Source organism: Sphaerodactylus townsendi, linkage group LG04 (genome assembly GCF_021028975.2).
Source record: "Sphaerodactylus townsendi isolate TG3544 linkage group LG04, MPM_Stown_v2.3, whole genome shotgun sequence".
Classification (NCBI taxonomy): domain Eukaryota; kingdom Metazoa; phylum Chordata; class Lepidosauria; order Squamata; family Sphaerodactylidae; genus Sphaerodactylus; species Sphaerodactylus townsendi.
Genome location: NC_059428.1, coordinates 105,362,246 through 105,434,334, shown reverse-complemented (window position 1 = coordinate 105,434,334; position 72,089 = coordinate 105,362,246). Strand labels below are relative to the sequence as shown.

Genomic DNA, 72,089 nt, shown 5'->3' with positions numbered 1-72,089 from the left:
CTTCTGCCAGCAGTGCCAATTGGCCATGCTGGCAGGTGATGATGGGAACTGTAGTCCATTAACATCTGGAGCACCATAGGTTGGCCTCCCCCGGTATAGCCTATCATTTTATAGTACAAGAATCAAATATGGGAGTAAAAAGTAAGTTATTCCACATGTAAATTGTGTATGTTGTATGACATAATTTCAGACATACACACAAACACACAAAAACCATGCGGAGTAACAACTTCCACCTGCTCCCTTTCTGATGTTTGAGCAGATGCCAACAGTGTGAAGGACACAATGCCATCTTCACCACTCACTGAGGATTCCAGCTCAGAACTGGAAGATATCGTTTCCTCTGGGTGGTTGTATAACTGATGGATTTTTAAGGGAGAAAATATAGTTCTCTGCCATGGCAACTGTGCTTTAGGTTACAAGAAGGCTCTATTTTGTCTCATCTAGAAAAGAGGATTTCTGTGTCACATTTTCAGTTGAGTTAGATAGAGAGTGCTGGGTAGTACTGAATAGCTGGAGACAGTACTGAGTTGGGAGATACTGGGTTGGGTAATACTCAGTTGGATGACTGAAGTTCCAGTTAAAGAAAACACAATCACTATTAGTTGAATATAGGTGTATTGACTGCTTTAGATGGAACAGCACTCCTCTGAAAGCATATTTTGTTGGGTTACAGACTCCTTTGAGAATCTGGTGAAAGCTATGAACCACCGAAAGATGCACACAAAATCCCAATGCAAAACAATGCAATGCAAAACAAAGACAGATGTCCATAATCGTAACAGCTGGGTACTTTTCCTTTAATTCCTGTCAACTAGAAACTATTGTAGACATCATAACATGGTTACGATAATGATTGTATGCTATTTGATCATATTCAGTAGCATGCTGCATATACTTGTTTGGAGTGGAAACAATACCTTTATCTTATTTGACATTTACAAAATCAATATTTTTTCACAAAGGCAATTTTCAATGTTACGGGACGGAAATTGAAAGGAAAAAAACTTTTTTTGCGCCCAGTTCACAGACTCTCTGAAGCCCACAGGTTAAGAACTCCTGCCCTAAAGGATCAGATTTGCAACTTGAAATGCTTTTAGACAGAACCTTGTCTTTGAATTCAAAGTGGTGAGAACTTTGAAGCAGCCATGATCAGTGTGTGACCTCACCTTGCTTACTTGCAGGTTGAACATCTTCCTGTCTCCTTGCTGGTTTTGTCTGAACTTCATCTAAAAGGATGAGTTGTGCCTTTTGCCTGAAAGAAATGACTTAGCTACAGTTATCCATGCTCTGATTAGATCAGGGTTACACTAGTGTGACATATTCTACATAGGGCTACCTTTGAAGACCTCTTGGAAACTTCCAACAGGAGTATACCACAGTGATCTGGGATGAGTATATCTGAAAGATCATCTGCTCCATTGATATCCATTAATTCCACTTCAGCTTCTGAAACACCTTTGCACTTAGCAACCTGAAATTTTGCATTCATTCTTAACTCACTGAAACGATAGCATTGTCCTTTTTACAGTAATTATCATTAATCACTATATTTGGTCACTGACCGTAAATAAAGTCGTCATCGTCGGCGTCGGCGTCGGCGTCGTCGGCGTCGGCGTCGTCGTCGTCTTCTTCTTCTTCTTCTTCTTCTTCTTCATTAATCACAATTCCAATTAAAACAATCAGAAGCGAGTCTTAATTTTTAGTACATTGACCTTCTTCTGTATTAATTCATGTTTACCATTTTACTTCTATTTTTAATAGCCCTAATTTCCTACTGCTCCTACCAAACAAATCTGCATAAATTGCCAGTAAGTTTGTATTCTTTTTAATTTCACACTTTGACCTACGGGTTTGTAGCTAGTTAGTGTCACAGACTGCTTTTTTGATTTTTAAAAAATGTTCCTTTTCTTTTGCTCTCCTCTCTTCCAATTCAGGATTGGACAGTTGTTTGATCTCATCTCTCCGAGAATACCTCAGTTGTCTTTTTAAAAATGAAGTTAGACAAAATCTAAAGAATTGATAACAAGGTAGTCCTAGTCAAATGCTTCCAGTCTTAGTCCAGATTCCATTTTGAAAACACCTGTTATAAAAATCGATCAGTTAAAAATCAAGAAACTTACAAACCATACTGCTCTTCTGTTTTAGTACTTCTTATTTCAGCAGCAGACAATTTTTTTAAAAAAATGCTTTATGTCATGCTCAACAAACCATTGTCCCTGCATTTTGCTCTTGGACATGGGCTCTTTATATACTAGAATCCTTCTTGAATCCCAGTGGGTCCCTGTATAAGTTGTCTTGGCCCCACATCTTGTCATGGGAGGAATATGACACCTTGGCCTTGCAGTATGGCCATTTTAAGTGACATGAACAACTAGAGTGGATCTAAAACCAGTGATCATTAAACATGTTCTCTGCTCAGATTGGTAAGAACTGTTTGTGTTTCAAATTTTTTGAGAGCCACTCTTGTGTTAAGGAATGACCTTCCCAAATATGTGGGAATGACCCAAACTTATAGAGGTTTTGGAGGAACTGGTAAGAACATAAGAACATAAGAAAGAACCTGCTGGATCACACCAGAGTCCATCTAGTCCAGCACTCTGCTACTTGCAGTGGCCTACCAGGTGCCTTTGGGAGCTCACATGCAGGAGGTGAAAGCAATGACCTTCTGCTGCTGCTGTTCCCGAGCACCTGGTCTGCTAAGGCATTTGCAACCTCAGATCAAGAAGGATGTTATTATGAACTTGGTATGTTATTATGAACTTGAACTCATCTTGTTATTTGCCCTGCATTTTTGCAAAATGAGATTTTTGCTCCATTGATCAGGAGAAAAGCAGGACATAAATATTTTAAATAAAATTAAATCATGCAGTATTGTTAGGGCTCCAACACAATTTATCAAGGCTTGGTAAACATTTATAAAATATGCCCCTCCCCATGATTCTATCTCATACATTCAGTGTCATCAATGACGAAAGTTATGAAATAACTGGAAGTTCTGAGATAAGTTCTGAAATGACTAAACTATTTTAGTTCTGAAATAACATAGACAATATCAGGGTAATGGGCGGGGTCCACTTAGATGCCAGTAAAGTATCTGTTTACATAAAACATTTATTAGCTGCCTTTCTACTTTGAGGCATTTAGGACAACCTACAATATAAAACACATAGGTGATGAGTATATTTTTTGCTTCCCACACTGGACTCTGGATTATTGTGGACCCCACAAAAAGCCTGGGGATTGATAGTGCTCATCCATCTGTGTAAACATCTCCACTGTGCATGGACGTACTGCCATAATGGTATTCCAGCATGTAGGGAGAAGGGGATGAACAACTGCAAATTTGTGAGTTATCCTCTTACTTAAAAGATGAATCATACAATAAAAACATCACATCCCCTCTACTTGATGACAACAATTAGTGAAGCATTTTGAAAAGCCTAATTGCTCATATTCTGGAACTGTGGATGATACCAAGCACTTAATGATGACTTTTTATATATGGTTTCTTGATATGCCAAAAATTCTAAAAGAAAAATGATTAGGATGATTCTTGCATTTCTCATATCTCTTTAGGCTACACAATTAGGTTATTTTTAAACTCATTTGTTTAAAAATGTTGAGCTGTGACAAGATTATCAGTAGTTGAAAATAAGAAATAATGTTCATGCTGACAACAGATGTTGGCTAGGGAAATTCTGAAAAAACAGTAGTAAGGCTATGATATGGCTATTCAGATTAATTTGAAGCACATTAAATAAACCATGGATGTATTTGGTCTAAGAAGTGAGACACTGAGCATTCAACTACAAGTAACGCTAGAAGTATGAAGAATGGCAATCCCAGAATTTCTAAAAGTTAATTTTCAGGTTCCATGTGTCAAATTCAGATTGAGATGCCAATGTATGAGGGAAAGAAGTTGAAAACTTTCATGCACACACACTTTTTCCACTCTGAAATGCACCTTTGCAGCTGGTATTTGCTCCAATGTGACAAAAATACAGGAACCCATTTTAGCATATTCCTGTTGTTCCATGCTCCACAGGACCATTTCAAATTGGGCCCGAACTCTAGTTGAGTCTATGAGCACTACTAGAATTTTGAGAGCAGATAGCGGGCACCACCACAAAATGATTGCCATGGGTCGGGTTTCAATAACATTTTAGGAGGCAAGTCAAGCATCCTCCTACATTGGAAGCAGCTGTTTCTGGATAGGTACTCCCTGCAGACTCCCTGATGCTCTTCTTAAGCCTGATAGAGGAAAACCAGGACTGTTTTTTATTTCAGGGAAGAGAGGTTTTGAGGAAGGAAAATGTGGGCAATAAGATACACACTGGCTGTCACCACATTGGCTTAAACTTTCCTCCCCTTGTGTTGTGATCCTGATTGTAATCGACCCCTGCATTTCTGGAAATTAAGCTGGGTACTCTGTACATCAATTAAAATCTATATATGTAAAAAGCTAACAGTGTTTTTGTTGATGACAGTATACCTCAGTAACTGCTGGGCCAATTCCTCTGAAAATTCCCAGCCACTTTAGTCAGCCAGGCGAGAGTGTTTTCAGATGTTCACATACCTGAAATGTCACACCTGGCCCAGGTAAAACACCTTTTTCCTGGCACTCCATGGTGAAGGATATGCAGCTGCCTGTGTGTAACTGTCACCCTTAGAATGTTCGTGCTGCTTAGAACGTTCACTTAGATGGCCAGATATGAGCAGTGAAAACAGTACATAGGCAGTAACTCGTGTGGAAATGAAACACATACACACACATACACATGAGGAAGAGGGAAGGGAGGGAGAGGGAGGGAGGGAGGGAGGGAGGGGTGGCATGCAAAAGAAGAGAGGGAGGGAGAGGAAAGGGATGGAGGGAGAGGCATGCAAGGGAAGAGAAGTGAGAGAGGGGAGAGAGTGAGGGGTGGCATGCAAGGGAGGGGAGGCAGGGGGCCCAGCATCTTGATATGACCCACTCACCCTAGCGGAGGGAAAGGGAAGGGAAGGAGGGGGAGAGGTGGCATGCAAGGGAAGATAAGTGAGGGAGGGAAGAGAGTGAGGGGCGACATGCAAGGGAAGGGAAGGAGGGGCCAGGCACCCTAGATTCCCTGACTACTGTGGTTACAGTTAAGAAAACCAGGCACCCATTACTCAGGAGTAAGCTTGGTACAGCAACCGTGACATACTTTGAATGGCTGCGTCGCGCCCCTCAGAGGGTTTCCTCAGAAGTGACACCCATTGCCACCAATCAAACTTACTCCCAGGTAAAGGATCATGACCAGCCAGCCTAGATGTGTGGGAGGGGTGCCTTTCCATTCCCCCACAAGGAATGCGGGCACACACATCAATGACATCGCACAGTATCAGGCTGCATGTTTGCATGAGCACATACTACTGGCCTCTGCAATTGATTTGCTGCTTCTGTTCCTTTCCCATTTCACCACAATAAGCCACAGCAACGTGTGGCCGGGCCCTGCTAGTGGATTTATAATTGATAAAGAGCAGCTGAAAGCAGTTGAAAGAGCAGAAAAATCCCCTAATGAAAATTATTGGAATGAATTTTTGCACACTCATACACTAGCCAAATGAGATTTTTTTTAAGTTCCCCTGTGGATGGGATAACATTTAAATGACCCAGACATGTGAGCTAGGGCCTATCATGTGAATCTTTGGTTTATGTGTCAATGGCCCATGTGATCAACATATGCCTACATGGCTGGTATATTTAAACACTACCTAATTCGCTCAGGAGTTGATTGCACAAAATATAAAATGTTCAACAGTTGAGGTAAAAATTGTAATGGCCCGATTGATACCAAAAAACGTTCACCCCACAGTTTTCTGGAAAAAGGTGATGTAACATCAGGTATTCTGAATACTTTTGGATATTCATGGGACCCACTGATGGTGAACTTTACAGTGTCTGACATTTGATGAGATACATTTTACTGTTAAGAATTACAACAATCAAGTTATGTTAATGGAGCTATCCCTTTGTCAACTTATTTTGACCATTCCTATCTAAACTACAACATTTGAATATCAATCCTGACAGAAGAATACAAACATAATTGAATAATTACAACTAATACAACCCTGGAAATAGCTGTTTGCTGACATCCTACAATGAAAAAAAGGAAAGGCACAAATTACATGAATAAATTATTTATTATGAATTATTCACTCAGTGCTAATAACAGGCCTGTCTTGTCAGATTTCGGAATACAGCCTGGGAAAATTACCTGGACTAACTGGATTTGAGATACCTCACTGAACATTTCTTCAATCAGCTCCACACAACCCCTAATTCTCATTATTTCTGCCAAGCAATCTGGAGCTTTGAAAATTTTTGACATTTATTTTACATCAATGATTCAGTACTTACTACTGTTTTTATTAAGAATTAAGAATCTTAATTAATGATAAGGGCAATCTGTTGACTTTGGCCATAAAAATAAAGAAGTATATGGTTTTCATTTAAAAAAACCAGACACATGTGCAGTGTGCACAATGTCTGATTTAAACTGGATTTATGCAAAATAGCAGCACACACAGATGCTGCAAATTTCAAACCAAACACTAATGACGACAAACTTACCATGAAGAAACTGTTCATTTGCTCCTCACTGGACTGTCTCACTGTTTGTTTTTTTTGCTGCAGATGGTGAGACCTCCTTCGCTCAATAATCACACCACAACGACAGGCTGGAAAGGAATGGGCCGCAGCCCATTTATTAAACATCAAACATATCAACAAGAACTATTTACATCAGAGCTGGGCGGCAAACGGGTCGCACATCACATCCCAATAACATGGGAAACTGGCGGGAAGGGAAGCCCCAGAGATAACACTCCTGCTTGCTTCCACACTTCCTGCCCATGCTGAGGAGATGGGCACCGGCTGAGCCCCAAGGCCGCCCCACAGCCCGTCTTCCTCCCGTGCTTGCTGGGGTGTCGGGCACCGGCTAAGCCCATGGCCGCCTGTCGGCCCAACCCAACCCCACTCCCTAGGGTGTCAGGCAGCGGCCCGGCCTGCCGGCCTGCCAGCCTGCCCGCCCCACCCCCCGGCCCTACCACAGGGCGCAAGCCTGGGAGCCCCAGCCGGAAGGCTCGTTCTCTCCCCAGATGTGCGACACCGTTGCAAACCCGCCAGGACTGCGACAGTAAGGACCCAAAAACCCCGCCAACCCTAGTTTAAAGGGAGGGTGGGTGGGCCACGCCCTGCTGGTTCTCGCCGCCGGGAAGGGCGCGGACCGGGGAAGGCGTCTTAATATACCCAGGCTCCTCCCGCCTTTTCTGCTGGGAGCCAATCATTGCACCCGGTTCTGCAGCATGCCGCCAGGCCATGCATACCCCTTATTTTGCTGCGTTGCTCACCCCGGCAGCAATGGCTGCCCCTGGTGATTCAGGTGCATCTAATTTGCTGCAGATGGTGAGACCCCCTTCGCTCAATAATCACACCACAACGACAGGCTGGAAAGGAATGGGCCGCAGCCCGTTTATTAAACATCAAACATATCAACAAGAACTATTTACATCAGAGCTGGGCGGCAAACGGGTCGCACATCACATCCCAATAACATGGGAAACTGGCGGGAAGGGAAGCCCCAGAGATAACACTCCTGCTTGCTTCCACACTTCCCGCCCATGCTGAGGAGATGGGCACCGGCTGAGCCCCAAGGCCGCCCCACAGCCCGTCTTCCTCCCGTGCTCGCTGGGGTGTCAGGCACCGGCTAAGCCCATGGCCGCCTGTCGGCCCAACCCAACCCCACTCCCTAGGGTGTCGGGCAGCGGCCCGGCCTGCCGGCCTGCCAGCCTGCCCGTCGGTCCCCTCGGCCCTACCACAGGGCGCAAGCCTGGGAGCCCCAGCCGGAAGGCTCGTTCTCTCCCCAGATGTGCGACACCGTTGCAAACCCGCCACGAGCTGCCCACCCTCGCAGCTCACCGCCCAAGCTCCTCAAGCCTGAGCCTGTCTCTACCTTAACCATCGACAAAGAGTAAACTGAACTGACTGAAGCCACAAGTCCATGCCCCATTGGGACAGGCGGATGCCATCCGGCTGGAAAAGGTCCATAACGTCCCGGGTGATTTCGGAGTGTTCTGCCACCGCTCCCCCGAGGGAAAGCACCACCTTGGCAGCCGCCTTGTTTACTTTCCTGCAGGCCCTGTCCACTGCATAGGGATCCACCGCTCTGCTCCAATGGGCCCGCTGCAACATCTCGGACCAGACCAAGGTCATGCCAGGCCGATGCCTGGCAAAGCTCCTGAGCGTAGCGGCCACCGCAAAACGCAGGTCAAGGCCCGACCTGGCAGGGAGATCCTCCTCCCCCAGGTGTATGACCAGGAGGTCTGGCGTGGCCAGTTGAAAAATGTACTCTATGATCTTGGGCTCCAGCTCATGCCAAAGCATGTGCCCCTGCCCCATCCAGGCAATTCTTACGTGCGCCCCAAGTCCGAGATGCTGTCCCCATTCGGAATTGCAGGCGTAGTCCCCGACTCTGTTGACGAGGCTGTGCCCCACGACCCACACCTGCCGATAGACAGTCTGCGGCATCCCTGGAGGCACTGAGGAGGGAAATCAACAGGTCAGATGTGGGCGGATGTACGCCCGAAAGGCCCCCGACCGCCACCTGCCCAGGTTGCGGATGTCCTCCTGGGTCCTGCCCTCTTGTGCCGCGGTCGTGGCGGCCCCTATTCTAAATGAGTGCAAGCCGACTCAGCGGCTGGTAGCCCGGCCCGGGCCAAGCATGCCCTGAACACCACCAGCATCTGGAACCTGGTGAGGGGGGACCCATCCTTGTGCACCAGGAGCATGCCACCCACCCGAGGCCTGTGCCATAGCCACTCAATAAGGGGGGAGGGGGCAGGTGGCATCGCCCGGTAGAACCGACATGGTGACCCAGGCCCCGCGGCCCTCTTGGTCGGTTTTTGAATGGGCCAGCCATGCGTAGACCATGTCCCCCGACAGGACAAGGTGCTCCATTTGCAGCACGGTGCTGGAAGGTCGATCCCCAGTAGGGGCAACCAGTTCACCAGGCCTGAAGGCCCCGTGGTGTGCCAGGTGAAAAGCGGCTGAGAAGAGCAAGCGCTCATAGCGCAAAGCGCACACCTGCCTAAGCACTCCAGTAACCGCCCTCAACACTTCCTTGGTGACTGGGCGCCTGAGGTCCCTCTGCCTGGGCCCCACCCACCGCCACCCAGCCACTAAACGGCAAACTATGAAAGCCTTGGTCACGTCAGGGAAACCCGAAACCCTGCAATAAAAGGCGATGCCCGCCAGGTGCACCCCCATCGTGCGTGGGTGCATCCCCCTACCATGGAGCCGGACCAGATACTCGAGGAGGAGGCCAGTGTCCACCCCGCCGCAGACCGGACTCCCGGAGGTCGCAGCGAAGTTCAGGAAGTCGCGCACGGCTCCGTCGTACTGCCTACACATGGCCGGTGCCAATGAGTTCAAAACACCTGTGATGATGTCTCGTTGCCAAGGCTCCAGAGGGACGCCGGCACTGTCGCCGGGAACAGCTCCGCCCCGGGGGCCAGGCGCCGGAAACGATCCACCTGCTGGCGAGATAAGGCGTCAGCAATCTCATTCTGTAAACCTGGAACGAAAGCAGCTTTGAAAGAGATATTATAAGTGAGGCAGGTAAGAACCAAATTGCGAACCAAGCGCATGACCCCCGCCGATTTGCTCGACTGTCTGTTCACCACGCGTACCACTGCCTGGTTGTCGCACCAGAAAAGCACCCTTTTGTTAAGCCAGAGGTTGTGCCAGATGTGCACCGCCACCAGGATGGGAAACAGCTCCAGAAAGGTGAGATCCCTGGTGATACCCTGAGCATGCCAGTCCGGCGGCCAGAGGCCCTGCGCCCACTGACCCTGAAAGTACACACCAAAACCAAAGGCCCCAGAGGCATCAGAGTGCACCTGCAACTCCAGGCCAGGTTCCAAAGATGACTGCCACAGGGAGATGCCGTTGAAGCTTCGGATGAAGGACAGCCAGACCCGCAGGTCTTCTTTCATGCCCCGGGAGACCCTGATGTGATGGTCAGGGGACTTGCAGCCCGCCAAGGACCTCGCCAGCCAGGAGCAGAAGGCCCTACCTGGGGCCACCACCCTGCAGGCGAAATTGATGTGGCCGAGTAAGGACTGCACCAGGCGCACCCTGCATTTTCGGAGGAGGAGAACGGACTGGAGCAGGGCGGAAAGGGCTGTAAGCTTGTCCGCCGGGAGCGATGACGTGCCTAGAACCATGTCCAGGTGGATGCCCAGGTAGCTGAGGGCAGTGGAAGGCCCCTCCGTCTTGTTGGGAGCCAAGGGAACCCCTAGCTCGGCGGCCAGGGCCTGAAAGGCCTGCAGAGCAAGATCACACTCCCTGGTGCCCCGCCTGCCGATGAACAAGAAATCGTCAAGATAATGAGTCACCAGCCCGGAGGGCACCCTCTGCCTGAAAGCCCATTCGAGGAAAGTGCTGAAAGTCTCAAAAGCAGCATAGGCGAAAGAGCAGCCCATGGGCATGGCCTTATCCACGTACCAATTTTCTTGGAAGTGGATGCCCAGCAGCTCAAAATCGAGGGGGGAAATGGGCAGGAGCCGGAAGGCGGACTGAATGTCGCACTTTGCCAGGGAGGCACCTGGACCCGCCTGCCTGATAAAAAGGATGGCCTCGTCCAGGGTGGCATACCGGACCGAGCAAACCTCAGGATCAATGAAATGGTTCACGGAATCGCCCCGGGGGTGGGAGAGGTGTTGAATTAGGCGAAACTCCCCTGGGGCTTTCTTTGGCACAACGCCAATGGGAGAAACCCTGAGGTTAGGGAGGGGCGGGTGGCTAAAAGGGCCAGCGATGCGGCCGGCCCTGACTTCCTTGTTAAGCTTGTCAGCCACCACGCCAGGGAGATCACGGACTGATTTTAAATTGCTCGCATGGTAAGCCCTCCTCGGGCCTTGGTAGGGGATACGGAAACCGGAGGAGAAGCCATCCCCCAGCATACACGCAGCCCTCCTATCGGGATACCGCTGCAGCCACTCCAACAGCACCCCGAGCTGAACGGGTGTAGGAGCCAAAGACTGCAGCTGAGCGGGCAACTCAGTGTTTTGTGGGAGCGGGAGCGCTGCCCTGGCCACCGGCTTCTTTTTGGGAGGGCCCGGCGCCGGGCGACCGGGCCTGCCGAAAGGGAGAGCAACCGGCCGGCTTGGGGCAGCCGACCCTGCTGTGGCTGCCGGAACAGTTGGAGCAAACGTGCTCAAATCTGCATTTTGGCCGCTGGCAAGCGCCTCTGTTGAATTCCCAGCACAGCCCCTTCGCCCCCGCCCGCCCCGGGTAGGCTCTGCCGGGTTTCCCTGGGACGGATGGTTCCGCCGCCCCTCCCATGGCGGGCTGGACCACGACCATCCAAGTTTGGTCGTGAATGAGATCCCAACGGAAATGGCACTTGTGCGAAGCATTCCTGCGGATGGCCTCGTCGTAAGCGATGGCCGCAGTATCCCCGGCCAACGCCCGAGCCCGCAGCACATGCGCCATGTGGGCCGCCAGGTGCCAAGCCTGCAGGGGGTACGCGGCCCCGATGAGGGCCAGGAATTCAGTGAAACCCTGCAGCCAGTTGTTGAAATTTCGCTCGGCTGCCGCCGGGTCCTTTCGCTTTTTGTCGGCCTTCCCACCCGACAGACCCAACTCCCCCTCCCGCCGCAGGAACTTAAAGATGTCCACGTAATACCCATCCAGCGCCCGCTTCCAGAGCTTCCTGGGGAGGTGGGACCCGGGCGGGTTGCTGCGGTCGTCTTGGGCCGGGCCAGGGGATGACGCTTCTCCACCCCCCAAATGCCTGCGCTTTGCAAGCCACAGTGGGAGAGCAGGCACCCCCTCCCCCCGCACCCAAAATTCCCCGGTAGCCTGCGCGTCATCGTCCTCGGTGGACTCACCCGACGATGAAGAGCTGGGAGATCGCCTGGAGGAACGGGAACGCCTCGACGAACGCTTCCTCCTCCTGCCCTCGCGCTCCGAGGGGCCGACGGATGCATCCACCGATGTGGACGCGCTGACCGGTGGCGAAAGTTGCAGCTCCTCCGCTGCTCCGCTCGCAACGCCCTCCCGCGCCGCACCGGCCGCCGCCGACGTGGTGGGCTCAGGGCCCCCGACCCCCGATGTGGGACCAGGCTCGCCAGCCGCACCACCGAGGGCCTGGGAGAGGTGCAACAGCATGTCCGCCAGGTTACGGACCAAGGCGGGATCAGGGCCTGTCTCGCCGGCAAGTTTGGGCCGGGAAGATGCCGGGCCGGCACCCCCCCGGGACCGCAGGGAGGACCCCCCTACAGGAGACTGTCCCGCCAGGCCCACCGGCCTGCCCCTGCCCATTGGTGACAAGCCCAAGCCCGCGGGCGCCCCCGCCGCTGCTCCGATCCGCCCAACAACGGGGCCGTCGTCCGACGTTCCAGGGCCAGTCTGGGCCCTGACCCTGTTCAGCAAAGCACGAGCTCTGCCTGATGGTGCCGCCGCCCCTGTAGAAGGCTCCCTGCTCTTGGTCCGTTTTGGCCCCATGGCAGCTGTGAAACTGGTCATGATCTGAAAGGTGGTGAAAAGAAGAAAAAGATGTAGCGAAAGAAGCGAAGAGAGCCAGAGAAAAGGAAGGAAAAACAGCTAAGAGGCCGTGACTAGTCTCCTTCCAGGCCTTACGCGAGACACCAAAGACACTACCACGCCTTGCTGGTTCTCGCCGCCGGGAAGGGCGCGGACCGGGGAAGGCGTCTTAATATACCCAGGCTCCTCCCGCCTTTACTGCTGGGAGCCAATCATTGCACCCAGTTCTGCAGCATGCCGCCAGGCCATGCATACCCCTTATTTTGCTGCGTTGCTCACCCCGGCAGCAATGGCTGCCCCTGGTGATTCAGGTGCATCTAATTTTGTAAAAAGTTCAGATAAAACATTCCATGGAACATCACTGTATCTTTGCAGTAGCCATTTCTATAAGCATTAGTTAGTAAGATGTGTTGAATGTTAAAGGTCAATATGAGACTAAAAAAGTAAATAATCTGCTATTCGTCATAATGTAGAATGAGAGCCAGACAGTTGTATAGTGATAGATCTCCAGAAAAAAAATACAACTCCCATGAAACAGTTGAGCAAACGTGTGTATGAATTGTTCCAAGCTTTTCCTTGGCTCACCTTTCCTATTAACTAATATTGGCAAAGCAATCTTATGCAAGATTTCCTCAGCCTAAATCTATTACAGACAATTGACTTAGACTGGAAGTGAAAGGAAAATTCTCAACCTCTTGAGACTGTGGACAGTTCTTGCCAGTTAGAGTAGACAATATTGACTCTTATAGACCAATGGGGAGGTTCAGTATAAGGCAGCTTCACGAATTGGGTGGCAGTTTATATAAAAAATATGACATAATTTTTTTAGCAAAGAGATAAACTACATTATCCCTAAAAAAAGCAAGGTGTGGAATCTCTCCTGTACCAGTGAGGAACAGAAACATCTCCAATTGACATCATTATCTACTGAAAATCCTGTTGAGTTTCAGTCACTCTGCCCACCATTTCAGAATTAATCACTCCCACCAAGCCCTGTTTAGACCAGCCCCCAAACCAGAATTTTGATTCCTAGAATTATCTTTGTAATACAATCCTGTTCATATCTCAGCAGTAGGTTCCAGGACAGGCAGACAATGTGGGCCCTGTTATAAACACTGAAAGAGGAAAAACAGAAATAGGTTCCATAACATTTCTCTTTTGCCAAATTATTCCACGTTGGTAAGATACTCGAAAACCAACTGTATTCCAGCTTTTGATTTTCTTTTTAAAAGATTCCATTGGCAATGGAAGTTTCTTCACTGGTTCAAAACTTTACTGGAAAATATAGAAAATGAGACCGTATTCACAGCTCCAAACCTGTGAACCTGACACACAAAGGGTAGAGTGTGGTTTTTTCATACAGTCTATTGCACCCGACTTGATTCCATATGCAAATGAAATTAATTTGCAGAAAAATGAGTGGCAGTGAGAATAATAGGCCTACATGAACACTGCAGAAATGAAGTTTTGTTTAATGTCCTGAATAATAGGAAGAAATATACATAAATGTTGCCATCTTTGTGAAAAAGTGAAAAAGAAAGAGGATTCCTCCACATTCTGTTGACTGGGTTTCATGCTTGTCTTCTGCTTTTGAGATGCACGCTTGGAACTTTGCCTTAGGAAAGAATTAAAATATTGCTCGATGACATACATTAATTCACTCAATATTAGTGAAAAAACATTTCTGTAATCCAATTACTTTTGTTGAGACTATTAAAAAGCTTACAAGAAGTAAGCAGAGCTACTGGAGTATTTGATTCATACAGAAACAGTCTTCACTTTTAAAAAGAAAAGACAAGAAAACAAAACAAAATTGTTCAGGAAGGTATGCATGCCTGATTTCATCAAAGCACAGTCATAAGCTAATGAAAAGAATATTTGCTTCTAAATGTCAACTAGAGGAAAGAACCGTACATAATTACATGACAAGCACATAGCCCTCCTTGCAAAGAACTCCTTAGGAGTTTAATGATTCCAGATGAGTCCTTGCTGCTTCAGGGCCCTCCTGGTATGGTGGAAGCAGGAAGTATGAGCCCCAATTACTTTAGCAGCTCTTCTGCATTTGGCTTGCCTTTGAGTTCAAGAATGACTCTTACATTAAACGGGGAACATAGCTGGAAACTGAGGACTAGAAGGTTCATTCATTTTTTTCTCCTTAGGACATCTGTTGTATACAGCTATGGTGAACTTTGCAGTGTCTGGAACTGTCAACAGAAAGAAGGGATAAATGAGAACTGAATAAGGTTTACTGAATGAGCTTCTTGAGATACTTCCACTGAACCTGAATTTAGACATCCCTTTCCTACAATGACTATGGAAATGAAACCAGCAACATGCATTTCAATGATGCTGTCCAGAATCAATTTTCTCATAAATATCCTGAGCATATTGCTGCACATGCAGAGTAATTTCTGGAGACCTTTAAATCCCTAAACAAAATTTTAAAAGGAAGTTTGTATTGAGTTTGGACACATGTTTGAGCACAAAACAATGATGGGGTGGTGATGGCAGCTTGGTATGCATGTGTGCAACAAGACAGAAGCCAGCTACTTTGTACTGTTTTCCCAACTTTTCTGTTTTTTCCCCAGCAGCCTAGCACCTTTCAAGTGAGAAGTGGTAGTGGTCCCCAGGGAGGGACAACAGTGGGACTTTGGTTTGATTCTGTCTTCTGTCCAGCCCCTACAACTTGGATTCTGGGGGAAACAGGTAAGGGCTAAAAACCTCTCCTTACATTGGCAGCAGTATAGATTACTGGTCTGAAAGTACATTTCAGTTTGGAAACATTTTCTTCCTCTGTTCAGTTTTTTAAAGCAATGATTTAAATATATAAAACTGCAAATTAGGCACGGTGTGGCTAGTTTTGTGATTCTCAGATATAAAAGTTAAAATTTTAAAATTCTTATCTTAGGACAATTGACAACTATATTAAATATACTTTTCTCCTCTGCACTTACTGCAGTCTTGCAATTGCTTTACGAGTGTTCTCATTCACTGGTAGTTCTGTTCTTGTTACAACTTTTTACAATGAGTTCAGAGTATCATGTTTCTGAAGCCCAATCCATCATATTCTAATTTTCTGCCAAGTAGTGTAAGAGTAGAAAATGGTACAAACTAAATCTATGTTCATGGAAGGAGAAAAAGGAGAAAGATTCTAAATGAGAAAAAAATGGTCCAAAATGAATCCTTTCTCATGACAATCTTGGGATTATAATAATAACTGAAAATAGCAAAGAAATAAAAATTCAGTCAGTGCTCACAATAATGACGATAATGAGAACTAGTAGCGACATCAAAAGAGATGATTCAACAGCTTCTACTTTGCAAAGCCTTTTTCAAATGCCAAAACGGGTATTGCTATTCATGAGTTACAGTGTAACCAGAGCAAAATATTAAAAAAAAATTTCTAGCACTTTTGCCTCCAAAATAATAACCAGATTTTTAAACTAACCACTGTTCCATACATGCTTTTGTTTATTAATGAAGATATTTATATTGCACTTTTCCGCCAGGCGGTTTACAAATTATAATTGCAAACAGGAACATTTAAAACAGCGGCTCAGGTCCATGTGCACTAGACAGCCTTTGCCACCGAGCCTACATTCCTCCTTGCTCAAGATCAATGGTTTTCAATAAGCCCCTGTATAAATGGAAGCATTAGCCAAAATGACACTGGCTATCTATGAAACTTTTCCATAGGATCCAAGCTATACATAATAGAACTTAAATCACACCCCTCCCCTTACAAAATACGAGTACATGACTAAGATATTCAAAGGAGAGCATGTTTCTAAGCTATCAATTTTACTGAACAGAATTAGATGGTGTGAAATTTCTACATAGGGCTTGACATCTCAGTACATTTGAGAAATAGGTGGACAACAAATGGAGACATTTTAGATAAAGCATTTGAAACCGAAGGAATTTGTACAGCACAATGCTCTGACTCTACAGATCTTCACAGTTCCAGTGCGTGCAGAGGATGAGACAGAACAGAACACACAGCCAGCATTATCACATGATTTATGGGATAGCAACCTGTTCTTTTTCAAATTTCAGGTAGCAGATCCAAGTCTGAATGTTCCCATATATTATTTTCCCTTGCATATTCAAAACCACAATGTAAGAGACCAGATAATATCGTAGTTAGAATATCGAACTAAGGTCAAGGAGATGAGGGTCCTAGGCCTCACTCTTCCATGAAGCCCACTGGGTAATCCAGACCTAGTCATTCCATATCTGGCTAAGCCTAGTTTACCTTATACGGTTGGTACAAGGATAAAATGGAGGAGTGTGCCATCTTACCTTTCTTGGAAGATAAATAGGATGAAAATGTAATAAATAAGAGGTAGGCTACAGAGGTAGGAGCAGCAGTGGCGTAGGAGGTTAAGAGCTCATGTATCTAATCTGGAGGAACCGGGTTTGATTCCCAGCTCTGCCGCCTGAGCTGTGGAGGCTTATCTGGGGAATTCAGATTAGCCTGTACACTCCCACACATGCCAGCTGGGTGACCTTGGGCTAGTCACAGCTTCTCAGAGCTCTCTCCACCTACCTCACAGGGTGTTTGTTGTGAGGGGGGAAGGGCAAGGAGATTGTAAGCCCCTTTGAGTCTCCTGCAGGAGAGAAAGGGGGGATATAAATCCAAACTCTTCTTCTTCTTCCCTTGTCTTGAATAGGCAGGGAAATGTTCAAAAAAGTAGGTCTATCATAGTTTTGTTTTCTGCAGGAATCATTCATATACCTGATTCCCTCACAGCTATTTAAAGCGGCACAGCCAAGCCACAGATCTATCTCATGCAATAATTGAGACAGCAACTCACAGGTTGTATCTTTGCCTTTGACATACACATGATCATCTGGGAGTTCCTGTAAAACCAGAGTATAGAATTACCTAACTGTATCACTGATTAGATGATTAGACTGATTAGACACTGATCAAATGAGACTATAGACATGGTAACATCTTATTTCAAATATCCATTTAGACTATTATTATTTCAGTTATGTAGGCAACTATTTTATTCCTTTTTTTCCTTTGATACAGCAATATTAGTAAGTTCCTATTTGCAAGGATTGTTCTCTCTTTTTGGTGTTTGGTCAAGGTCTGCAGGACAGCACATGTGATAAGATCTCAAGATGATGTAGTACCATGGCAAGATACCAAACCACAATGCTCTGTCATTGCCATAGTCATGATACCTAATCCCACATACTCCACTGTTGGAGTATAAACTCTCTGGAATAAGAAGGGGCTCAATTCAAGGAAGGATGTGTGCTTTGAGTCCTAAGAACCAGTGTCTGTATGCTCAACAGCAATTGATGCATATGGATGTTAAGCATGCTTAAGCTTCTTGGAAGTGTACCCAAGGCAAGCCCTCAATAATGTGGGGATCTCAATACAGTTATTGTGTTTATATGTCCACAAGTGTCCTTTTGTTACATAAGTGGTACTTTAATGTACATTTATAAACACTGAATTTTGCAAGAGCCATTAGATTTTCTCTGCATAATTTGCAACTGAACAAGTTGAATGCAGCCCTTCCCAGCTTCACTATCTGCTTAAGGTCACAACTGGAGACATTGCATGTGACTTTGTGAGTCACTCTGTACAGTCCTGCATTAGATTTTCCCATGCACTGTTACAGATGAATAATGTACTTTACGTGGGACTTAATCTGGTCACTTGCATGGTATTTTAACATCTTCAACCACAACACTATAGATTTAGTTAGCAGCAATAATAATATCCATATTTTAATGTAGTCTATCAAAATGTTACAAATCTTTCTGCATTCTTATTCTCAGAGATATGCTCTGGTAATAGCTTTCAACACAAATTAACCTAACACCATGCTGTTAATTGTTTTACAGATTTAACTACAGATATCAAAGTGCAGAGGCATATCTAAGCAAACTGGAGCCTGGGGACAAAACCTGAGTTTGCCCCCCCATGGGCCAAACACACAAACCATCCCCCACCACGACCAAACAATGATTTTTTGCATCAGCTCACAAAACGCCCACTCCCAGCAAAACATACATGGCTCTCTCCCCACAAACTCTCTTTCCTAATTTTGTCCTCACACCAACCCTATGAGGTAGGTTGTTAGCCTGAGAAACAGCTCCAAGCCAGTGCAAGTGGGTATTAAGCATGTAAATCTTTCACAAATCATCCCCAGAAAAACATTTACCAAACAAATGTTAGCATCATTTCTCACAAAACACCTCCAGTGGAATCCACCCCCAAGCAGCATCACTTTCAATGGTGTTTAAACTAGGGAGCCCAGATTCTCCTTTTAAATCCACCTTAAAGGGAGAATCTGGGGTTCCCAGTTAAAACAACATTGAAATTGATGCTGTTTTGGGGTGGATTATCCCCCACCCTGAAATAGCATCACTTTCAATGTTTAGACTGGGGACCTCACCTTCTCCCTTTAAGTCCATGCCGAAGGGGGTGGATTTAAAAAGAGAATCTGGGGAAATTTGGAGGGGGCCTGCTGTCAGGGGTGCAATTGTTAACCTAGCAGCACCAAAATTTCAGCACATCTTTAGGAGACTCTCCTGATGATACCACCCAGGTTTGGTGAAGTTTGGTGGTCCAAAGTTATGGACCTTCAAAGGTGTAGCTCCCATCTCCTATTAGCTCCCATTGGAAACAATGGGGGATGGGGCACCCCTTTTGGGAGTCCATAGCTTTGGACCTGCTGAACCAAACCATACCAAACCTGGGAGGTATCATCAGGAGGGTCTCCTGAAAGATCTCTGAAATGTTGGTGCTGCTAGCCTAAAGACTGTGCCCCTGCAGGCCAAAAACTGAAAAACACTAAAAAATACAAAAAAAACCCCACAAACGAACTGGGGGGTGCCCCGGGACATAGGGAACCCCTTGTCCCCTAGGCAAATACGCCACTGTCAAAGTGTACCTGAAAATAAAAGATATGCAAATATACCTTTTTGTTTATGTTCATTTTTGATTACTGTGGCTATAGACCTTTTAAAGTTACTCACTTGTTGGTGGTCAAGCTGTTAGATTTATACAATTTTAATGCAAGTAGGTAAGATCAGCAGCTACTCTCACAAGAGCCTTTTCTGTGGTGACTCCTACCTGGTGAAATAACTATTGGATGAAGTCAAGAAGGCTCCTATGTTCAATTTATATCTAAAAAAAGAATGTATAAAATGAAACCTTTTCTATCAGTGTAGTTTTTAATGTTAGTTGAAAGTTTCCAATGGTTTTTCTTGTAGCAGAAGTGGTGTAGGAGGTTAAGAGCTCGTGCATCTAATCTGGAGGAACCGGGTTTGATTCCCAGTTCTGCCACCTGAGCTGTGGAGGCTTATCTGGGGAATCACAGCTTTTCAGAGCTCTCTCAGCCCCACCTACCTCACAGGGTGTTTGTTGTGAGGGGGGAAGGGCAAGGAGATTGTAAGTCCCTTTGAGTCTCCTGCAGGAGAGAAAGGGGGGGTATAAATCCAAACTCTTCTTCTTCTTCTTCTACTACTACTACTACTACTACTAATTGCTGATTTTTTTTCATTTTCAAACTCTGCTTTGTGCAAGGACAGCAGGAAAAAGCGCACCCGGACTTACCCATGCGCCGTTTGCAGCAGGGGAGGACAGAGCGGACAGCTCACCTTCCCCTCGCTGCGGAGCTGCGGTCATGTGACAGGGGGGAACTGTCACATGATGAGGGAGCCGGGCAGGCTATTTAAGCCAATGCCCGGCTCGGCTCAGCCTCTTCACGAGGCTGCAATCAAGTGGACCCATCCTCCCTCCCTAATTTTTGGGCAGTTGTTTTTTATTGAATGTTGTTTATTGTTATACATTTGTCGCAGTCTGGGCGGTTTTCAGGGCATAGGGACACATCCTTTGCGGGTAGGCAGGCTTGCATATCAGACCTTCCCACAGCAGGGGCCTCAATAAGAGGTCTGAGAGCTGTGGAGGGCTTGAGGGCGCAGGCCTGGAAGTCCTGTCTTGAGCTCTCCACCCACAAATGGGTAGGTGCCCAAGTGGCATCTAGAAACCTCCTGTCTTGGTCCCCTATGGGGGATGGTGCCGGGTTCAGCGGTTCGGTGCCCGAAGGGCCAGGGGCCAGTGGGCTGACCGGGACTAGGTTCAGCGGTTCGCTGCCTGGTGGCCAAGATGTGCCCTGTTATGCTTGCCCAGCTTCCAAAAAGTTATGTGTTACTGTTAATAAACCGCTCTGTGGCCATTCTCATTCCAACAAGCAAACTGTTGTGTGTGGTTAATTGGGGTAGCGAAATCTGCACATCTGCATGCAATTAGTATTAGTTACATTATGTCCATGGAAACAATGTAGCATGAGGCTACTCTTCTGGGTAGCAGCCTTGAATATCTTGTAATATATAGCCTTTCCTTATTTCAAAGTGGATATAAAGCAAGCATTTCACAAATGCACAAATGGAGGTCATGCCATGCAGTGTTGGGCCACAAATTTCTATCTGCAATTTTTATGCTTTTATGTTTTTGATATTTAATAACAATTAAAAAATCTTTGACACTGTTATATTCATAAAAACAGGCAGAAAAAGAAACTAGCAATAATATAAACTCACAGTAATAGTCCTAAACAGAGTTACAACCTTCTAAGTTAAATTGTTTAATGAAATAACTGACTCCATTGAAGGTCAGCTTTTTAGAAGGATATAACAGTGCTTGGAACTGCGCTGTAAATTTGGTGGTTCTCACCATGTAGACCACCATTGGATTCCACTCAGCTCAGTTAGCATATGGTGCAAAAATTTCTCATTCATTCATGCCAGTGGCTGACCAAGAAGAAAAAGGCATTCATCTGTCAATAGACCATGAAGCTCAGATGAGAAAAGATTAAATAATACTGAAAGAGATTGCCTGAGAGGTAATAATGACTGGATTTTAAGGTGATCACAATTTCACTGGGTAAGTAACTGACAGACTTCTGATCATTGTCCAGAGAAGAATTTTTAACACACACTCAGGGGGCACACAGGACAGACCAACGTGCTATCTCCCTTTGTGTTCTTCAAGACACTTTTTATTTTTTTTAAAGAAAGATCACTTTATTCCAAAAAGTTTTTGAGAGCTGGGCTGATCACCAAGTATCAGTGGAGTACATAGTTTAAATCAAATTACATTGTTTAAATCAATGCAATTGATAGGCTATTGAAAAGCAACAGAATGAGGATTACAGAAATCTGTAACAAAGTGATCTGTTTTTGGTATTACTAATCACCCAACATCTCATTTAGGTTAATGTGTGATGCCCAGTTTAGAAAACTAAATAAATAAAATGATATGTTGCTTAAGCATTGCCCCACCCTTAACATTGCCCATACCTGGATAGTCATAATGAAATTTCCTTGCAAGCTGGGCTGGGAGAGTTTTATAGGCTTTAATAATGTTGCCATCTTGGGGGTTTTAAGGATAAATGTGTTTAATGGATTTTTAATGAAATCAGGGCTATTGAATTTTAGTAAGAACATAAGAACATAAGAACAAGCCAGCTGGATCAGACCAAAGTCCATCTAGTCCAGCTCTCTGCTACTCGCAGTGGCCCACCAGGTGCCTTTGGGAGCTCACATGTAGGATGTGAACGCAATGGCCTTCTGCGGCTGTTGCTCCCAAGCACCTGGACTGTTAAGGCATTTGCAATCTCAGACCAAAGAGGATCAAGATTGGTAGTCATAAATCGACTTCTCCTCCATCAATCTGTCCAAGCCCCTTTTAAAGCTATCCAGGTTAGTGGCCATCACCACCTCCTGTGGCAGCATATTTCAAACACCAATCACACGTTGTGTGAAGAAGTTTTTTCCTTTTATTAGTCCTAATTCTTCCCCCCAGCATTTTCAATGAATGCCCCCTGGTTCTAGTATTGTGAGAAAGAGAGAAAAATTTCTCTCTGTCAACATTTTCTACCCCATGCATAATTTTGTAGACTTCATCCTCATAGGGAAGGTGCTCCAGTCCCTCAATCATCCTTGTTGCCCTTCTCTGCACTTTTTCTATCTCCTCAATATCCTTTTTGAGATCGTGACAGAACTGGACACAATTACTCCAGAATGTGATCGCTTTCCACTGCTGCTTTATAAGGGCATGACAATGCAGTTTATTATCAATTCCTTTTCAATGATCCCAGCATAGAGTTTGCCTTTTTTCACAGCTGCCATGCATTGAGTTGACATTCCATGGAACTATCAATTAAAGGCGTAAATCCCTTTCCTGGTCTGTGACGTGGCACTGACCCTGTAAGCGTCAATATGTGAAGTTTGGATTTTGCTATATTGCATCACTTTGCATTTTATACGGTGAACTGCATTGCCATTTTCTGAGCCCTCACCTAATTTATCAAGGTCCGGCTTACTGGGAGCTCTTAAATCCTTTGTGGTTCTCCACCCACCCTACATAATTTGGTATCATCTGCAAACTTAGCCTGCGCTGCCACCCTACTTCCAGGTCATTTATGAATAGGTTAAAGAGCACTGGTCCCAAAGCGGATCCTTCGCGGGACACCACTCGACATCTCCATTGTGAGAACTTCCCATTACACCCACTCTTTGTTTCCTGTTTCTCAGCCAGTTTTTTTTTAATCCATAGGAGGGACTTCCCTCTTATTCCTTCATTTGCTGAGTTTCTCAACAGTCTCTGGTGAACTTTGTCAAAAAAAGCCTTTGGAAATCCAAAGTAGACAATGTCCACTGGTTCACCTGTCCTTATGCCTGTTTACACCCTCAAAGAACTCTAGTAAGTTTGTAAGACCGGATTTGCCTCTGCAAAAGCCATGCTGACTCTTTCTCAGCAGGTCTTGCTTTTTCTACATGTTTAATAATTTTATCTTTAATGATAGATTCTACTAATTTACACCAGGAACCAGATGTCAAGCTGGCTGGCCTGTAATTTCAGGTCCCCTAGATCCTTTCTTAAGATTGGTGTGACGTGGCCATCTTCAGTCTTCAGGGATGGAGCCTGATTTCAGGGATAAGTTGCGCCAGTAAAGAGTGAGAGAAGATCAGCAATTTCATGCTTGGCTCTTTAAGAACTCTTGGAGTGAAGATACAATCTGGGCCAGGGGATTTGGTAACATTGGTTTATCAATGGCTGCCAGAACTTCTTCGCCAATCACCACTATCTTAGCTAGTTCCTCAGTTGCCTCTAAGAAGCTTGGTTCAGGTGCAGGAATGTTCCTCTCACCTCCTCTTGGGTGAACAGATGCAAAAGAATTCATTCAACTTCTCTGCAATCTCCCTGCCACCTTTAGCACACCCTTTGTTCCTTTGTCATCTAATGGGCCACCACGCTTCCTTGCTGGCTTCCTGCTTTTGATGTACTTGAAGAGCTGTTTGTTGCTGGTCTTGATGTTCAAGGTATCGTTCCTCATAATCTTTGCCTCCCTTGCAGCTAGCAGCCTCTTTGCCACCATTTGTGATTCCTCATATTCTTCATCAATGAAACTGGACTGCATTTTTTCTAAAAGACATTTTCTTTTTTTCTGATAATTTCTCTCATGATAACCATGAGTGCTTTCTTTGGACTGGGTGCTGCCTTTTTCTAACCTGTATGGAACACATTCCAGCTGAGCTTTATTACTGTGTTTTAAATAACCTCCAAAGCATCCTGGACAGTTTGACTCTCTTGATTTTCCCTTTCAGCTTCCTGCGCACTATCCCCCTCATCTTTGAGAAATTTCCCTTTCTGAAGGCGAATGTAACTACATTAGTGAATTTGCCACTTGTTCGCATGCTGAGACACTGAATCTGACAGCATTGTGGTCGCTGTTCCCTATCGGCTCAACAACACTGACTTCCTGCACCAGGTCCTGGGTCCCACATAGAATTAGATCTAGGATCACCTCTCCCCTGGTTGGTTCCACAACCATCTGCTCTAAGCCACAGTCATTTAGCATATCCAGGAATGCTCTCTCCTTACTATGACCTGAACATGCATTTTTCCAGTTTATATGGGGATAGTTAAAATCACCCATTACCACTACATTTTTGTTTTGGTTGGCCTCTCTAATTTCTTTTTCCATCTCAGAATCAGTGTATGTGTATTAATGAACTACCCCTCATGTAAAAAGTACATTAATAAAGTTTGGTTTTACCTATAGTTAAAATGTACATGTGTCATTTTTCTTTTTTTGTTTGTTTTGAGGGGGACGTCTGCAAAGCTACAATGACACAACAGGAGAATCTGTAATATGTGTATGTTCATGTCATCGTAGCTTTGCAAACATCTCCCTTAAAACAAATGAAAAAGTGAAAAACAACACATTCATGAGATTGCCAGGCAAAACAAATTTTATTCATGTTCATTTTACCAAAAAAATCATGCATGGATGAGCTGGAAGCAGAGGAAACCTATGAGGGAAACCTTCACTAATTGGCAGAAATAGGAGAATCTTTGCAGCAGCACGCAAAATGGTGGGTGCAACTATGAAATTGACAAGAGTTCTGTCGGGTGACAGGTGGGAAAAAAGATCTATTTTGGCTGGCAATGCTTGTGTTGTCTGCACAAGGTGAACAAAAAAAGTCAAAACTGATCATTTAAATTGTCTGCAAGACATTTTATCTCTGCTGTGTGGAAAAGACCTAAGAGACAGACAGAGAACACTGTAATTAATAACTGACATATAACTTTATGTTTGCATAATGCTTTATCATCTGCTTTATTGTATATAGCATAATGGACATCTTTAGTAACTCACTCTTGAAGCTACCTACACTTATTTGTATGTGTCAAATGAAAATATTACTTGAACATCCTTATGTGCTAATATGGGGGATCTCCTTGTCAACTGAAGATCATATTTATCTTTAAAGCACACTTCATTGTTGTGACTGTAAAATCTGTTAGGCTTGGTTTTCAAAGCTGTCTCCCCCTCCTTTTTTAAAAAAAAACAGGGCTTCTTTTTGTTTTAGCTAATTATATAAAAATAGTACAACAAGGGAGCTCATTAAATTCAGAATAAAGACAGAGAAAAAGGTGTTACAAGAAGTTAATTAACAAGATTCAAAGACATCAATTAACACTCATACTGAAAAGAAAAAAACTTTTTTAGGCATTATAGTAAAAAAAAATTCACAGCTGGTTACCCATATTTAACTGGCATAAGACTAAAACTGATTCTAATGCCAATATTAATCCAAAAGATCCCAGTAGGAAAAGAAATCCAAAATACTTCCCTAAGCTACCAACTGAGATCTGTTTTCATTTGACAAGCACCTGTTCAGGTATTAACATTTGTGACAGCTGAAGAATTGAAAACTAAAAGTTCTATGAAATAACTAATAAAATCATTTAATCTATTTTAGAGGTGCCATGCCTTTTGTGATATTAATGGTTTTTAATTTGCAATTTGTAATTAACACCTCATCTAAAAAAATATTTTTAAAAGATAATAAATTAGTTGCTAAAAACCTGGTCTCTTTTTTTATACATACTGCTGTTTTGTTTTGTTCTTTTAAATACTGTTCTGGATGATATGAACAAAAGATCAGCCACTGTGTTAAAAGTCAACACTGGAGTATATTAACTAAGCCATTTTAGAGCTAAAATCGACTATTATACTTCTAAAAGCTTTTAGCATGCACAATCTGGTTATCCTTTGCTCCATTTTACCCTATAAACAATTATTTCTTTGTAACAAATTTGCTACTGCTTCTCCTTCATTAATAAGTTTCGTACTTTATATAAGTCTCAAAGCTGAATGCTTTGTAGAAACAGTAAACAGATCCCACAAATTTAAATCCTGAATCACTGGATACGACCAACTTAGGTCTCCTTGAATTGAGTAGGACTTGGGTATCCTGTTGACATATCTTCTTCAGTACTTGATAGAGGTATATAATCTTAGGCTCTCTAGTAAAACCTACCAAGGCTGCGGAACTAATTTTACCTTCTGTACATATGCAAAAGTAGCTGATTCTTGCAAGACATAAGTCGTACGTGAACCTGTCAAGGCTATGAATAGTCACACAACAGCTTGACTAAGCCTTCAAGCTGAGAAATAAATAGTGAGATCCAGTGCTCTACACATGTGCAGTGTTCAAAATGATTCATTCATCTGGGCCATTTATGCAGGGCCAGAGGCAGCGGCTTCCCACTGGCTTAAATGAAGCCAGTGGAGCATCGGGACCATTCGCATGGTCTCGTGCGGGCAGTCCCAACACTGCCACTGCCTGCAGGGGCGGCTCCGCACAGAGCTGCCCAGGGTGTGAGGAAGACACTTACCTTTGCTTCCTGTGCAGCTCCGGATGGCTGGAAAGACACGCCTATGCTGCCCTCTGACCCCCCGGGGGGTTGGAGGGCAGCGTGGGTGTGTGTTTCCAGCCATCTGGAGCTGCACAGGAAACAAAGGTAAGTGCTTCCTCACACCAGAGGAGCCAAAGGCGGCGCCCTCACGCTGGTGTGGTTCGCACAATGCTGGCTGGAAGACAGCACTTTTGGAAAAACTCGCTCCCTGAGCAACTTTCAAAAGCGCCATTTTCCCGCTGTTTCGGGGGCCGACACAGCTGTGCGAGCAGCACCCCAGGGATGATTTTTTCCCATCCCATGTGGAAATGGCCCTGGTGACCTGACACCAGTGAGGTGGTCATTCACAGGGGTGCTGGGGCACTGCACAGCTCTGGGGTGCCCAAATGCAGAAGTTGCCCCTGTGCCAGTGCTTCTATGCTGCAGGAGCCCATGCCAGCTCTGAGGTGGCAGTCCAGGGGCATTCTCGGGGATGGGGCTGACTTTCATCAGATTCCAAAGAGCTTTCAGCCTGGGAATGCCGTCTAGGCTGGCAGCCAACTTATGGCAATTTAAAAATGTGTTATAGCCCATTTGCCTGTATGGAGTTTTCTGGATGGCTGGGATTTCTTTTGTTTCCTCTGGTTGCCACACTACCTGAAACCCCTTTGAAGGAGGTGTAACTGTGCTAGGACAGTGCTGTTGCCAGCTGCCATGAGACTGTCCACCCCACTCCATGGACTGCACTGTAAAATGTGTATTTCTTTGGCCCACTCAATACCTTTGATTAGTGAGGATGGGGATATGTCACAGGTAAGTGTATCAGAGTTTGAATGATCAGGCTAGTAGATTCTGCTCGCCTTTGTATCTTGGCATTTTTGGGGGGCAAACAAATATATCCAACTATTTATATTTACTTCCTGAACCCAAACTCCGATATACAATCTCCTTGGGGAGATGTAACACCATGCCATCTTCCCTGAGACCTGGTAGGGAGATGAAAATACCATGCCATGAAAGGTTTTGCATTTGAAACATGAATTGTGAAGAGTCAGTTCATCATATCTTACATCATTGTCCTTTATATAATGCAGGTAGGGGGAAGTTTTTGGCACCTCTGTTGATTGACAACAGCATTTTCACAGACCAACAGAAAATTCTCTTCCTTCTGGACAATGGCTCAAGAGAAGACTTAGTGTTGCCTGCCAGGTTCCTTTGTATTGTACCTGCAAGGTGTTCTTAATATAACCTTTGAAACATTTTATTAAGTTTTTAAATTATCATTTTAGAGGATTATTTTAATATAGATCCCTATTTTGTTTTATGCTCTTATATATATAATTGTTGTTATTTGAATGCCATTAAAGGGTTCAATTCAAGCAAGTGTACCTAAATGATACGGGCAGAGAAGGGAAAACTCAATATGGGACTTTCATTTTCAGTAGTAGTCTGGTTCAACTTAACTTTTAGTTCTGCCTTAAATGAAATGAATGCAAGAGAAAATAAACCACGTTGGAGAGTAAACTGGGGAAGGCTCTGAGTGTCAACTCTCCAGGACAGCTGGTTGGCCAGCCTCTGAAACAGGATACTAGACTAGGTAGACCACTGGCAAAATCGAGAGGGGTTCTTATGCTCTTACTCTTGAAAATACAATTCTCAGCAAGTTTAGCTTGCTTTAACTGGCGGCACAATGTTCAGAGCAAAAAGTACCTTTTAGTCAGCAAGGCGTTGCACATAATGTTGGAAATTTCATTATAGATTTTTCATGTTTAGCCTTTGAAGGTAGCTGTTTCTATTTATTTATGTATTTTATGAGCAACTTCCCCTAAGCTTTTCCATTATAGGAAGTTTTTTAAAAATGATAAAAAGTAATTTTTACAGCCCTGGAGCTAAAACATCTGAGGGATGACACATGAGCTTAATATTGCTGAGTGTGGGTTTGCTTGAATTGAGAAAATAGCTAACAGAAAAATTTAGAATAGACAGCTAAAATATTAAAAAATCAATTTAAGCATTTTGCAGTCTACTTAAAAATAACACACAAAAACCTTGGCTTAATAGATATTAAACAATTATACCCACACATACTGAGACAGAAAATAAGGAAAATTGGGTTTACACTGAAGTAAATTGAAAGGTTTGATTAAAGTAATCGTGGGATCTAGGCATTTTCTAAACTCGGCGAAAAAAAACAAGTAAGAGCTTCATGACACAAAATGTGAAAAATGAAATCGCTTGGGGGAGGGGGAATTCTTTCAACCATACTCATGTTTCACATCTTATTGGGGCTAACCTTCAAAACTGGGAAAGGGACAAATCACCCATGGAGCATGAGGTGGTGGCAGGAGAAGTTATCCCCTTCCCTCTCGTGACATTTTCAAAAGCAAAACGGGGCAACCGAGGGATGGTTGGTCTTGCTGCCAGTTCCACATATCTGCCCAGGATATGCAGGTAGATACATGTAATTGGCAGTGGGACCAACAACTGAGCCCTTTTTTGCCTTTGAAAGCAGCTGCCAACTATTTTGAGTCCCAGTCAGGCATGAAATGTGAGCCAGTTTGATAGAATGTCTTATTTAATCAGACCCAGAGGGGTGCTACAACAATCCAGATCATTATAACTCTTTGGTATAGCTTGTTTTGATGAGTAATGCCTATAAAGAGAGACAATATGGTATAGTGATTAAGATGTTGGCCGAGGACCTGGGAAACCCATGTTCGAATCCCCGCTTGTGCCATGAAAGCTTGCCGGGTGACCTTGAGCCAGTCACACACTTCTAGCCCTGATCCTGGCTAGTGGAGGACCTCCAAGGAATGTCAGGGTCATAATGCAGAAGCAAGCAATGACAAACCTATCCCCAAATGTCTCTTGACTGGAAAACCATACAGGGTCACCATAAGACAACTCTGACTTGACCATAAAAAAATGCCAATAAAAAATTTGAAAAACAAATTCACCCACTCTAATTAATTAATATCCCATCTTTCTATACTACATATTCAAAGTGACTTACAAAATACAATAAATCCAATCTAATCCAAAAATCCAACAACAGTAAAACCCAATAAAATACAATACAATAAATTACACAGTATCAACAAATCAAGACTAAATAATACGACATAAGACAATAAAATGCTGCAACGGACACCCACTCAGCCTTCTATATCACCAAGATAGGGAAACTACCCACTCTTATTTTTCCTGCCTTTTCATTTGAGGTGATTCAAAAATATGGCAGTATGAAACAAGTAGTCATTTTCCTCAGCCTTGTTATCACACATTGGAAGGCGACGGAATCCCCATTGACTTTTTTTCCTTCTTTCTCAGACATTCCCCACACTAGGCACACTAAAATAAATATACTGAGGCAGAAGTAAACAAACAAGACACAGATTTATATAATAGGTAGAGGAGATGATAAAGGAGTGGAATATTTAAACTTGGAGATGGATGGATGGGTCAAATAAGGCAGGAGGCAAGAGCAATATATGTACACTAAATACTCAAAAGAGCTTGGCACAGAGACTTATAGTTTTTGATTTCTTAAGTGCAGCATCTAAGATTACTTGGTTTAAGGTAGGTTAGATGTTTGTTTCAGATATGATTCATAAGATGGTACAGTTCTTTATATTTCCAATGTACTCTGGTTAATGGATTTCCTTCACACTCAGGGTCTAACTCAGACTGACACTTAACACTGTGCCATCACAAGCCTCACATAGTCAGATAACCTTAAAAATAATAATAACAATAAGAAGAAGAGTTGGATTTATATCTCCCTTTCTCTCCTGTAAGGAGACTCAAAGGGACTTTCAAACTTCTTTCCCTTTCCCCCTCACAACAAACACCCTGTGAGGTAGGTGGGGCTGAGAGCTCAGAAGAACTGTGACTAGTTCAAGGTCACCCAGCTGGTGTGTGTTGGAGTGTACAGGCTACTCTCAATTCCCCAGATATGCCTCCAGAGCTCAAGTGGCAGAGTGGGGAATCAAACCCGGTTCCTCCAGATTAGAGTATACCTGTTCTTAAACACTACGCCACTGCTGCTCTCTTCAGAGGCACACAAAGCAAAAGTCCATACAGCAGACTATCTAGACCAGGGGTCTGCAACCTGTGGCTCTGGAGCCGCATGCAGCTCTTTCAGCCTGATACTGTGGCTCTGCATGGCCTGGAGGTTGGAGGGTAGCGTAGGTGTGTCTCTCCAGCACTGGAAGTTAAGATGAGTGGAGGGGGCCGAACTGGAGGCACCTCCATGCGTGAGGGCGCTGCTTTTTGCGTCCCCTCCACTCACCTCTCCTTCCAGCGCTGCTCTAGAGGGCTGGAGGGACACGCCTACTCTGACCTCTGACCCCTGGAGGTCAGAGGGTAGTGTGGGTGTGTCCCTCCAGAGCAGCCACCATCCCCACAGCCGCCATCCCCCCTCTGCTCCACGGAGCAGGCAGCTGCCTGCGTCAGACAGAGAGTTTCTAAGCATACACTGCCTACATGGCGTGAGAGGTGTGGCTCCATGTGGAGCCGCCCCTTTGGCTCAGTAGATCTTCGAGGCCATGGAAAATGGGTTCAAATGGCTCTTTGGGTGGTAAAGGTTGCCGACCCCTGATCTAGACTTTAGGAGTCTTCTTCCCTTTCTTAGAAGTTCTCTCCTGACACTGGTTAAATCTGTGGCTCAAAGCCTCAGTTCTTCAATAAACTTACCACCAGATCTTCTAGACAGTTCTTTGACAAAGTTCCTCACCAGAGACTGTTGAGAAAACTCAGCAATGAAGGAATAAGAGGGGAAGTCCTCCTATGGATTAAAAACTGGTTGAGAAACAGGAAACAAAGAGTGGGTGTAAATGGGAAGTTCTCACAATGGAGAGATGTCAGTGGTGTCCTGAGATCCGTTTGGGACCAGTGCTCTTTAACCTATTCATAAATGACCTGGAAGTAGGGGTGGGTAGCGTGGTGGCCAAGTTTGCAGATGATACCAAATTATGTAGGGTGGTGAGAACCACAAAGGATTGCGAAGAGCTCCAAGCGGACCTTGATAAATTAGGTGAGTGGGCCCAGAAATGGCAAATGCAGTTCAATGTAGCAAAATGTAAAGTGATGCACATAGGGGCAAAAAATCCAAACTTCACATACACGCTACAGGGGTCAGTGCTATCAGTCACAGACCAGGAAAGGGATTTAGGCGTCTTAGTTGATAGTTCCATGGGAATGTCAACTCAATGCATGGCAGCTGTAAAAAAGGCAAACTCAATGCTGGGGATCATTAGAAAAGGAATTGATACTAAAACTGCAAAGATTGTCATGCCCTTATATAAAGCAGTGGTGCGACCGCACTTGGAGTACTGTGTCCAGTTCTGGTCGCCGCATCTCAAAAAGGATATTGAGGAGATAGAAAAAGTGCAGAGAAGGGCAACAAGGATGATTGAGGGACTGGAGCACCTTCCCTATGAGGAGAGGCTGCAGCGTTTGGGACTCTTTAGTTTGGAGAAAAGGCGGCTGAGGGGGGATATGATTGAAGTCTACAAAATTATGCATGGGGTAGAAAATGTTGACAGAGAGAAATTTTTCTCTCTTTCTCACAATACTAGAACCAGGGGGCATTCATTGAAAATGCTGGGGGGAAGAATTAGGACTAATAAAGGAAACACTTCTTCACGCAACGTGTGATTGGTGTTTGGAATATGCTGCCACAGGAGGTGGTGATGGCCACTAACCTGGATAGCTTTAAAAGGGGCTTGGACAGATTTATGGAGGAGAAGTCGATTTATGGCTACCAATCTTGATCCTCCTTGATCTGAGGTTGCAAATGCCTTAGCAGACCAGGTGCTCGGGAGCAGCAGCAGCATAATGCCATTGCGTTCACATCCTACATGTGAGCTCCCAAAGGCACCTGGTGGGCCACTGCGAGTAGCAGAGAGCTGGACTAGATGGACTTTGGTCTGATCCAGCTGGCTTGTTCTTATGTTCTTATGTTCTTACAGTCCATATTTGCTTAAACTACAGCATGCAGAACTATCACCACAGTAGGGCAAGACAGAATATAACACTGAGTGCCACTGCTTTCCACAGAGAGGTAATGTTCTTTTTCAGCAAAGGCAGATAGATATTCCAGTCAGGAACTTAAAATTCAAAAACCCTCACAGAGTGTTGTTAACAAGGGAGATACCCTCCCCCCTCCCCGCACCACAATGTTACTTGCCCAATCAGAGTGCAGGAGGTCACAGTCAATCAGGTGGCTCCTCCTGTTCCTAGGCCTCTGTGCCTCACGCTGAGACTAAACTGTATTTTCCTTAAACAGAACTGCACTTTCAGCTTTTCCTTGCAAAGTGTAACAAATTCACCTACAAAAACTAAATCGCTGATAAATTAAGATGTTAAATGCTGCCTGAAATAATCTTCACCTGGCAATGGAAGAATAACAAGGGAGGCACATACTGGGCTTCCACAGGAAGAGCATTTCAAAGAAAAGGTGCCACCACCAAGAAGGCTCTCTTGCAGATTCCTACCAATGGGGTGGAGACATAGCTCTCCTTGAATTATCTTAATAAACAGACAGGTTTATATGAGAGTAGGTGGCCCTTCAGTTAATCTGTTCTAATGCCATGAATTTTGAATTCAGGCCTAGACTTTTATTGGAGCCAGGCACCCATATTCTTCCTTTTCGCTTGCAAGTCACAACAACTACATCCCAGTGACACGAAGTTCCTAGAAAATGAGTTATCTGTGGCTTACAAGATCTGTGAATGGACTCTTAATCTCTGAAATTATTGTTTCCTGTGTGTTTCTGAAGCCACTATTGTTGCTATTAGGACATGGCTCAGATTTATTAGTGGATCATGGATGGTGTCTGTGTTCCAAACCATGGTTTACGTACATACTTTGTGCCCACCTCTTGCCATAATAATGTACAAAATGCTTGGCTTTGCCCCTCTCACATTACCTGAGTTTTCATACAAATGTACTATATAACAAATTCTTTTTAAAAAGAATATTGGAAACATATTTTCTATGGCAAATTATCATTTTCTTTAACTTAAATAGTGCGGCTGAAGAAAAGGCAGTAATGGGTGAAAGGGGAGTTATTTTGGGAAATTGCCAGTGAGAATTACCAGAATAGTTTCATTTTCTGCTCATTGTAGACTCCCTTCTCTGTGGTTAGGAAACCTCCATGGATAATTTCCTCAAATCATCATGGTTTAATGATTGAAGTACAATGCTAAACCACTGTCCTGATGACAGTTCACAAAGCAGCTTCTATGGACTGTTTGAGATTTTATAACTGCTGCATTACCACCAAGATACAATCAGCCACCCAACTGTTCAAGTCATAAATTGCATACAAGCTGTGAGCAGTACAATCAAAAGTTATAAAAACAGTTCGTCTGTTTTCAAAAAGTTAGCGCATGTTCTGGATTGTGGGAAGAAGTCAACTGAGCATATATGGTCTTATATTTCTTTCCTATGCCTTCGCTCCAACTGTGCCACTGCAACCTCTCATCCCACAGGAAGATATTTCACATTGTTTAAGTACATAATACATTTACATTCCACAGTGAGTGACTTACATGAGTCAAGCATCTTCCTGTGGCTGCCTGACCTGGAACTCATCACAGGAATAGCAGGTGAACTACCTGAATAGGGGGATTATTTGGGTATAGAAAATCCTGCAATGCTTTGCCATGACTTCCTGTTCCTCTAAACAATATTCTGCCTGGGGGAAGGGGGGTAGTTTAAAGGTCAGGCATCAGGTGTCTTTAAATATTTGAAGATATGTTATATTGAAGATGGAGAAAGCTTGTTTTCTGCTGCTCCAGAGTCTAGGGCATAGAGTAATGGATTCAAACTATTCGAAAAGAGATTCCACCTAAACATTAGGAAGAACTTCTTGACAGTAAGGGCTATTTGACAATGGAATATATTGCCTTGGCAGGTGGTGGAGACTCCTTCTTTGGTGGTTTGTTAAATAGAGTCTGAAAGGCAATACCTTGGAGGTGCACAATTCTTGACCTAGGAACATGAAGTAAAAATGAAACAGTTTTTCGTAGCTACTGAAAGCCTTGGTCAATTTCATCATCCGTACACAGGATGAGTCTGAAGAAGAACAGCTGAAAGTCCATGAATCAGAAATGAAATTGACCAAAGCATTATTGGCCATAGAGGTGGAAGGAAGGAAGGAAGGAAGGAAGGAAGGAAGGAAGGAAGGAAGGAAGGAAGGAAGGAAGGAAGGAAGGAAGGAAGGAAGGAGAAGGAAGGAAGGAAGGAAGGAAGGAAGGAAGGAAGGAAGGAAGGAAGGAAGGAAGGAAGGAAGGAATTTTGGAAAGCAATTGTGCTTCCTCAGATGCTGAATAATGCATGCTGAACAATCAAGCACTACATCAAACCACTTTAGCTATTGTTTACAACTGAACTTTAAAGAAGAGCTGTTATTTATACCTTGCTTTTCTCTACCCAAAAGCATCCTATAATCAGCTCCCTTCCCCTTCTCTCCACAATAAATACCTTGTGAGAAGGGTGGGGTTGAAAAAGTTCTGAGAGAACTGTGACTGCCCCAAAGTCATTGAGCAGGCTTCGTGGGTAGGAGTGGGGAACCAAACCTGGTTCTCCAGATTAGATTCCACTGCTCAAATACTACACAATGCTGACTTTACCATTCCCCACAGTAAAATTCAGTTGCAAATTGCACTGAAAGGGGAAAATGTATTCTTCACTTCTGAAAACATCCCAAGAAAATAGAAGAGGTCAGTGCTCTCCTAATTTATCTGCTTTTTAAAGAGGCAGCCCATGATGATTCAAGCACTGTGATCCTAGTGATCCAGTAGTTACACTCAGCTGCCATTGAAATTGTTGACATTAAGAGGATGTCAAACTGCTTGAAATACTGCTTGCCAGCAAGTGTAAATTGGATCAAAAGAGTGTCTCAGCATAACAAAAAGGACATTCCTAACATGATCAAATCTTAGTTTGATCACAATGATTTCACATTTGTTGTCTTCCAGCATACTACTGTAGAATCCCTAGGACCACAGCAGATAATTTTACTGAACAGAGAAATATTTCTCACACAATATGATTCCCCTTATCACCACACTTTCCCAACTGGGCAGATTCTAGGAAACTACTGAAATTTTGGGTTTTAGAGAAGAACAAAATAATATCTTTTTCCTAAAGACACAAAGCAGAGGAAGGTGGTAGAGAAGAAACACCCAAGGCATGAACTTCCAGTTGAGATCCCTTTGACTGGGTTTGATGCAACAAGCTGTCCCAAGTATGGGGATTCATATTTAATTGTGAAATATAAGCTAATAGGATTTCCCATTTATCCCTAATATAAATTATACCATGAACTATTAATATTTACATTTAGTACGTTAGTGAATTTTTATGCATATTAAATGCAGCATTTAAGTATTGCCTTGGGCAAGTAATAATTTCTTCCAAGTCACCAGCTTTCAGTACTTGGTTATCAGCATTCAGATGGATCAGATATGCAAACAAAAATACTAACATTGGTATACAGTTATATTTTAGAATATGCAGCACAGTATGTTTTTAGGATGGGGTGGGGGAACTCTTCATATGGCCCAAGTGTTGTGGTTGCAGAAAATGCCATACAAAGAAAAGAGATGTTAAATCCGGCATAGATCAGTATAAGAAAATATCATGCCTTCTTTCTTGCATATGTTTATTTCTACAACAAACTATGCTAAGAGTTCAAGCTGGGAAGAATAACACTATTTCTTGTAGGCTTGCATGATCAAAAAAAGAATAGCATTGTGAACCCGTTAAAAATGCATCTGTCGAACTGACCCTCACAAAGAAGTTCTTAACTTTGAATGCGACATTGATCAAAGACTCCCCTTTTCTTACCATCCTTTCTAATGCCGAGATCATTGAACAGAATTGGGAAGGGATAAAAATACAACATCTGTATTGTTAAGCTATAAAAATGCAGGGAAGGGAATTGGACCATAAAGGAATCAGATTTATAGCAACCTCATTAATTTGATTTAATACTTCAGTAAATTCATTTAATTTTTTTTAGCACTGGACAGAACAATGTAGTTTATTATTTCTTTCTGGCTTTTGGCCAGTTGCTCGGGTGGGGGAGCTGGTCTTTGCAATTCAATGGCTACTGTTATAGTGCTCCCATTTATCAAACATGGCTGCTAAATTGATGAAAGAATGTATTGATTGATTTGGTCAGACTCCTCCCCCCCCCCCCATGAGTATTGCTATATTTGTAGTTTTTGTGTCTATGTGATGCTCTCAAATTATTTTTGGGAGCACCTTTGCACCACAATGTGACTTGTAGCAGCCAGACTCTTTACAGATACACCCACAATTTCCTCAATTGATGCATCACAGTGTTCAACTGCCACAATCATGGAAACTGCTCCAAAAACCTAGTCTATTACCATAGATACCTCAGTTAACACAATATGTATAAACATGGAGGTAACCATACCTGTATAGGCAGTTACAGGTGTATTAGATGGCATACATTTGCAGAACTATCGATGAAAATGCAGATACCTCATCCATTATTTTGCCTGCTTTTTCCCTCAAAAGCTGTTAGCAGCACTAAGGACTTCCAGGAAATTTAATAATGTGATTGGCTCTACAAAGGAAGCCTCGGCCCTCAGTTTGCAAGACCTGAGCTTGTTGACATTAGCAAGGCTGTTAACAATAGGATGTTTCGAAGGACATTGATTTATAGGGTTGCCATGAATCAGAAATGACTTGGCAGCACTTAATACACATAATATGACAAAGTATAAATCTTAACATAAATTTAGCAAATAAATGAATGATTCCATAAACTTTTGATTGTGCACAGCGCCTTACAATGTTTATCTAAATTTGTCTTAACAGCAGCTCTTCAGAGTGGGTTAGGCTGCCCAAGGCCCTCTGCAAAACATCTACCAGAACAACAGTTATAGAGTGTTTCACACATAAGCACAGTAATCCAGGAAATAAACAAAAAATTAACAAAGAATTATCTCAAAAGTTACAGTCAGCCCTGTTCAGTACCTGGGAGATCACCAAGGAATCTAGGGCTGCTATGGAGAGGCAGGCAATGGCAAACCACCTCCCAATACAGCTTGGCTTGAAACCCCTACAGGGTTGCCGTGAGTGTGCTAGGGCTTGACAAAACACACACACCCACACAAACACACAAAAACACACAAAAAGCATAATAGCTGAAATTCCCTGGTGGGAAGGGGACAAGAAGTGAACATGAATCATTTGGAGGTTTAAAAGGCATGGGAGAAAGACCTTCAGAAAGGGCTATGAAGGAAATTAAGTAGACAAGGGGTGAAAGGCCAAGTACCATTATGGATATGGCCATCTGAAGGGGAACAAAAGTATACATTTAAAACATTATCAATTCTCATCTCATAAAAAAGTTTGAAGAAACTCCAGAAAAGAGTACATTATTTTTCTTACAGTATCCATTCTTTTGAATTTATCTTTTGCCTTTTTACAGTTTTTTCCTCTGACAAAAATTCAGAGCTTAGTTACCACCAATTTCTGATTAACACTTCATTAACAAAAAAAAAAAGTAAAGCCAGAGGATGCTAAAGATATTTCCATGCTTACATCATAAAATCCAAATAGGAACCTTACTCCCAACCACAATGGTATGGTGATTTTTTAATGCACTGAATAAAGGACAATTTGCTGTCTTTGATGTCATTCCTTTGCCCCAAGGTGCCATCTGAAAGGAGCTCATATGGTGGCAAGCCACCTTGACCTGTACAGGAGGAGAAATGCTTTCCATAGTCTTTTAAAGGAAAATGAAGAGATCTGTACTGGTTTTAACCCCCAAAGCTCTTCATTAGACTGGATATTATCAAATAAGAAAGATGAAAAATAGCAGATTTTAAGCAAGTTGTGAGGTTAAGACTACCTGCCCCTGCAACCATATAGTGGATTTCTTGACAAAAAAATAAGATTTAGGTTTCTGGTTGCTGCAGGCAAGAAATGTAGGGCTGCCAATCTACAGTTGGAGACTGAAGATAGCCCTGATTTGCAACTGACCTCTACAGAAATAAGTTATACTGGAGAAAATAGCCACATTGGAGGAAGGCAGTAGCATAGCACCCATGGGGCAGTGCGATGCCCCGGGTGGAGCCATGGTGGAGGTGTGGAGGGGGCATGGTGGGGGCATTCCTGGGTGGGGCGGGTGGGGCCACAGCAGGGACGCAGGGTGTGCGTCCCGGCTGCAGTTTTCCCTTGCTCCACCTCTGGAGGGGGGCCTCTATGGCATCTACCTCACTGAGATCTCCCCTCCTTAACTCTCATTCTTTCTAGGCTCTACCTCTAAATCTCCAGGAATTTCCCAACCTGGAGTTGTTAATCCTACTGAGTTTACATTCTTCAGTAATTTGACAATGTGAAAATGTACAGAATTAACTTTGATTGACCCCTCCTGCCAAGACTAATGGGAATCTTTTTGTGCCATAAATGCCCTTCCTCTCCACCCACTGAACCTGGCTAGTGGAGGACCATAAATGTCCTTCCTCCCCACCCACTGAACAGTCACAGTTTCCACCCCAATACATGTTGGACTTATTGGCAAAACTACTAATATTTCTGTTAACATTTTGGGTATGCCAGAAAAAAAAGTTTATGCCAATTTTCCCCACCATTTCTGTGATGGGGTTCACTTACAAGGTCATTTAAACACAATGGTTGTGTATGTGTGTGTGTGTGTGCGTGCGTGTGCGTGCGTGCGTGCGTGCGCAAGATGCAGGTGTAAGGCAAGGCAAGAAGTCGCAAGTCGCGTCGCGCAAGATGTTATCAAGTCACACCTGACTTATGGTGACCCAGTAGGAGTTTCAACACAAGAGTCATTTGGAGGTGGTTTGCCCTTACCTGCCTCCACGTCATAACCCTGGTGATCCTTGGAGGCTGCCCATCCAAATAGTTTCAAGAGCTGACTCTGCTTAGTTTCTGAGATCTGATAAGATCAGGCTAGCCTGGAGTTATTCAAGTGAGGATACAGTGGATTTAGATGTAAGTCATTCTCCATAAAACTTTATTGTTATGTGTTTCTACTATGTTCCTGCTCTCTCTCTCTCTATTGATTTCAAGGGGCTCAGTAGGATCCCACAGATCCAGAAGAAATACCACCTCTACTGGGAATGGGCAAGATCCAATCCAATATTTATTTATTTATTTCAATTTTGAGGCCACTTTTTTCTATATGGGCTCAAGGCAGCTTACAACATTAAAATATAATAATAGAATCAATAAAATATAACCATCATTGAAATTCCATTGAACTGAAGATTTGATTCTGCTTTATCATTTATTGGGTATTTAAAAAAATATATAAATATATGAAATAAATAAATAAAATATAAAATAAAGTAAATATATTAATATATGAAAATATAAGAGGGAAGAGAGAAAGATATTCTATTTTACTAAGGATCAAATACCTCTACTATTTTTATGACCACAAGGTCTAAAAATTATGACACTAAAAATGCTGAAAAGCCTGAATGAAAAACCTTAACATTATTTCTGTAACATTTGTCAACTGAAAAGAAATGTCTTCCATGGAAGGAAACATCTTTCTTGAAATTATTGACTGAAGCTGGCTTGTCCCAGTAGACTTTCTTTTAAAAATATCCAGTGTTTGCTTTCCTGGTTAAGGCAAGACCTCCCAAACAACTTTAAGTAGGCTGCAGTTGATTTTGATTGACTTTGTTTCTATTGTGGTGAAAGATGACTTCCATCTTGCTGTTTTTTTAAAAAAGACAGAAAAAATAGCACAAAGCCCACTTGAATATATAATTATTGAAGAATTCAAATTCTTCCCCAAAGGAAGGCTAAAAGGTTTTCCATTAGCACTGAGTGATATTTCTGTATTATTTCTGGGTTCACATATAAGTGTACCAGAATAAGCAATGGTTTAAAACCAAATTAAAACATTTTGTCAGTAATCTCTAATCTTTGTTCTGGAACAAACTAGGGCTATTTGATTTTATGGAAAAAATCCATCATTTCCTTAACACTGTAAATTACCAGTTCCTTAACATTCAAAAATATCTGAGGTCGCCTCTAAATTGCATGTTCTTTCACTAATTCCTGTTTTCAAGTAAAAGTGGATTATCTGTGTTAGGCATGCATTTACCCTTTTTGACACATTCCCAGTGTAATCTATGGAGGGGGGGGGGCTGAAAGGACCTTAGAAACAGTGTGATCCTGCCACTGGTATCATTGTCACTCCAGTTGACATAAATGGCACCTATGCCATTGAGAGGGGCACTAATGGTAGAGTGCCACATGGCTCCGCAATAACCAGGTACGAATGCTGCTGTGGCAGTGGTATTTTTCCACTTTAGGAGAATGTGCTGGCACTGATGTGGGGATCCCAGGGGCATGCCCGGAGATAGAGCCGTTACCAGCCAAACCCACGGTGGATGGGGGAGGCCTGATTTTAAGACAGCAGTGTTTCTACCAGTCCTGCCAACCTTAGGGGTATGTAGCAATATGGGTATGTGCCAAGATGGATGCCATTCTCTGTATTGGTTCAGTGATACCAATAAGGCATCCACTTGAAAATAACTAGCTTCACCCTTCCTAAAGCACTCAGGAAAGACAAAGCCTTGAGCCTGGGAAAAACCAGTTCCCACCTCAACTGCAACACACCTGTTTCAAATAGACAACGATCTGGCACAATGAGAACTTCCTTTTAGCCATTCTTCAATCACACTAATCCCATCTCCTTCTTCCCAATTAACCTCTTGGAGAGACCACCTTCATCAGCAATGGAATTATCCTGAAGCTGTAATTGTATCAGTTCCACCCTAAAATGTAATAAACTCTGGGTACTCCCCGGGCTTGAGCCAAGCCAAGTGTCCACCTCCAGAGGACAGGAGCCACCTTCATCCAGGAAGATTTAGCTCTCTTAGCATTGCTAGAGTACCAAATTTTCCTATTAGCTGCCCATCTGGGAGTCAGTGTTCAGTATCTCCTGGACTATGTTCTGGTCTGGAAATATTGTTCCCAGCCCCACTTTCTACCCTGTCTCTCTATCACAGCACAAAGCAGGTAATTGAACTCTGCTTTTCAGACAATTCCACTTCAAGTACAGGTAATTATTGCCTTCCCCCACAAACCCTGATGTATTCCAAACCTATACCCTCAACTCTATCTAAATCCTACAACTGTGTGAATTCTCTGTGAGCTCTGGGATTCTCATTGTGTACTTGTATTTTTTTTAGTTCAGCAACCTTTATTAGGCATTTACGAAATGAGAAGGGGAATAATATCAAAACATTTATTTATTTATTTATTTATTTATTATTTGATTTCGTATACCGCCCTATCCCCAAAGGGCTCAGGGCGGTGAACAATATAAAAGCATATATAAACATAAATATATAAAAGTTTAAAATTTTCATTCTAAAACAGTATCCCACGAACCCATATGCAACCCTCCCAAGAAGAGTGATGGGTCCCGATGATGTTAGGGACCCTATACAGCAGGGGGAGGATGAAAGCAGGGCACCCTCAGCGGCTGGTCTCTCCGAAGGCCCGGTGGAACAATTCGGTCTTGCAGGCCCTACGGAACTCTCCAAGGTCCCGCAGGGCCCGGACAGCTGGTGGTAGAGTGTTCCCCCCGGCCGGGGCCAGAGCCGTAACGGCCCTGGCCCGCGTGGAGGCCAGCCGCATCATTGAGGGGCCAGGGATCTCCAGTAAATTGGCCTCTGCTGAGCGCAGAGGTCGACTCGGGACATATGGGGTAATGCGGTCCCGAAGGTACGAGGGTCCCAGGCCGCGTAAGGCCTTAAAGGTCAACACCAACACCTTGAAGATGATTCGGAACTCCACTGGGAGCCAATGCAGTTGGTGCAACACAGGCTGGATATGATCCCAGATGGCACTGCCTGTGAGCAGACGTGCAGCTGCATTTTGGACCAGTTTTAGCTTCCGAATCAGACGCAAGGGAAGGCCCGCGTAGAGCGAGTTACAATAGTCTAGCCTGGAGGTGACCGTTGCATGGATCACAGTGGCTAGGTCAGCGTTGGAGAGGAAGGGAGCCAGCATGATACAAGGTTGAGCTTAGCAAAAACATTAGGTATTATTCCTAACCACACAGGACTTTCAAAAGAAATTTAGCTACAACTTCAGGTATCTTGACTTCAGTGCTATTGAGCAAATGAACCATTTTAACATCAGATAGTGTCTCAAACCCAACCAGGAATAATGCAGCAAAGGGCCGGCCAGGAGGCACTTTATTTGCATCCATTTTCCTTTAAAAAAAATAATAATCATGGCTTGGTTCTGCATAGCTATGCAGGTGCAGATGGTCATATCATGGGACATCAGCATGGCTGTGGAGGTTCATTTGTGCATGTCTGCATAGCTATGCGTGTGTGGGAAGTAATTTTTTAAAAAGAGACACGTCTCCGTGCGGCGCCGTGACAACAACCCAGGTTGTTTTCATGGGCTCCAATACCTACCTGCACAGATGCATGTGAATGCAAAAGCAGGAAAACAGGTTCCTTTATCCCGACTGCAACCCATTATTCATTTGCTATGTGAAAGGGACCTCCAAGGGAACAGACAGAAACTCCTCCCAGTTCTGAAAACAAATAAACATTTAACCAGAGATGATTATAGGTAGGGCCTATTTACCCGTGGGTAAATGAGGAGATTTATATGAACTCGGACAAATGGTCCTTCTCTAGCTCAAACTGACTGTAATGTCCACTACATTCTGAGCATGTGCTCCATCACTGAGCTATGAATAGTCTTATGCTTGTATCAAAGACTGAGATTAACCACAGGAAAAGAAACAAAACATTTCATTCTGCCTTTGGTCCTGTAACTAAGAGACAATGTGGTGTGGGGGGGGGGGGATCACATATGGAGATGAATGAGAATGTTAATCAATTCTCATACACACTGTGAAGAAATGTATAAGCTGAATGAGATGAGGCACAATTTCAATCCTTCATCAAAAACTGCATAAATTTAAGCTGGAGTCTTGCCAGTTCTTGCTGTTACTACTTTTTAACCAAAGAGTATAAATGGACAGATAAAGTGGAGGAGTTCTATAATTCTCCGATAACATTGTGCCTGCAGGATGCTAGAGATAAGTGGCAGTGGCTTCATTAACATAACATGACAATGCCAAATTAATTCTAATTACCCTGATCACTGAGTATTTAAATGAAAATGAAGACATTAAAGGTAACTAATTACTGAGAAGGGCATTTCTTTGGATGAATTATGAGGAGGTTTAAACAAAGACAGTGTAAAACAAAGGGCCTCCACTGCCCAACAGTTTGTCAGTTTATTTGCAGTGACTTCACCAGAGGAAATTTGTTTCTCAGAAAACACGAAACATCAGGACCCTTTTTTTTCACAGCTAATTGCATATTTGTATTGCATTTCTATCAAATATAATAGTTTGACTAATCACAACATAACTTCTGAGCCATTATCATTATATTAACAGGCTCAATGGTCACAGGTCATAAAGTGGCTGGTTTCGCCGTGGGCGAATCTGAGAGAGAGAAAGAGAGAAAATGTGCAATAGAAATTTATGAGATCACAGTCCTATAATTGTTTTACACATGAAGAGATTTGCTAAAGCTTTGGGAAACGAACATGTTGTTTACTCTTTGTGGGCAAACTGTAAACATTGCACACTCAGTGTGTGCCCCTTGTCAGGACTTGCAGGTTCCAAATACTCAAGTAATGGGGTTTTTCCAGAATGATTTAAATGAGAAAACTTTCCAATTGAAATTTAAATAATGTTATCAGAGGAGGAAAATAGACCATATACAAGCCTGTACCATGTACAAGTACTGGGGTTAAGGTAGCCAGATTCCCCCTATCCATCAGCAGGGGATAAGGGGAAGGGTTGCCAGCTCCAGGTTGGGAAACTACTGGAGACTGGAGGATGAAGCCGGGGAAGAACAGGGACTTCAGCGGGGTACAATGCTATAAAGTCCACCCTACAAAGCATCTTTTCTCTTCAGGGAAAATAATCTCTGTAATCTAGAGATGAGCTGTAATTTCGGATCCCATCTGGAGACTGACATCCCTAACTGGGATTTGTCCAGAACTTCATATCCCACATTTAGCCCATCTACCATGATTGATCTGTAGGCAGGACCTGACAACTATAGATAAACAGACGAAGTGGAAAATTTCCCATAAGTAAATATAGCACTGGAAAATATTCTAGCTTGGAACATTTGAAATCCCTGCATACACACATCCTCAACTCATACTAAAGCCTGCCTCACTGAATGGCCCAAAGTGTTCCTTTTTCACATATGCACACACATCCCTCCACCCTGAGCAGCTGGGCAGTTCGCAATGGAAGTTGCTATAGGGAAATCAAAGACTGACCTTAAAGCATTTACAGACAAGGTGTCTTTCTGTACAGCTGTCACCACATAACCAAAAATCTCCATAGACAATGTCAGGTGATCAGGGTGCTCAGAATTCAAACTGGTAATTTCCAGCTAGTGGGAAATGGCAGTTCTTATAACAGCAAGCATAAGGACAGTGCCTACCATTATGTCACAGGTACTGCTTACAAAGAAACACAGTGTAGCAGTTAAATTAGACTAGGAACTGGACAACTTGGGTTCAAATAATCACTCCACGGTGAGGCTCACTAGGTGACCTTGGGCTAGTCACTTTCTCTCTGTTTCAACCCAGCCTACTTCAAATGATAGTAGTGAAAATAAAATGAAGGAAAGGAGAATCATACTTGCAATTATTTGTGATGTTCAGTTGTGGTCTCCTTCACTAACAGAGGATTGCTTTCTTCCATTAATAAAACCTTAGGTGTGACTTAATCCTGGTCAAAAACTTCCATCTTCAATCTTCTTCATGTGTCATATAAGGGAAAAAAGGAGGGGATGCATAAAGTTGGCAATTAATAATGTTTGTGTCTATCACAAATTGAGATTTGTCCATGAAATCTGAATTGAAGTGAGATATGCGAGAACTCTGAAATAAATACTTACGAATCTTACTCCTAACACTCGGCCCTATTAATAGGGAGTCATTTTATACTTCTTATCACAAAATGCTACGCAATAAGGACAGGGGTGTGAGCGCTATCAATTTCCAAGATTTCCTGTCAACTTTTTTTAACCATTCAGAGCTGCATTTGCTACTTCCTAATCTAACTAGTGAACATAGTAAATAATATTGCTCATATTGTTCTATGATCAATAACAAATTTGATGGACTGGTTGGAACATGTATGGTTTTATAATTTTTTACATGTTTGTTTCATTTTATAAGTACCATTGAATCCCTAGTGGGGAGAAAAGCAGGATAAAATTATTTTAAAATCAATAAAATGCATTTTAAAAGATTCCATATGGTTAATTGTTTCAACCCTTGCAGTATTATATCCAACTACCAATAATGTCTCTGTTTACTTGACAATTATTCCCAAAGATATCAATTTTTACTTGGCAATTATCCCCAGTGATAGTCACGCCATTTACATTGAAGTAAGCATGCTTTGGCTCGCTTTCTTTTTCCAAAGGTTACAAGTACCTAACCCACTGGATTTGCAGGATAATAGTATCTCACGCCAGAGGCATTTTCCACTTTCTAATTTGACTTAGTTGTTACTCTCTTTCCATGATATCCCCCTTTCCTTAAGTAGCAGTCATTTTTTTTAAAAAAAAAGTCTTTTTCCCAGTCGCACCCACCGGCATAGTTCAGATTGCTTCAAGGAAATGAGAGAGGGAGAAAGATTCTAACAGATGGGCAGCCTGTATGCTTCCATTCCCTGTTGCAATGGACAGAAAACATGTACATGACCTTCACAAGCAATTGCACCTGGTCTGCAACAGCCAGCCTGCTAATGGTGTGTGTCTGGGGCTCACTTTCAGTGCTGGCTTTTCCCCATAATTACTTGCCAGAGTGATATACTGCTAAAAACTTCAAGCAAGACTTTAAATGACAATGAATCTACAGAAATGTATATAATGGTGGGCTGGCAAGATTTAGATGGTCTACTTGGCAGATTAATCAACTAAAGCTATAGCTGATTAATTGGAGGAAACATTTGTTATAAGTGGGGTTGAGCATTGTATTTGTTTCGAATTGTTTTGAGTCTTGTATATTACTGTGAAAGGGAGCACCGCCAACAACAAAAGAATGGATTGTACCCTATTGTTAATTTTTAGAAATGGAAGGGCACTTAAGTCTGTGGGAAAGAATTCTTTCTTCTCACTGAAGCTTCCACATTTCTGCCTATGCTGTTTATGAGGATCTGCTGCCCCCATTGAGGAACAAAATGGAGGGGGGCTTAGTTGGCTCAGCAGGAGGAGAAAATGCCACTCTAAAAACTCCGTTGTGCTACTGGATCTTGTAGGATACACGGTAGTATTACAGATGACCTTTCCTTTTAATAATTACCAATAGTTTTTATTTATTAAATTACAAGTAATCTCTCTTGGGTTCTGATAACAAGAACATTTATTTAAATGAAATAGATTAATTAATTGGAGATTAATCAGCCAAGCGATTTTAATTGGTTAGGCAACATTAATTTATTGAATAATTTCTTTATGAATCCTGACATGGCATATTGTGTCTCGCCTTGCTTGTCAGTTTTTGTCTGAAGCAGAAGTCTACAAGACAACTTCCATGGGAGTAAGGTTCTAATGAAATCTTCACCATTGTAGTTTTTGCTACCCTTAAAATCTCAACATACAAATGAAGTTCACTTGTTAAAAACCAAGGATAGTATAAACATGGTGCACCGAACAATTCACATGTCTACATACTTCCAGTTCATTGTGACCCTGAAAGGACAATATAAGCCTACATACTATTTTACTAGAAATTGACTATGATTTAGAACAAAATGTTAATATTTGTAAAAAGGAAAGATGTCTGCAAAATGTTGTGTTTCATCAGAGCTATAGAATGTTGGAGGGAATCACTCTCTATGTTTATGCATTTTTTGAGATTATTTGTCAGTGTTCTCCTGAGGCCATAATTGGTTCATTTACGTTGCAGAATCCCTGACCAGGGTGACCCACGCTTGCTTGATATTAACATATCTTAGAAATTAATTAGGGCCATATCACATTAGTAATTTAATGGGAGATCATCAAGGGAGTTTTACATGATAATGATAAATCCATGCATGCAAATAAGGCATCAAATATGTGAAATGGGCTACCAACTCAAAGGTATCTAGATGCTGATGGAATTGAAGGGGGTGCCCAAACACCTCCTCATTTGTGGCTCCATTTGGTTTAGGGGTAGTCCTGCATGAAAATGTATATCTATATATGACATAATGTGTAGGTAATAATGAACATGGGCATGAGAGTATATATTTCAACCCCAGTTGCCTTCAGAATGTCATTATGCATGCCATTTCAAAGTTACCAAGAGTTATATTTCTCAAAACGGGTACAAAAATTTGCCTCAACAAAAACTGAAATAAATGTAGAAGTTTGTTCCTAAGCCAACAATAAACGAATTTTGGAAGAAGTCCACAATCTTGATAGCGAGGCCTCTCAGGTGGTTTCACACAACATCTTGATTGCCAGAAGAAACGCAAAATTTAAAGTGAATTTGAAAGGAAACCATTGAGGAAGTAGAGAAGTATTTTAATAAAAGAGGCAAAATGTCTCAGGGAAATTTCACATAACTGTACGTGCTATATAGATGAGGCCAAGTCAGAGATTATATTACTGATGTACATTTGAAAGCAAGAAAATATACCAGCATGAACACTTACCGTATATACTCATGTATAAGTCAAATTTTTCAGCACGTTTTTAATGCTGAAAAAGCTCCTCTCGACTTATATGCGGGTCATTAAATTTTTTGTGTGTTTTTACTTTGCCGGCCCAAAGCAGGAAGGCGTGCAGTTTTTTTATGCTTCAGAGGCAATTCAAAATTCCTAGTGAGTACCCTCAGAGGACTCTCCTGATGAGACCAGCCAAGTTTGGTAAAGTTTGGTTCAGGGGGTCCAAAGTTATGGACCCCCCCAAAAGGAGGTGTGCCCCCATTCCCCATTGTTTTCAATGGGAGTTTATTAGTAGATGGGGCTGCAGCCTTTTTTGAGGGGTCCATAACTTTTTGGACCCTCTGAATAAACTTCACTGTAAACTGATGGCTGGTCCTCGCTACTCAGGAGAGTCTCCCCTTTTATGATAAACTCAGCCAGGTTTAGGGCAGGAAGTTTGGGTCAAGGGGATCCAAGTTATTGACCCCCCAAAGGGATACCCCATCCCCCATTGTTTACAATGGGAAGCTAAGCTTAGTAGATTTTTTCTATTTCTGATAATATCCCTCTTAAAATCTAAGTTGGGTTACATTTTGGACATGTACAGATGATGATGAGGAATCCAGTTTTGAAGGATTTTAACTCTTGTGTTTTAGCTTGCTGTTGCTTTGGATTGAGCTAATGGGTCTTTGGTACTTTTAAAGTTATTGTTGATACCATATTGTTCTTGTTGACCCTCTTTTCCACTTACAGAGCCAGTTTACTGTTTTTCTTTGAAATAAATATTCAAAAACATTTAACCTACTGATGCCTCAATTGATGCTGCATTTCCCACCCTCAACTTATACGCGAGTCAATAAGTTTTCCCAGTTTTTTGTGGTAAAATTAGGTGCCTCGACTTATATGCGGGTCGACTTATACACGAGTATATATGGTATATGTCTTTTAAAAAATTGCACCCACTTTTTGCACACATGTGAACATGCATGCAAAAAAATGAAATAAACTGCATGGGACTCAGGACTGGGATTTCTTGTGTCTGCAAATGAAGGCTTAAGATGGGAGTTGTTAAGAACCAGGTCTCTGATGTTCATAGTGAATATGCCCACTTATGGGGGCTTCCAGTTTCCTCTCAAGGAGGAAGAAACCTTATGCATACATCACAAAATAGTTTTTGTTTTAGTTGAGAAAATATAATCTTGAAGATTGTGACCACTAAAAAATCATTCCTGCATAATCAAAATGTACCTGCAGCACAATTCCTTTCCCTAAAGTTGCTTAGCATTTCAAAAGTTCAGCCTGATTTAAACCCTGAAGAGGAAACAAATGGATTAATTTCGCTCTTGAAATGAAATTATCGACCAGACAGAGGATAACTGTCTCCCAGGTACATAATACCAGGGTTTATTTTTGGTTTTGTTTTTCTAAGAAAGGTCTCATAGTGTCTGTAGATGGCAGATATCTCGTGTCCCTTTCTTTCATGATCAGTGTAACATAAGTAATGGCCTCTGAGGTAAAATCTGTTAGCATTATTAACATTGTTTCATTATCTTCCAAGGTCTCACAAAAACAAATCTTTCTACTGCTTTTCCAAGCCCCCAAAATCCAGCTTTAGGAAATCATGTAATGGTTCTAAAAGATAATTTTGTAGTGCATTTCTGAAAGATGGTCCTATCTCATGGAACTGAGAGCTGGTATAATACACCTAAGTATGGCCCTCTCTGTACAAATCTCCTAAAACATTTGTAAAACATTTTCTGTTTTGTCTGCACTTACCCCCTGGAAATGATTCCTGGCCACCATTTTGTGATCCCCCTCCCCCTTTTGAGTTCTATGTTGAATCAATATTTCAATGCTTTATAGTCTCATGCTACATTCTATTCTGCTCATATACTCATTGCCTTGAAGATACCTGCCCCACCCCCGCAAATAAAAGAACCAACAGAGAAATGCTGCAAATAAACAAGTGAAATGTTGAAGAGGAAGTTCAGGGAAGCAGAGAAGTGTAGGAAACATAGTCAATACATCACACAGTGACTGAAGATGTTTTGAAAACATTTCAGCCAGAAAATTGTTTTAAAAGGGGACTCATTTAAAATGTTTTGAGGCCAGAAATAAAGTGTCTTAAGGTAAAAACAATGTTGAACTCTCTGGAGGAAACATTTTATTTCCTGTCTCAGAACATTTTAAAATGAATTGTGCAGAAAGGGACTATGTCTTCTGGCATTTTACTGATGAAATTTTATTGGGAAGGGGGATTAGCTATCACAAGTTTTGTGCAGGGATGATTTTATGTTCATGAAACATAGTTCAAAATTTGAACTTACCTTGTTTACAGTATCTGTTCATTGTCAAATGAATATTCCTTACAGTTTCAACAGCGACTGGCAATTCCCTCACAAACTCAACAGCGACTGAAAATTTGAATTGTCAGGATCTTCACAGTTATGGAAATATTCAGTATGGAGCCTGACAGAGTTAGCCACTTACAATGCACATTCACAATAGGTATCTTTATTACTTAGGCAGGCATATATAGTTTTAAATCAGCTACAGGTTTTTGTATTAGCTTTGTAGTTGGGCTTGTGTGGCTAGGGCTTTGGAAACCAGTGATTCTTCTCATTTAAATGTATTCATTTTGCTGGCACAGGATCAGACAGCTAGCAGGCGGGCAACATGGACAAAGTTGGAAAGGCAAGCGATAATGGTCTCCAGCAGAATTGAGATAATTATAGAAGTATTTTAAATGTTAATATATACATTTTTGTCACATCTTAAATGGATAGGGGGAGGGGCAGCTAGAGGGAAAATGTTTGAGGATATGGATATATAAACCATTTACAATTGGACTTTAAAGGTATGGTCCAACTGAGTTAACCTGACAAAATGGACAAAGAGTGTGTGTGTGTGTGTGTGTGTGTGTGTGTGTGTGTGAGTGAGTGAGTGAGAGAGAGAGAGAGAGAGAGAGAGAGAGAGAGAGAGAGAGAGATGTGATGCTTTTCCTCTTCCCCAAACAAGAGTGAACACTTCATCTGTAAGTCATAAATATACCAATATGTTTGCTGGATGGATGAACAGGAAGACAATGGGATAATGTGCTTGTGCAAAGTTACTGGATTCAAATGCTCCCATAAATGTACCGCCCGGCCCCCCCCCCCCACGACCACTAACAGGATTGAAATGCTTTTTTTAAAAAAGAAATTGCTTTTCCAACATGTAAGAATAACAGATGAGAAATGTGAAAACCAGTGTAAAAAATTATATGCATGAAATATTTGTGATCTAAAATGAACATTTTTAAGCATTTGAGGGCCTACTTGAAGTGTGCAAATAAATTCCAATCTCAATAGAGGGGTGATTAAGGATTTATTTGAACACCTCACAATTACTTTGTGGAACTTATTTATGGAACCACTTTTTAGAACTCCCCCCTCTCCTTGACAAAGATTATTGCTAGGCTTTCTCTCACACATTCAAAGAAATACAAAATGCTTTCACATCCTGCATGTGAGTTCCCAAAGGCACCTGGTGGGCCACTGCGAGTAGCAGAGAGCTGGACTAGATGGACTCTGGTCTGATCCAGCTGGCTTGTTCTTATGTTCTTAAAATTTAAAAGACAAGGAGTGGAAAAAAAGACTGTGCCAAAAATTAGAAAGGGAAAATTCCCCTAGAAAATAAGATTGAGGGATCGATTCCACAAAGCAAATGTATAATGGGTTGCAGCAGAGGGGTATCTAGGGAAAATGGAGCTTGAGGCAAAATCTGAGGTCCCCCCCCCCCCAGCTCTATTTCCATAGATATGGGGAAAGGGAGAGAGTGTTCAAGCTGTCTGCAAATTTCACGGAGGAGTGGCAGGTTGGTGATGGTGGCCAGGTCTACCACCTGAAGCCAGCGAGGTGCCCAGGTTTACTGCCCAAAGCTGGCACTGGCACCCAGGTCTACTGCCCAGAGCCAGCGAGTGCGGCCCAGGCCTGCCCGCCCCTGATTAGATGGCATGCACCCAGGGACATATGACCCATGGTATCTTATTTACAAGTGATACCCCTGGGTTGCAGTCATTATAAATCAATCCATTTTCCTTTTGATTGTTAACATGCATGCCCTACAGGCAGCGATTGAAGCCCATGGAAACAATCCGGGTTGCTTTTGCCCCTTTGCATGGAGAAGCTTCTATTTTTTTAATTTTCTGCAACACATGCATGGCTGTACAGGCATACAGAAATGAACCCCTGCAGCCATGCCAATTGTCTCACAATACGATCAGCTGCACCTGCATAGCTGCACGTGTGCAACATGCAAAATAAAAAGGGGAAAAAGAGTCTCCCTGCAACAGCAGGGCAATGGCAGGTGGCCTCTTCCTGACTGTGGATGGCGCAGTTGAAGGGAGGGAAATAATGCCTTCTGCCTAGCTATTTGAGCTGGAGAAGCTCCAACCCAAGATTTTGTAAAAGGATCACTGGTGTAGTGATTTTTGAAAATCCAGAGTTGAGGAAATAAAACAGGGCAGATTTGTTTTGGGAACGGGATCTGTGCGAAGCCCCCTTCCCAACCCAACCCCCCCCCCGGTTTGTATGGCATCTCACACCCATTGTATTTGCCCTGTGCAGAATCCACCAGTGAGAGAATGACAGAGAGAGTACATTAATCAATGATTCTCTCACTTTACCCATTGCTTGAAAAAAAATGTTGCCTGACATGCAGCAAGAGAGCCCTTGCTAGGTTTTCCAATTAAGCAGAAAGTTAAAGTCAGTGACTTCAGATTCATAAAAAAGTTTCTAGCTGCCACCAAACCCCCAAAATTTCAATTGCTAGTCAAGACAATCAGCACTTGTGCAAGCAAAAGAAGTGAGCAAAATATAGTCAGTGGGCTCCCAGGCTTTCTCAGAATTCAAGAGCGCCCCATACCCAAGGAATTCAGTGCTCCACTGGCCCCTGCCCTTGGCAGACTTTCCAATAAGACTATGCAAATTGCACAGTTGAATACACAGGTGTTGTGAGGAAATAGTTGTTGTTAATTCAAACTGTACTTCCACACCATCCCCAAGATTGCAAGCCCAACCAGCAGCCCCAAAGGGTACTTGAGAAGTGTATGAATGGGGCCAGTGTAATGAAACGTAATATGCCAGAAAGAAAAGGCGGATTGATGGGTACATTCTTATATGGTACCGTGAAATAAAATGAGATTTAGCACTATAATTTGGCAAGAATCAAGACAAGCCAAAATGAATCAGCGAGATAAGTGAAAGCACTGCAAAAGCTTGCTCAGAGTTTCAAAAACAGGATATTATTCATGATCTGGAAGAAAAGGCTTATTCAATTCATCCCTATAATTCGCTGATCATTTAGGCTTCAACTTTATCTCATAATCTTACAGTTCATAGCACAGGAGTAATCATCTTGCTCTTGTTTTAATGAAGAGTACAAGAGAGGTGTGGAACTAATCAAGAAGAAATTCCATATCTTCTGCCTCATCCTGTAAAAGCATCATTTTCATAATGAAACCATCTTATTACGAAGTGAGGCAAGGTTAAAACAAGGCACTTCCTGCATACTGTACCATTAGCATTTGGAGGTAATACAATGCCTCTTCCTCTTCTCTATCGAACGATCAAGAAAACCTTTAGAGGAATGGTTACTGAATAGGAATAGATCAAATGACCATAAAAGATGGAACTCTGAATTGCATAGTTTTATGTGATTGTGACACCTCTCAAAACTCTGCATTGTTTTAATGCTCGATATAATTCTCTTGTAATGCTAATTGATCCAAGGCTTATTTTGCAATTTCCATTTTGAGATTTGCTGTGAATATATTGATAATATTCAAAATAGCTGGGAGGTTATCCCCAGCTAATCAGAGGCCATTTTTTGTTCTCAGGTATCTGATACTCTGGTGGTCGCCCTTCCCCACCATGCAGGTAGACTCTTTTCCCACTTCCAAACCCTGTATTTCCTCTTAAAGTACAAGAGGCTAATGTTTGCACTATTTTTCACACTTACACTTGCACAAATACCCTTACACATGAAGAAATCTTCCAGAAGGTCTAAGCCTACTTTAAGTTTAAGGAGAAAGGCTGACCTTCTTCCAGCCTACAGAGTCTTCTGTTGGAGGAATAACTACTTCAGTTGGAGGAAATATCCGTAAGCTGGGAGAAGACTTTAAAGTTTGCTTTCTGGAGAAGGGGGACACAGAGTATTATATACAAGGTTACCAAGCTCCCAGTAAGGCCTGGAGATCTCCCGGAATTACCACTGATCTCCAGACTACAGAGACCAGCTTCCTTGAGGAAAAAAACAGCAACCCTACATATTTTTATTATTTTTATTTTATTAATTAGATTTTTATACCGCCTTATCCCCGAGGGGCTCCGGGCGGTGTACAACAATAAACATAATATAACATAAAATGGCTAAATCTTTAAAAGCAGTGATAAAACAGTAAAAGCTAAATCTCATAAATACAATACAAAAATACTAGCATAAATATAAATCGCGTCCAGCAGCTCCATATTCAGAATCCTCTCCCCAAGAGGGAGGAATGGCAGGTCCCAGATGTAGAGGGCCATGAGGTAGAGGGCCATGAAAGCGGGGGGGATATTGAACTCTATGAAGATATAACCTGCTAAGGACTTTCCTCTGCTCAACCTCCACCCTTTCCAGGCTGTAACCCCAAATCTCCAGCAATTTCTCAAACCTATTTGCATACGACCATCAAAGTACATTGTGATTGAAATGGTAATAAACCACATAAAGATCTCAACTCTAAGGCATTTTCAACCTATTTTTTTCTCAGTAGGGAAGACAACAGAGGCTTACACATTCACCAGATCTTCAGTTATGCTAACAGCAAAGTTGGAGAGTAGATATAGTAAGGTTCCATTATCAAAGAGGCTTTGTCTGTGCGCACTAAAGGAGGTAGAATCCATCGATCACATTCTATTTCTCTGTTTTCTGTATGAAGCAGTTTGAATTAAGCTTATCCATCCCATTATAAGTACGTTTATGGTGCAGCCAGAAACAATTTGCCAAAATATTTTAAGCCAACGGTCAGCCTCACATTTCTGTACAGATTGAGAAGTTCTGTGCTTGTGAGATTAAAGTTTGTCAAAATTTTACTGTAGGAAAAAATGTATGGGTATGTCAGTATACTAATTTTGAAGTGTTAAATGTTTTAGATATTGTTCTTTTAATACTAAACTGATGAGAAACTTCCATTCAATATTTAATGTGTGCCACTTTTAACATTTATTTTGTATGATTATTGTATTTGTATTCATACCTTACTGTATTCTGGTCAATGACTGTATAAATAAATAAGTGATATGAAATGAGACAATGGGGAATAAGAAAGGGAGTGGGGAATGAGAAAGGGATAGTAAGGGCTATGTGTGACAAATGAAACATGCTCTTGGGCCTGTTAGGATGACCCACAAAGTACTGCATAGAGAGTGCTTATGCAACTCTGCTCACTCTCCCCTCCTGCACAATTTTTGCCTTCTGCGTAGATATCTCCTTAATTAAAAACAACAACCAACAACAACATTCCAGATAAAACTGCTATAATTTGATTGCAGAGGGGACGAAGATGGAAAGGAAGTTGCATAAATGTTCTGTTCTGCGGCGCTTTGCCAAAAGACTGGTCAAGGTTCACAGATCTTTCCAGTGAACCTGGGGTGTTTCAAGTGAACCCAGGCAGTCAATGGTTTCGGATGGAAACACTGTGGTTTGACAGAACCCTGACCTATAATCAGGCAAAACTTAAGCCGTTTAGGAAGAGTTTAGTCTTCAGTTCTGTGGTTTGTTTGATCAGAAACCTCAAAGCAAATCTCAAGTGACCTGGAGCTTTAAAGTAGTTCATGCAGTACCAAACTGCTGGTTGTACAAGGGGAAAAGTCTGTTGTTTCTCCGGTTTCTGAATATACAGTAAAACTGACACTGTGGGCTGCTTGATACCCCAAATTTTGCAGCCTGGTAGTGTCAACCAATTACAAAATACACGCATACTCCATCAAATGTGAAGGATTAGTGGCTATAAAATTCAGTGAGCGTCCTTTTAAAACATGTCAAAGGGATACTCAAGAAAGGAGCAAAACGACCACTTCTGAGTATTATAAAAGGTGTGTAAAATATTAAGCACACATCTCTTACAATTTGATGCAGTGGTTGACATTTGTCATTTCTTATGATAAATAAGACCAGAACTGGACAACTGGTAGCCCCATAAGATGAATGCAGCTCAGCATGATGTTTTGAGAATTTTAGAATCTTTGATAATGCCTCTAGCTTTTTGGTCCCAGGTAGGCAGGATAAATGAATGAGTTGGACCCAACCAGCTTTTATTCTGGTGAGAACAGCAGGAAGAGTCTTCTCTGACCACCCCAAAAAGGCTATGGCGCAAATAATGGGACTCACATGGACAAAATCCATCAATCTCTGTTGCCCTGGGGCAAAGAACCAGACAAATATCAAATAAAAAACATACTTAGTTGGGTCCAGCCAATTTTTTCTATCAGTCCTGCCTCCTTGCTATGCACCCTGACTCATTGAGTGATCAGTTTTGAGTCTCAATGAGAAAAATGGACTGTAAATGAAGTAAGTAATCAGCAAATGATTAAAAAGCAATAAATTAATAAACATCAACAATGCCGAAATAATGTACAAGGCAGACCTCATTGGTAGCATAGTAGTTCTGCAAATATCTTTGCATTTCTCCCTTTTGTCAGGTAGAGAAATATGGGAAGACATTACTATGAGATCAGATTGAGGACTAATGTTTCCATTTCATATGGGGTCATTTTTGGTCTTAATTGATAGAAAGGATATCCTGCTGCAGGAGGATATTTACATTCCTGTCTTTCAATAATGCATGTTACTTATTAACAGTGTGAAACCAAAGCTTAAATTATCAGGAAATAATAAACTTCCTGCTTATTATTTTAACTCCCCTTCTCAAGAATATAATTGTCCTGGTTAAGCCTACTGTAGCATGAAACTGTAGACCAAGTATGGAATTGAACATATCTCTCCCCGCCTCCCCTCCCAAGCCTACATTCTTGCAATGTTTCTCTCTGGGCACTCTTTGGAGTAAAGTGGAAACAAACAGGGAAGTGTCCTGCTCTGTGATTAATGAACGTGTCAGAATACATGAAACAGCCAAAGCAACAGATTCAGGCCTGTTGAGAACATGAAAGAAAATGAAAAAAAAAATTCTTACTGTTGCCAACATCATCAAAAGCTCCGACAGCTAACGAAAGCCAGTGGTCCACATAGAGATAGCGCCCTGGTATTCACACCTGGAAAGAGATAAAGGGTCAAAAGGAAACGGGACACTTCTGTACCCTAACAGTGTTACATTTTGCAAACTCATGAATCACAAGGTAGTATGCATTAACATAAATGTCCTTTTTAGGGCTGTTGGATATCTCCCTCCAGGTACTAGTGATGCCACTCCAAGCAATATTGGAGATAATGAGATTGGTTGCAATCGGTATATTCTTTCAAGCAATTGAAAACTGTTAGGCAATAGTGCTTTGCAAATTGTCAAGAGGAGTGATAATTTATTTCATCTGTTCCTGATCATCACATGTGATGTACATGCACACTTATGCCATCACAACATGTAATGTGCACCCCATTATGCCAATAAGTGCAACCTGTGTAAGAAATTTGTCAGGTCTGAAATGGTACACCTAACTTCGAGGACTCTGAAACTGATAAACTACAAAAGGGTTAATCTTTGAGGGGGTTATAAATCACCCCAACCTTATTGCAACTAAGTTAATTAAAGTCATCAATTCCAGCCCTGATGGCAGAACCTCAAGGGAGGGCGTGGGCTACCCCTCTGAAAACCTTTCAGCATATTTAGATGTCCTAGCTAAGAATAGTTCACTAACTTGAAAACACTTATGTCCATATACATGTGGATCTACATGTTAAAAATTAATTTGCATAATTTATTTTAAATGAAGAATCCTCCTTTCCTTGGAACAGGATTTTGAAGTGCTCTACTCTGTTCTACTTTTTTCCTCTTTGGCACAAAATACTAAATCTGGATACAGTGACCGGGATCCAAAGAACCGCACAGCTGGTTCCTCACAGTTGAGAGGATTTTGGAGTTGTGTTTCTCACTCTCCACTGCCACGGCACATGGGAAAAGCCTTTGAAAAAGCAAGGGGAGTTATAAAAACAGTTTACAGGAGGACATGTGATGATTGACCGATCAAGGGGAAAAGAATACAAATACCTCTGGGGCTTGCCCAAAACTTTGGACGTGCCTGTGGGGATTTGTTTTGTTACCCTGTTCACCATCTTTCAAATATGTTTTTAAATGCTATTTTAAAAAAATGTAACAAGCTACAGGATGGACCCTGGATATTGGGAAGGCACAAGAGGTCTACCTCTCTATCCCCACTCTCTGTGAATATGAGATATTCACAAGTCTGTATAGTTCGCTGATACAGTGCACCCATCTACAAAGCTAATGTTTTTATCTATCTTCCAACCCTGGGTGATAAGGTTATTTTTCAGGATCAAAGGAATGTACACACACAAACTATTTTTAAGGGTAGGTTCAATTTTGGGTCTGTCAAGCATGACAGAATGTCACTTTAATCTGCCCATACAAAAGTCAGGATTCAAGGCAGTATGTTCAGGTTGCTGGCATATTATGCATTTTATTTCTTCCAACCATGCTGATAACACTAAAGGAAACAGGGGTTGTTGTTTTTAAAAGGATGGTTATCATCTTCCCGGTGCTATAAATAGGGTGAAAAGAATTTGTTCTTTGCCAATAAGCAACGTTTCCTGGATTTAAAAAATGGTTGTAACACACCTAAAGCATTGCTATTTTGTTTCTTTAGATTCTTAATCTGACTGAGCACTATTGAGTAGCTATAAACAGATGCTGTTACTGAGGTTTATATAAGCATATGAACTGATTCCTCTAATGTTTTACATGGCTATCATTGAGTGAAAAACTTTACAATTTTAATGGTAATCTGGCCAAGCTCCAGGCATCGTAAACTTTTACAAGTTTTTTTTGCTTTCTTATTTTAACTTCCTCCCCTAGATTTATGAAAGCTTTCAATCCTTTAAAAAAAATGTGTTCAAGTTGCAGGTATGCATATAATTTTAATTTGGCTGCAGAGTTATCTAACTAATGAACAATTAAACTATTTGAAGATATTTAAAGATATTTAAACCTAAGAAAGAGCATGCAAATATAACATTTTAAATACTGGAATTGTTTAAAGAAAAATGCAGTGGGATTGTTCTTATCTGTATCTGATGGGGGTGTTCCTTAAAAGCTTCTTTTGTTTCACATATTTTACATATCCTTTGTAACATTTTATAGAGCTGTTAAGAATAGCTCAAACTAAATATTATCCCAAAGCACCAACAGAAACCCCTCAATAAAAAAGGTTTATCCAAATTAATGAGACAATAAAAAGATAGCACGAGAAAGCAATGGGTATAGACGGCAGAATTAGAAAGAAAAGCAATAGCAATATAGTATTAGAAATTGTTCTAAGAACTGCAAAGTCTGTTCCTATGAGATAAACACTGAGGCCCTGACTCAGCAATTCGTTAGAGACACTATAATGCATACAAAGTACTCCTCTCTGAGAACTGACTGCCTCACTCATGCCTATTGAGATACATTCACATTCTTTGACTCTATCAGTTACCTCTGTTTAAAATAATGTGGAAGACAGACTGCATTCACAGAAGATCTGTGGTGGCAGAGCAGCGGATGGCATTGTGAGCTGTGCTGCAAACATAGAGATGACATCCTGCCTAGAAGGCTGAAGGCTAAAGATGGGCCGGCTCTCAACAGCACATGTTTTGCTCCTAACACGTATAGGTGAGACATTAAGAATTGAGAATCAGCATCGTATAGTGATCAGGTCAAGAGGTTCAGCTGTGGGACAAATTTTCCCCCAATCTGAACTTATCTACAACCTATCTGGACAGCTCTCTGCAAGCCTCCATTAGGATACAATACTAGGGTCGATTCCGAACAACATAATAATACCAGATACATTCGGCATTTTAAAATCCAGGTCTATTTTATCCTGGTTTCTCCCTTTGCATGGGTGCCTGTTTCTGTGAAGGAATTAAGTTAAGACCGGGAGGAAATATTCCAATTTCTTTCACATGAGCCCAGCTTTTTTGTTTTTACAAAGCAGATGCAGCCATGCTGCATTCTGATTGGCTTCCCCCCCCTCCCAGGCAAAGCTTCTGATTGGCACATCCACAACAATTGTGGGAAAACCACAAAGGACATCCCCACCCCTTTTCTCCAGCTTTGGAAAGAAGATGGTGCAGTGAGCAACACGGCAAGCATGTTGTGCTACACAAAGTAAAAACTTTTGACCATTACTGGTCACAGCCACATTTAAAGATGTGCAAGAAACCACAGCACAAGATCCCCTCCATGATATATCAAATGACATTTGACTGATCTTTGGGGCTGTGATGGGGTGCTTGAGAGCATCCTGCCACCCATTGGGAACATGAGCCCGGAACTGCAGGGCTGGGGTCTCCGGGCTGTGGCTCGGCTAGGGAAAGTCCTCATGCTTTCCCATTTGGGCTTGCTTGCCTGGCTCCTGGAAGAGCTGTCCAAGGGCAGAAAACTTGAGGAACGTTTCAGAAAGGGCAGACTGCCACACTGGTCGACAGCTCAGCAGAAATGAAACTAACATGATGTTGGGCAGGGAGATCAGGTGGCAGGGCAGGAAAAATAAATCAATTTTGCTCCTGTGGTGTTCCCACGGAAGCGAGTTCAAAACAGGATTTTAGGAAAAAGATCATGATTTTAGTGGTTTTTGAAAACTCCCAGATGAGGGAAATATCGTGGACAAACCTGCTTTAGGACTGGAAACCGTGCAATCTTCTTGGCCAAACTGGGATATTTCCCTTGCTCAACCCAGGATATTTGGACCGTGTGTAATTGACCTAGGATTGCTAGAAGAGTAACTGAGAAAGTGTATGCAAAGCAGGCTTGCCAGGTCTTGCACTTGGTGAGAGAATTCATGCCCCGGACCCAGGCCCTGCCATTTCCACTGCTGCCTGGTAAAGCAGCAGGAGCAAAAGGGCAGGATCAGCATAGTGACATCACTTCTGGTGTAAATTCAGAAATTATATCATTGTGTTGGCACTATGCTGTAGGATTCACCCAGCTCCTTCACACAAGAACTGACACTGTGGTTGTTAGATAGGGGCAGAAATGGCCCTGGAAAAGGGCTACACCACTTCCCACTACCAGTGTCCCTCATACTGCTATGCCCCCCTCACCTGATGCAGGGCTGCAGAACCAGCAGAATAGAAGAGAGGCACTCCTCTTCACTGGCAACAGTGGGCCTGAGCTGGGAGGGCAAGGTTGGGTGCCACAGGGTAAATCCAGGTGCTGTCATTCTCCTCCTTACTGGCCCCCTGGTCAGGTGGGAAGGGCTTAGAGCAGGGGTTCTCAACCTGTGGGTCACGACCCCTTTGGGGGTCAAATGACCCTTTCACAGGGGTCGACTAAGACTCTCTGCATCAGTGTTCTCCATCTGTAAAATGGATAAATGTTAGTGTTGGGGGTCACCACAACATGAGGAACTGTATTAAAGGGTCGCGGCATTAGGAAGGTTGAGAACCACTGGCTTAGAGGCACACCAACATTTTTTCTGGTGAAGTAAATGGGAATCCCTTCAGCTGCACACAACATTCTGGTTATCATGGTCTTCATTCAAATAGAGCTTTGGAGATAAGCTGAGTTCAGAACTTCCCAACCAATTTACAGTACAATCTGAAAGACTAAGCACAGTACAATCCAGTCTAAGCACAGGCCTGTACTGTTAGACCTCTTTCACACAGCAAATGTATAACGGGTTGCAATCGTAATAAAGGAACCCATTTTCTTGTTTTTGCATTCACATGCATCCATGCAGGAAGTGACTGGAGCCCATGAAAACAACCCGGATTGCTGTTGCTCCTTCGTACGGAGATGTGTCTGTTTTTTTAAATCACTTCCCACAAATGTGTAGCTATGCAGGCATGCACAAATGAATCCTCGCAGCCATACCAATGTCCCACAATACAATCAGCTGCACCTGCATAGCTATGCAGATGCAAACCACAATTCTTTTTTTTAAGGGAAAGGGAGGCAAATAAAGCAATTTCACCCTGAGCTTGCACCTGACATTTTGTGTGCAACTGAAGGGATTCTCCTTGCCACCATTTCCTGAAAGTTGCTCCAGGACATTTGCTATGCAGGCTGTGAACCTGGATGCCTTTTCAGCTCAAAAAGTACTTAGTTGTACTCAGTTGATTGTACTGCCAATATATAGTTGATATTCTGCCAATATATAGTTTTCCTTTTAAAAAAAATCAAGAAGTTATCTTTATAGCTACGCAGCCACACAGAAGAGAATCTTAGCTGTTCAGAAGACAGCTCGGCTAACCATTGAAAAGCATTGGGTTGACCTGCCCTCCACAGACTGACAGTTTTAGTTCATGAAGAGTAGGTCAGCCCAATGTTTTTAAATAGGTGGCAGACCTGTCTTCCGAGTGGCTAAGATTCTCTTATGCATGTCTGAGTAGCTACAAAGATAGCTCCTTGAAAAAAGAAAATAGGAAAAGTATTTATTGCCATAATCAGCAGGATTAGCTGAGTACAACTATTTACTTTTTGGGTTGAAAAGGCATCCAGGATCAGAGCCTGCAGGCAACCTTAACCACACACAAAATGTTGGGAGCAAGCTGAGGGTGAAACTGAGCAGAGAGCAAAACTGGCAGGCAGGAAACAGCTACTTTTCGCCTCTGATGCCTTTGCTGTCTGGAAAGCACTCAGAAGCTGCCTCTTTGTAAGACATCCCCTGGACATCTTATTTTGGGTGTGTGGAGTGAAAAAAAGCTGTCGCCTCTTTTTAAGATGTCCCACAGATGCCTTTTTTTGTGCTGTATAGTATGGACCAATGTAATGCTAAGCAATTATGTTTTTGTCTTATCCTCTAAGGAGCACAGGGTGGCCTGTATGATTCTTTTTTTAAACATTTTAGCCTCACAACAACCCTGCAAGAGAAGGGGACTGATCCAAGAAAACTCAGTATGTTTTGTGACTGATTGTTTTAGCCTCATGTCCCTGGCTTCCAGTTCAACACTCTAACCATTAGAGCCAGCGTGGTATAGTGGTTAAGAGCGGTGAACTCTAATTTGGTGAACCAAGCTTGATTCCCCATTCCTATATATGAAGCCCGTTGGGTGACCTTGAGCTAGTCACAGTTCTCTCAGAACTTTCTCAACCCAATCTGCCTTACAAAGTGTATGTTGTGATGAAAGGGAGGGAAGGAATTTGTAAACTGATTTGATTCCTTACAGTTGAGAAAAGTGGGGTATAAAACCAACCTCTTCTTCTATCCCACCCTGCTCCCGTAGAATGTTCATGCCTAACAGATCTATTAACTCTAAAATCCACAACAGCCAAATGGAGTTTCCCTATTCAAAGGCAGTGTATCTTTGATTACTAGATTGTCCAGATGAGCAACAAGGGATGGCCATTAATTGCATGCCCAATTTGTGACTCCCCAAAATGTTAGGAAAAGGATGGCACAGATTGACCTTGGCCTGATTCAGCAAGACTGTCTATACACAGCATCCTACACTGTCTGCATGACTCTCCTTCAGTCTAAGGGGCCTTTCTCCAGACTAAGGATTCTTCATGAAAACTTGTAGCTCTCCTGTTGAAGGAAAAGTGCCAAATTTTGCTTAGGGAGTAATCCTAAATAGGTCTGTTCAGAAGTAAACCCCATTTTATATAAAGGAGCTTACTCCAAGGAAAACATTATTAGGACAGTAGTCTGCATGACATAGTAGATTCCAGGCAAATATTTTGATGACACCAGAAAGTATTTTTAAAAGCTACAGATTTTCTTCAGCTACGCTGTCTCAGGCAAACAGCAACTTTACCCCTTTTTTCTATGAAAAATTTGGGAGAAGCATGATACAGACAAAACTGCCCTTACTAAGGCATTTTTAGGAACTATTACTAAAAAATTTTTTTGCAGAGCCCAACATTATCTTTTGGTGTTTTCATATTATGCACAAAAAGACCACTTTGTTTCCTTGGAAATTCTGCAAGACTCCAAACATGAGACATTTTGCTTAAATTTAAGGAGAAAGCACCAGCGCAAAATAAAGGAACATCATGCTGCAGAAGTTATTAGTCCAAAAGTACGCATCGCATATGACACACATTTGTCCTATGGAAAATGGATTGAAATGTAAATGCAAGCTGTCTTATTGAATAATCTGCACTGAAATAAAAAACACTGGATTTTCAAAATGACCCACTAAACGAAGACAATCAGCAAGCCACTGGAGCACCATTAATAGAACATAAGTGAGCACCAAAATGCAAAGTGTGACGCAAAGCAGGTAGTGCTAGCTTCAAATGCGCGTGAACTCCTGGGGTCCTCAGGCGTTATCCTGGGGGGTCCACCTGGATTCGCCTCTTTCCATGGAGATCCAGGTGGCCCATCTAACCCGGGTTGCTTTTTTCCATCTCCGCCAGGCCCGGCGGCTGGCCCCCTTCCTCTCCCAAGCGGACCTGGCCACTGTGATCCATGCAACGGTCACCTCCAGGCTAGACTATTGTAACCTCGCTTCTATGCTGGCCTCTCCCTTTGCACCTCCTGATCCGAGACTGAAACTGGTCCAACATGCGGGCGGCGCTGCTACAAGTGTTTGCTCACAGTGCCGCAGCCTGCCAGCTGGGGATCACATTCAGCCTGTGCTGCTGCCAACTGCACTGGCTCCCCAGTAGAGTTCCGGATCGCTTTCAAGGTGCTGGTGCTGACCTTTAAGGCCTTACGCCGCCTGGGGACCCTCGTGATCTTCTCGGTGACCGCGATCACCATATATAGCCTTCACACACGGCCTCTTCGCTCCGGTGAGGCCAATTTCTGCTGGTGTTTCCCAGCCCCTCGACATGATGCTGCTGGTCCTCCACACGGGCCAGGGCCTTATTACAGCCCTGGTTCCCCGCCTGGTGGAACGCCTTCCACCAGCTATCCGGGCCCTGCGGGATCCTTTAAGTCAGTCTCCTGCAGAGGGCCTCGCAAGACAGAGCTGTTCCGCCGGGCCTTTGGAGAGACTTCAGTCCGCTGATGGTGCCTCCCCTTTTTCTCGGCCCTCTACACCTGGGCCTTAACATCTACTAAGATCTGCCGCCCCTCTCTAGGGGGAAGAATTTAATATTAGGTATCGGGCGCCATCTATATCTCTACCTATGCTTTTACTCATTTTACATTTTAAATGTTAATGTGTAGTTAGTCTCGCTGCTTTTATAAGTTTTAGTTTATTTATGATATTTTATGATTGTATCTAATGTATGTTGTGCGCCGCCCAGAGCCCTTTGGGGACGGGGCGGGATAGAAATTTCTCAGAAGCATAAATAAATAAATAAATAAATAAATAAATGCAAGAAGCAGCAAAATGCCATGTAGCTTAATTAACATTACCAAAAAAAGCTGACCATATTTTAGGGATTGTAACAGCAGGGTTCTTGTTGTTGTTTGTTTCTGCAAAGTCTGAAGTGATTAAAAAAAACCAGTACTGGGCTGTCTGTTGCAAGTGTAGACTAATAAGGCCTGGTAGGAAAAGACATTACACTGCTCAATTATAGAACAAGTTGCCTCTTTCTATAGCCGGGAGGAACTCTCAGTGGGCCTTTAAATTTTCTCTACAGGCTCATTTCTTCTCCATAGCCCTCCTTTAGATTCCTCCCTCCTTTTAAAACAGGAAGTAGCCATTCAAATTATTGCCCAGTGCCATCTGAAATAAAACACATTTTTTGCTACTGAGTAAGGAGGAGCATGGAAGGATTTTATATTTTTGACCATACCAGATAATCATAATGAAGCCAGTAAAGAGTGTGTAACCGTTTACAGAGAAGCAATTTAGCCTCTATAATGATTAGTTTACCTGCATAGTATGCCAGCGTATAGTGTTTCATAGCAGCTTGGACGTCAGGTTCCTTCTGAGACCATTCTGTGTTGGTAGCAATTACTTAAAAATTAAGAAGAATTGGAACAATGTATTTTAAGAAAGCCACAACCTTGAAATGCATTCCCCACTCCCCCCACCCCCATATTTAATAATATATTTACTTTGCTTCCCACAATTCTGAGATCTTGCAATGGAGTGTTGAAAGAATGTCAGTTCTAAGTCCTGTGACCTCTGGACTACTAAGCAGAGAGAGGCAGTGTGGGGTAGTGGTCAGAGACAAGGCTCTCGGAGACTCCAGGTGTGAATCCTCACTTTGCCATGGAAGCTTGCTAGGTGACCTTGGCCCAGTGACGCACACTCCTCCTAATGTACCCCACAGGGCTGTTGTGAAGATAAAATGGAAGAGAGGAGAATAATCCAAATTGTTTTGGGTCCTCATTTTGGAGAAAGGCAGGGTATGAATGAAGAAAATTAAAAATAAACACTACATTCCAGTTATAGTTTTGAATAGAATAAATCTTAAGAAACATGACCACCATTGGTCAACCACTTCTGCGATAGTCTGAAAAACCACAGGGAAAACTTGGAGGAAAAAACCTGGCAGAACAAAGATCGGAAAACTGTACTGAATCAAAGCAAGGGGAAAAACTGATGCAGTTAAGAAACCAAACTGAAGCAAAAACCTGCAGCAGAAAATCCAAGAGGGTAAAAGCGTGACTAAGTGCTGTCAACATTCTTGATTCTTAGGAAACCAAAATATATTGCAATCATTTAGTCATTTATTTTCCATTATACTTGGCTTTTATATAATCATATACTTTTTGTGTAAGGTATTATTTATTTAAAGACAGTGTTCAATGTAAACAGGTCAAAGCTTCTTATTCAGCTTAAACATTCCTTATGATAACAATCCATAGATATTAAAATAGACACAGTTAACTGACCTTGACAAAATGCTTACAGGAATATGTGCCTGCCAGTAGATGACAGCTAAAACACTGAGCACAGGTTGTTATCACTGGAATCTAATGGTCAGCATTCAGTTCATCTGCACTGGGGTGGCGGGGGGGGGGGGACATACTGCTTTTCTTCAGCTACCTCTTCCTCCTTTCCATAAAACCATGTAGACTGCAATTGCCTCCAAGTGGAAAGTACCATCTAGTCACAGGTGACTTATGGCAACTCCATAGGGTTTTGAAAGCAAGAGACATGCGGAGGGGGTCTGCCATTGGCTGCCTCTGCATGGGCTGAGAAAATTCTGAGAGAACTGTGACTGGCCCAAGGTCATTCAGAAGACTTCATATGGAGGAGTAGGGAATTAAGCCTGGTTCTCCAGATCAGTGTCCGCTGCTCTTAACCAATATACCATGCTGGCTCAAAAGACATATTATTAAAAGCAGAACAACCCACATTTTGGAAGAGATCAGCCTTTTAATTAGGTGGTGTCACTGTATGTATGTATGTATGTATGTATGTATGTATGTATGTATGTATGTATGTTTGTTTGTTTGTTTGTTTGTTTGATTTTTAAACCAAAGCGCTTGGGGCGGTATACAACATAACTATAAAACCATTAAAACTATTACAAGGTAAAACCAATTAAAACCCCAACAAGATATATTAGAGGAACTTCAGATATAAAAGAGGGTGATAAAACCCTTATCCCACCCACCAGAGGCCAGTATCGAATGGGGTCTCACTCAACTTGGCTGGCCAAATGCTTGGAGGAACAGGTCCATTTTACAGGCCCTGTGGAAAGCTTGTAGATCCCGCAGGGCCCTGGTCTCCTTTGGTAGAGACCAGCCAGATGTCATTCGGGCCAGGGACCACCAATAGGTTCTCCTCCAATGATCAGAGGGACCTAGTGGAGCAATATGGGGAGACACAGTCCCTCAGATATGTAGGTCCAAGGGTATCATAGGGAAACATCACTTTGGTGTTTATTAATGGTTGCTGTAGGGTACAATTCATTTGTGCAAGGACATTCTCACCCTGACCCATGGGAACTGTAGGTTCTCTCTGCCCCACTAGACATCAGCAAAAAACTACTTCTCTAACTTCTACATTAATAAAAGGTGATTGTGGCACCCCCCCAGGAGGTGATTGTGACACCTCCTGCACTGGTTCCCCAGCAGGGCTCTCCAGTGGGCTGGGTCCCTGCATGGCCTCAGAAGTGCGGGAGGATAACTCACCAACTGCCTCTTCCTAATGATCAGTGGTGGGATTCAGCAGGTTCGCACGACTTCGGCAGAACCGGTTGTTAAAATGGTGCTTGTAAACAACCAGTTGTTAAATTATTTGAATCCTACAACCGGAACCGGTTGTTAAATTATTTGAATCCCACCACTAACGATCCACATAATTTCACAGTGTTGGAAACAGGGGATCTGGCTTCCTCCTCCCTTTCCCTATATAGAGGCTGCAACTTCATGGTAGGGGAGGGGTCTTCATCCGGGGACAGGGACTTAGAGCAGAGGTAAAACATTCCTACACTGAAAACAAAAATGCAAGCTATTAGCCAAATTGTTCTGACTAGGGCAAATTGTGTCCACCGTAAGTCTTTTAAAACAATATGTCTCTATGCCCAGGCAAAAGGTAAGCTGCAAATGATTCTGTATTCAATCAGCCTCTGGGGGTTATGTGCCTTCTGTATGAAGTGCAAAAGTAGTTGCAAGCTCCAACAGAATTTGATAATGAATTGCGTATTTACCAAGTCATGATTTGACCATATGTAAAGAGAATAACCATTTTGCTTCTATATTGCTATGTCCAAAGAGACTCCATTTTGATTGCTGAAAAACCATACTAAAAAAAAATCTAGTTTTCTATCTCTTTGGTTTTTCACATAGCTTAGTAGCAGGTGTTAGCAATTATCGGATAGGCTGTACCATTCACCAAGGTCAAATTTCTTATGGGGTGGGGTGGGGGAATGGAATCATTCTTGTTACGTTCAGCTGAATCCAGCTAGTCAACTAAAGCCCTAATAGAACGTTTCAAAAGGGAGATGTAACTTGCTCACCTTCCAGAGGGTTCTCACTAATTTGGTATTTGATTGGTTAATTGGTAACTCTTTGGTGTGGCCAGCTTATGCCATACATTAATCTCATCAGAATTAGCAGCCATTTTTCCTTTGTTTACTTCGCCTTTGATTATGTACTGAGGACATTTATTATATTTTAGCAAGCATTTCTTTTAGTAAGTGTACTTTATTGTTCTATTGTGTATCTGAAAATGCACCTTTTGATTTTGTATTCACTGCACGTTTGTAAAAGCTTTTTATTTTACAACCTTTCTTTTTAATTAAAAATATAAAAATTCTGTTCTGTGTTTTAAGTACTGGTTCACAACCCAGGTCAGGGCTTGGCATTCCTACCACCCCAAAGGCCTGGATGGGTCTTTGACACCATGAGCCTGTAGCAGAAGGACTACTGAACAGGAGCAAAACTTAGTGGGCATTTCAGACAGACAACAATATGGAGTAAACTCAGTAAAGCAAAGTCAAGCATTCCCACTCATGACACTCAAGACTTCTTCTCTCCCCTCCGTTGAGGATTCTGCTAAGTGTTCAGTGCTTTCTCTTCAGCTTGGGTCTACAAAGAAATTAGAACTCCCAAATCAAGCTCCAGGCCCTTTGTTGCAAACAAGGGGTGTAGAAGTCATATGCCGGTTCCATGCTCAAAAATACCTGGATATTTAAGGGTGGAGACTGGGAGAGTGGTGTTTAGGGAGGGGGGAAACTTGGTAGAGTACAATACCATGCAAGCCACCTTCCAAAGCGACCACTTTCTCCAAGAGTAATGGAATAAATATTTTAAACAAATAAACATTGAATAAACAAACCATGTGTGTAGTTTGGAGATAAGTAATGCTGCATCCACAGCGTGGTGTAGTAAATAGTGGTAGACTCTAATCTGGAGAAGTTGATTTGATTCCTTATTCCTCCACATGAGCAGCAGACTCTTATCTGGTGAACTGGATTTATTTCCCCACTCCTACACACGAAGCCTGCTGGATGACCTAGAGTTAGTCATAGTTCTCTCAGAACTCACTCAACCATACCTACCTCACAAGGTGTCAGTTCTGGGGAGAGGAAAGGAAGGAATTTGTAAGCTGTAGAGAGACTTTTTACAGGACAGAAAAGTAGGGTATAAATCCAAACTCTTCTTCTTTAGTCTCCCCCTCCCGCTTTTTTAGATTGTACTGTAAGATGAGTCCATAATAGGGCTCATCTATAATTGTTTTTTTTTCAAATTCACCAATTGTACATGTAAAAGCCTTAGGTTTTACTGCTACTATACAAAAGGACAAAAAAGTTTTTTTAAAAAATGTTAGTGGTTGAACAAAATTTACTCACTCTGACAGCCAAAAGCCCAAGGAAACAATTTCAGCCAGTGCTCTCAATTTCATGGGAAGAAATGCCTCTGCATATATTTGCATCCAATCTTTGCAGGTGGTACATGTCTGTTAGGAATTCTAGCACCTGGGTCTGACTTGCAAGAAGGTTAATATTGGTGCATGCACACAATCAGGACTGACAGTTGCTGAACCCATGGATTTTGCTCAGTTTGGGGACCATAGTTCTGAAATTGGCTTGTACAGATGACAGACAACCTTAGCAATGTATAAATGTTTTATGCATGCCAATGTATGCTCCTCTCCTAACATAATGACAGACATAATAGTTGGAAGTCTAAAAATAAGCTCAAACATCTAACCCACATATCTGACATAAAAGAAATATTGCTACTTCAAGTGAACATTACCCCAAAATAACAATCTCTTATACATTTGGGATAGGTATCAGCTCACTCCATTCTGCATCTGGAGAGCATGAAACTCCGATACACTATTTGCTCAGAGCACATAATCTTTTTTCTTGAGTTATGGAATATATAAGTAACATGAACGATTATTTGTTACTGAAATTTTAAAAGGTTATAGTCAGCTTTATAAATGTATTTGCAACAGCTGCTACAATTTATGGTAGTTAGTGGTCAGGACATCCAGAAAAATACAACAGGTTTTTTTAAAATCCGAGATGGAAAGATGGGTGTACTTTGGTTTTTAAAATGTTCAGGAGTAAGTAAAAGGCAACAAAATTAAGCAGAAAAGTTAAGAAAGCTATTGAATGAGTTTGCGACGATATTAAAAATGACGATTTCAGCTTTGTTGGAAATATGCAAATACAAGTTTTAACTAGATTAATGTTTAAGTAGAGACCAACAACATTTTGGGGATATAAGTTATGAGAGTCAAATCTCCCTCCATCATATACAAGAGCAGCTTTAACCCAAAGCTTTTACCCCAAAAATCTTGTTGTACTCAAAGGTGCTATTGGATCCCAATCTAGCTCTTCTACTGCAAACCAACATGGCTACCCGCTAAAATAGTCTTTAACTGAGTGATAATTGAGTGATTAGTTAAATCATCAAATAATTTCAAACTGTGTTGCTAGTGAAATAGGAGTGAACACAGCAATTTGGGTTGCAAGCTGGTGAGCTGTTTGTCAGATGTCAAAGAGTGAGACAAGTCATACAGTAGAATAGTCCAAGCCAGCCAGA

At 42.5% G+C, this 72,089-nt stretch overlaps 1 long non-coding RNA gene across 1 annotated transcript; it reads right to left on the bottom strand.

Moving 5' to 3' along the window:
* Positions 1–43,270: 43,270 nt before the first annotated feature.
* LOC125430466 lies at positions 43,271–60,311 on the bottom strand. The gene is made up of 4 exons (XR_007244173.1): positions 60,225–60,311; positions 57,752–57,830; positions 45,535–45,652; positions 43,271–43,386 (listed from the first exon to the last, which is right to left on the bottom strand). It is a non-coding gene; the product is annotated as an uncharacterized LOC125430466 (long non-coding RNA).
* Between the last annotated feature and the right edge of the window lie 11,778 nt (positions 60,312–72,089).